The sequence below is a fragment of the Terrapene carolina genome, unplaced genomic scaffold (genome assembly GCF_002925995.2).
Source record: "Terrapene carolina triunguis isolate 2854851 unplaced genomic scaffold, T_m_triunguis-2.0 Scaffold33956, whole genome shotgun sequence".
Lineage (NCBI taxonomy): Eukaryota > Metazoa > Chordata > Testudines > Emydidae > Terrapene > Terrapene triunguis.
Genome location: NW_020698307.1, coordinates 541,742 through 613,271, shown reverse-complemented (window position 1 = coordinate 613,271; position 71,530 = coordinate 541,742). Strand labels below are relative to the sequence as shown.

Genomic DNA, 71,530 nt, shown 5'->3' with positions numbered 1-71,530 from the left:
GCCCTTTGAAATTTATATGTGCTGATAGTTAGAAGATGTAGTTAGCACATACTGCTTAGCCATGTTATTGGGGGGAGCCACCTTTTACACATTGCGATGGACCACCCACTTTTAGACAATACGTGATGCCACATTTTAGGATGCTAAGCTACAATTACGCTCCCCCTCGCCAATGGATAATTGATTTATTTTTTTACCATGGCCAATTTTGAACAGTGGTAAAATTAACAAGGGAGGACAAAAGTGTTGGACACCCAAGGATTTTTATAGATATGTGCCACCATACATACATTGTATTACACCAACACATTTTGCAGGCCTGAAGCAGCAAGAGTGGTTTTACCACTTTTGTTTAGGGTGTTTTTGGGCTTTTGCTATTACTCCCTTGTTTTGTTAACAACGCAAGAGGGTAAAAAAGAAAACAACACAAATGCACCTATTGGGGAAACTGAGGCACGGATTAAAAACTTTAAAAATTATTAGTTGTTTTGTTACAGCCCTTTTTGGCTTGTGTTATGGATGTTGTTTGCCTGGTTTAGGAGGTTATAACAACAATATTACATTTTGAGATTAGTAATTGTTGTTGCTTGGCAAAGGGCTTTTTATTTTACTTCCACTCCAGGCCACCACGGGAGGAACAGGGTTTGTTTTTATGGGATTTAGGGGAGGTTTGGGGCCATCCACCAGGTATTTTGCTGTGGCCCTGCTGTATTTATTTGGACTATGCACTGTTTTTAAGGCACCCCGCCTTTAGCCTTCCACCACACTGTGGCTTGGGCCCCTTTGGCCGCTCGAGCTAGGAAGAGCCTTTGGAGATTTTTTTTTTAATTATGATTATTTAGACAATTTTATGGACAGCTGGAAACTCAGATGGTCCAGGCAGATGGCTGGTTTACAACCGAGGCCCACGATGCCATGGCCAGAAACCTAGGGAGAAGCATATGTTTTGAGCCGATTGGCATGCGCCCATTTGAGTTTACCGGGTAGCTGAAGCTGGTACACTACCAGGGAGATGCAGTTTACGATGGAGTATGGACCCACCCACTTGGCGTTTAGAGTGTGGGTCGCCTTCCCCAGCTTTTGCAACATTACCTTGTTTTTAATTAGCCATTTTTGGATGTGTTTAACAACGATTTTTTTACACTTGGCCTTTTTTTTATTTAAAGCGGCCTTTACGGCTTTGTGGGTTTTTACATAGCTCTTCCCTCCACTGGGCAAAGCTGAGACTTTTTGGTTGTGGCAAACAGTAAATATGATTATTGGTAAACACAGTACTTACATCACATTTACATTTATTTACTAGTGGGTTACTAGCACTTTTATTGTTTTTAAACACTTTTTTTTTAGGAATTAACACATACACATTGCCCATTATACCATACTTTGGTTTTATTATTTAATTTATTTTACATATAGGATTTTAGTAAATGTTTTTACTACAGGGCTTTGAAGCAACAGTTTAGGACAAGCACACCCAGTTTTGAGGAGTTTACTTGGTACAACCTTTGGTGTTTAATGGCTTTTTTTTTTTTTAGCCCACTGGCTTGAGGTCTGGGGTAGCCAGAAAGATTTTATGTGCCATATGAGGAGTGGGCTAACTTTCCATATCCTTGCTTGTTGATGTGCGTTTTTAACAATTTTTTTAACTAAAAGGTCTGGCCTTACTACGCTAGAAACATACTGCATTCATTTGTATTGATAGATATTAAACAGTGATTTTTTTGTTTGTTTTAGCAAGTGTATTAAAACTTTAGTGTTTCCTGATATTACCCAAAACATTTTGTGTTTTAAGATGAACAAAGCAAGTATTTGCATTTTAGTACATTCCATAGCTATAGCAGTATGGTTTTTTATTTTTATTTGTTTTTGTATTAGGCTATTTTGTAGCTGGGACAGAGAGCTTAATTTATTTTTAATTGCCTTTAGGTTTACAATATTTATGATTTTTGCTTTAAAACCAATTTTTTTTAATATGGTGTTTGCTACCTGTGGAGGTTTTTTTACAGCATTTGATACACAACAGTGCTAGCAACAAGACAAACAATACAAGACAAAACATAGAACACAAAACACAATTTTTATTGTGACAGTACATTTATGTTTTTTTGGGTTGCTTTTTAGTTGGTATTAGCTTTTTTGTTGTTTTGAAAGACAAGAAAAACATATTTTTACCCCTTTGGGGGTGGCAGATTATTGCTTAAAAAAAAAAAAAAAAAAAAAAAAAAAAAAAAATATATATATATATATATATATTTACAAATACCCTTGCTGATTGCAGGCAAAACAGAGGAACTATCCCCATTTTTTGTGTGTGTTTGTTTTATAGGCAGGCCAGGTTTTAATGGCTTTTACCTTTATTAGTTAGGTAATTTGCATTAACTCAGACGCTTTTTGGCTTGCTTTTGGATTTAAAGCCATTAGCAGTTTAGAGACTCTGTCTTACAAGGGACACAATCAACTTTCACCAGAGTTTTGATTATTGTTTACTTTTAACTTTTGCTTACATTTTTTGTATACATTTGGGGCGGTTATGTTTTAATAGAACCCTCTTATACTTTTTTAGCAAATTTGACTAAATTGTTTATAGTTAAATGATTTTAATTAGATAGTCTCTTTGCTTGGATTATTTACAGACTTTTTTGGAAAAGGGCCCTTTTTTTTAGAATGGCTGCAAAGAAACCAAGAATTTTTTTTATAACACTTTTCCTTTTTAACACTGTTACCATGTTTAACTGCTTAATTCCCTCCAGCCTCTGCAGAGTTAACTTTTTACTTTTAAAAAAAAAATTACTGGCTTATTTTTTTAAATGAAACCTTTATTAACGTAGATTTTACCTTTCAAGTACTATTTCAGGGATCTGAATATCCCATGCCTGTACTTACTGCTTTCTTTACTTTGGCCACTATGCCCTTAAGGCTTTCAACCCATTTTTCAATTTTTTATCTGCTGCCTGCCTGCTTGTCTGGGCCCGATTTTTATTTTTATTTATTTATTTATTTATTGCGGCACCATCCCTTTCCATGGGCACAGGCTTTGTTCCACTACCAATTTAGCAAGGAAGGTGGGCTCCTTAATTAGCCCCCACCCCTCCTGGTCCCTTTCCTCTTCATAATCATCCCACGGGGTGCTCTTCTTGTAGTTGGGGGTGCCATACATATGACCTTCTCCCCCCTCACCCGCTGGACCTCTCCTCAGTCTTAATGAGGGCCGCTATAGGGATGCAACAGGGTTCTACCCAAAATTGAGGATCCTTGCAAAGGGAGAAATTAAAGCCCTCACACGGGTTACCTGAATCATCCCCCGTAAGGCTTGCCACCTGGAACGAATGCACGGTCAACTGACGTTTTAACTGCTTAATTTTCTTTTTATGGTGAGCACACTGCCGTTGTGGCGTATGCAGAGCATGGATGGTCAAGTTTTTAACGAGTTCCTGAAGGACCGGTACTTGCTTAGCCAGTGCTTTCAGGTGGGTGTGTTTCGCTTTTTCCACCTGAAAGTCCTGTCTTAAGGCCTGCAACTTGTCCTGGGCATAGGCTTGGGTTGCTGCCTGGTTAGTAATTTGTGCTTTTAGTTGCTCAATTTCCACTAACTGTCTGGTACACAGCTCGTCGCTTCTCCCCAACTTCTCATTTTGTTCGACAACATTTGATACCACATGGCCGCTACAGTTCAAACTAATCCCACAGCTGCCCCTAGTTTTTTGCCCTTTTGCTTTTCATACTCAGCATACAGGTCTAACAATGCTGCCAAGTCTGCACTTTTTTCTGAAGCTCTGCCACAGAACCCCAGGGATTGTATCCCACCTTGGTGAGAGCCCTCTCCAGCCGGCCTTGAACCCCTCGTTGATGCCATCGCCCATGACTGCGGGACTCCCATGTCCGCAGCTGTACCCTTCTGTTTTTTGAACATGTTGTTATAATCCCTTAGTACAACTCTTAAGATTTTTTAATTACTTGAGTTTTTTCATAGCCCATGTTGGCACCGAGGCTTACAATGTTCACCTCCCTGGGCTGGAGGGAGAAACGCTAAGCCTCCCTCCGTATTACTTGGTCCAATATCACCAAGGATCCATACACCAAAACCCTTCTTGGGCAGAGCGAGATGCCCTATGTTCTTCTCTTCAACTCAGCCATACTATGACTGAGGACGTATGCACCGAGGATTATATGCGTGGAGTGAGACTCCCTGAGTCCTCCTACTACCCCGTCCTTCTACAACCGGGAGTATACCCCCTGCACGCTATCCCTGCCAACCGGGGTGAAGAGAGGAATGCTGAACCTCTCTACGGTTCTCAGACATATGACAGCTGAGAGTGGGCACACCTTTAATCATAAAATCTTTAACATGCAATGCCAAAAGTGCCAGACAGAGCAAACATGAAATACCAAGGGCAAAGCAGTTGGTGCGCTCCACAGTGCTCCCCCCTCTGCAATTCTCCACCAAAACTTTGACAGATTTTTGTTACCAATTTGCCTGAGGCGTTAGGTGCTCAGACTGAAGCCGCAGGATTGTTTGGGGAGGAGATGATGAAACATACCAAGTGTTTAAATTTTAAAGCTTTATTGATAAAATAATAAAGTAACAGCGGAGAGTGATGGGTGCTTTTTAAGTCACTCAGAGGACGGAAGAAAGAGTTAGTGCCCCGAGCCCTAACCCACTTTCATAGTCACACACTCACTACCCGAGGCTGGCCAGGCCTGGGTGTAATGTAAGAAAAAGAGGGGGAAGGGTGGACAGGAGTTTTGTTCTGTGCGCACAGGTCATTCAGGGTTTGCTGTGATCTCCGAATTGCTCCAGCTCTCAGGAGGGTTTTAAGTTCTGGGGTCTCTTGGGGGCGTCTTCTTTAGAGACCTTTGTTCCCCTTGCTCTGAGTACCAGTTTAAACCAGTCTTTTGTGGTTTTTTCAGCTTTCCCCAAAACACACCAGTTTCAGGGCCGTGAGACAGTCGTGTTTTTCCCTTGCTGGCCTTCGCTGTTTTGCTTTTTTTTGCGTCCCCTGCTTTTTGTTCAACAATTCTCCTTTCTCACGGCTGGTCGGGGGGTGGACTTGGCAGGTAGCAGAGTGTATGCAATGGCCTTGGGCTGGAGTCAGCTCCTTATCTTCGGGCTGAGCTTGCTAGCTGCAGTGTTGAGTTAACCCATTTTCTGCTCTCTTCCTCCTTCCCCCTTTGGCCTCTTGCAGCCTGCAAAGAAACCTTCCACTTCACATGTACACCTTTGACCCTTCCCAAAATGCCCTGCGATGCTTGCAACAGAGTTAGCAATATACAATATATAATGCATATACAATGCTGATCTGCCTCCCTACGGAACCTGCTGAGGGAGGGGGCCTTTGTGGTGTGGCAGTTTCACCAACATCAATGCAGGCTGGTCTGGGAAGGTGCATGAAACATGCATCTTCAGGAACACTGGCCAGTACAGAAAGCTGCAAACAGGGACTTTCTTTCCAGACCAGAAGATTCCCATTGGTGATATGGAAATGCCAATAGTGAACCTTGGAGACCCAGCCTACTCCTTGCTCCTGTGGCTCATGAAGCTTTACACTGGCAACTTTAAAGTCTGCAGCAATGAGTGCTTCAACAACAGGCACAGCAGGCGTCGAATGACTGTTGAATGTGTCTTTGGTTGCTTAAAGAGGCACTGGTGCTGCCTTTTTGGCACGTTAGACTTCAGTGAGAAAAATATTCCCATTGTCATAGCACCCATGTGCTCTGCATAACATTTGTGATGCTAAAAGGGAGAAGTTTCCTTCTGTGCTTCTGCCTGTTTCCTATCCTGACTATCCACTCACAGTTTTTCACTGATAGCTTCTCCCCATGCTCTCTACTTACAATCTGAAGCACCTGAGGATTGCAGCACCTCCCAGAACATCTTTTCCTTACTCCTCTTCTTTTGTATCCTTATCAGATGGAGCCGCTTAGCTGGTGTGCAGGAGGAAACCTCAAGGACACATGTGCAGATGCTAAAGAAACAAGACACAGAAGCATTATTGTGAGTGCATTCTCACCCTAGATCCAAATGAGCTAAAACCACAATTTTATCACTTTCCCTTGGCTGGCACACAGCACAGTGGGAGCCCCAGGCATGATGAGTTTGGCCCCAGGGGGAAGGGCGAGATAAGACAAAGGGTGGGGGGGGGGGTGTTCAGAGAGGTATCACTACAAGACACTGTTTTGAATACTGGCACTGTTTTCCAGTAACTTATTTCACTCATGAGAATAACTGAGGATGCAAGGGTGAAGCTCCTCTGTGTGTGTGGCTGCAGGCCGGGTCCATATGCTGCTTGCCTATGTGCAGCTATGGTGCCTGCAGAAGTATTTGCCAATTGGCATGGCAAAGTTTCCTATCATGGGGGAAGAAACAGAGCAGCCCTCCCAAGAAACCTTTGGCAGAGGAGTGCCGAGTTCCTTCTTACTATTCTTCCTATCTTTTCTTTGCTTTGGGATAGTTTGAATGGGTTCAGTTGCCCTGGCCTGCGATAACACAGCCCTTCATTATAAATGGCCAGTGACTCAGCACAGTTAATCAATGGCGCTTAGTCTACCTAGGGAACTGGTGTCCACAGCACAAAGTCCACCATCATGACTAGTGCTAGTGCAGGTGCTTTCTGGAAGTCTCAGCAGACAGGCCAGGTATCCGCTGGACATGGAGTGTGAGAAAACTCTCACCCTTGAGGCCCTGCCAGGCCAGCAATGTCCCAGACTGTGCAGCTGCATGAAGGGACAATGGCCTGGGGCTCGGACAATCTGTTGTATTTTGGTTGCACAAGAAAACTCATCAATTACTCCAAGTATCTAGCTGAGAGTCTGTGAAGCGCCTGGCTCTGCCACACCCCTCACAATCAGGAAAATGTGAGGCTTTCTTTCCCTCACCCCCAGGAGATGGAAACCTTGGAGGATGGTAGTTTTACATGCAATTCCCTTTTTATGTTAATGTTTCTCAGAGAGCAGGAAAAAACAGGGCAGAGCTGAGTGTCACCTGCCAAAGTGAGTGGGTTGGCTCCAAATCTGTCACTCACTGGCACTGCTGGGGATGTTTCTTTAAGAGGACTTTGATCCTTGTACTTTACTCAGCTTGTGACAAAGTTTCCTGTTACGATAACTTCCCAGCTATCTTGTTACTTTCATTTCTGTAGCTGGTGGGAGCAGCAGAAACGGGCAGCGATTCCATTCAGTTACAAATGCAGTAAATTAACAAAAGACACAAATGAACAGGACAGAGTGAAATTCCCTGGCTGTGACTCCTGTGCTGAATGGATGAAACTGCCTCAGCAAAGGGAAGTTTCACAGGAAGCACGAACTCATGGATGCTAGAAAAACTGAGAGCTTTGAAGGACCCTGAAGCTGCTTGGAGGAAGTGTCCCTGCAGGACTCAGCAGGTAAGGGATCTTCCAGCACTGGAACTACAGACTCGTTTGCTATTTCCTCGTCCACACACACACTCAGATGAGCTGTCAGTGTCACAGGGCCCCTCTCCCAGGTTTGTCAGGGGTAAACTGCCGCTCCCATACTTCGAGTGTAAATTTGGCTGAAGAAACGCACACACATCATGATCAGTAAGTGTTTGGTTTTGGTAACACCACAGTGTGCTTAGTCCATTCCAGTCACACAATGAGGCAGAGTCTCTACCCCACAGAGCTTCTAGCCTGAAGATTGAGAGAAGTTTTTTCCCTTTGTTGGTTCATTGGGCTTTAGCAGAGCCTGGGGCCCTGCAGTAGAGCTCATTTTCTCTTGCTGTTTTGCTGCCTAATGGGATCTGTAGTTAGTGAATTGCTTCCTTAAGTGATGTTATTGGCTGTGTGTGGCTCCCCTTCCTTACCACTGGATGGATGCATAAGAGGACTTAGTTGCCTGTCACTTTAGGTACCTACAAAAAAAATCCCAGAATCAGGACACACTGGGATTCACAAAACCCTGCTCATCTGCGGCAAACCCTGCAGTGCCTACAATCACTTGGTGCCTACATTTTTGCAGTAACAGTTTACAGGTGCTTATTTTTCTGCCTCTGAACATTTTCCCTACTCCAATCCTCCCAAATGCTTAAAGGCTCACTCCCTACCCCAACCAAGGGGTAAAGACACTCCAAGGCTGCAGCCAAGTCGGTTGACATATGAAGGAAGGTGGGTTCACGGCCCTCGTCACTCCCTGGAAAATGAGTGGGAGGGGGTAGTGGCAGGTTCCCATCTCAGTTTCAACCCTCAAGGCATTGGGGTGGCAGAAGGCCCATGAAAACTCCCCATGTGCACCCTGCTAGTGTCATCCAAAAGATAAGACCCAAGGGAGGTTGTGAAACTGCTCTGAACTGTGTTATGAAAATGGTCTGTTTGAGTAATGAAAGTCTGTGCTGTAAGAATCTTGAAATTGCCTGGTAGAAAAGCTACCAAATGGATGGGAAATTGGTTTTGGCATTTATGGAAAATGTCTGTGGTTTTACCTGAACTTAAAAGGCATCTGAGTCCCAAGGTAGCAGGAGAGTTGAACATTCCCAAGTCACTGGTTGAAGAGATTTCGCTCAGTTTGATGTCAAACGGGAAAGAGATGTGACAAAGTGGGAATTGTCTGTAATATTTTTATGAACTATCTGTACGACGGTGTACCTATCACTTGGCAGCACTATCCATTGGGGGAAAGAATTGATTTTTTCCCTGGGACATGGGAGATGAAGGCAGGTATCTCAGACATAGAGCTACTAGGACTTTCTGGGCTAGAATCAACACACTGGAATGGCCGACCCTACAGAGACAATGGAAACCACAATGACTAAATATTAACACCGAGCTGCAGGGGCAGCTGAACATGGGAGCACAACATGGCTGTGTCTGGAGAGCAAAGAGGAGAGGTGTCAGGGTTAGGTGAGGAAGAGCAGGGTATGCAGACACAGAGCACTGCTGGAATGGGGAGACAAAGAAGACAGGGCAGGCGAAGATGGGCCCGGTGAAAGCCTGGCTTCCAGCCAGAGGAGCCAGTGCCCCCAACTACCAACTACCCCCACCAGCGCCCCTGGGAGAGACCCAGTTCCCCCTGACCCATCCCCTCCACCAGCACCCCGGGGGGAGACCAGTTCTCCCTCCCCCATCCCCCCCACCAGCGTCCTGGGGGAGACCCAGTTCCCCCTCCCCCATCATAGAATCATAGAATATCAGGGTTGGAAGGGACCTCAGGAGGTCATCTAGTCCAACCCCGGCTCAAAGCAGGACCAATTCCCAGCTAAATCATCCCAACCAGGGCTTTGTCAAGCCTGACCTTAAAAACCTCTAAGGAAGGAGATTCCACCACCTCCCTAGGTAACCCATTCCAGTGCTTCACCACCCTCCTAGTGAAAAAGTTTTCCCTAATATCCAACCTAAACCTCCCCCACTGCAACTTGAGACCATTACTCCTTGTTCTGTCATCTGCTACCACTGAGAACAGTCTAGATCCATCCTCTTTGGAACCCCCTTTCAGGTAGTTGAAAGCAGCTATCAAATCCCCCCTCATTCTTCTCTTCTGCAGAGTAAACAATCCCAGCTCCCTCAGCCTCTCCTCATAAGTCATGTGCTCCAGCCCCCTAATTTTTGTTGCCCTCCACTGATCTCTTTCCAATTTTTCCACATCCTTCTTGTAGTGTGGGGCTCAAAACTGGACACAGTACTCAATATGAGGGCTCACCAATGTCGAATAGAGGGGCATGATCACGTCCTTCGATCTGCTGGCAATGCCCTTACTTATACAGCCCAAAATGCCGTTAACCTTCTTGGCAACAAGGGCACACTGTTGACTCATATCCAGCTTCTTGTCCACTGTAACCCCTAGGTCCTTTTCTGCAGAACTGCTGCCTAGCCATTCGGTCCCTAGTCTGTAACAGTGAATGGGATTCTTCCATCCTAAGTGCAGGACTCTGCACTTGTCCTTGTTGAACCTCATCAGATTCCTTTTGGCCCAATCCTCTAATTTGTCTAAATCCCTCTGTATCCTATCCCTACCCTCCAACATATCTACCACTCCTCCCAGTTTAGTGTCATCTGCAAACTTTCTGAGGGTGCAGTCCACGCCATCCTCCAGATCTTTAATGAAGATATTGAACAAAACCGGCCCCAGGACTGACCCTTGGGGCACTCCGCTTGATACCGGCTGCCAACTAGACATGAAGCCATTGATCACTACCCATTGAGCCCGACGATCTAGCCAGCTTTCTATCCACCTTATAGTCCATTCATCCAGCCCATACTTCTTTAACTTGCTGGCAAGAATCACCCCCACCAGTACCCCTGGGGGAGACCCAGTTCCCCCTGCACCATCCCCCAGTTCCCCCTGCCCCATCACCACCAACAGCGCCCCTGGGGGAGACCCAGTTCCCCCTGCCCCATCCCCCCCAGCACCACCCCCTGCCCCATCCTTCCCCCACCAGCACTCATGGGGGATACTGGACCTCCCCTAGTTCACCCTTCCACATCCCCTCCACAAGCACCCCTGGTGGAGACTCAGTTCCCCTGCCCCATCCCCCCACCAGCACCCCTGGTTTAGGGAGGGTCAGGTCCAGTTTGGTCTGGGGACGGATGTGGGTCGGATCCAGTTTGGAGGGTTGGCCTGGTCTTTTGGGGGGACAGCTGATGACTGGTCCTGATCCTAATCTCTGTGCCTCTCTGCCTGGGGGGAGGAGGGGAGGACTAGCAAGACAAGTATGAATAACGATACTGTAAATACAATGTAATGGAGTATTTTTTAAAATGTTTTAATCAGTTTTTAAATTTGCCCGTTTCATGCAAAAATGTAATTCAAGCCCTGGTAGTTCCTATGAGATGAGAAATGTGACGGATGAGATAATGGATTGGTTCCCTCCTAGTGGGGGCAGCACATGGCTGGTGTGTTGGCCAGCTTTGTTAGCTGGTTTTACACACACACACACACACACACACACACACACACACACACAGCCCCCCCAGCACACACACGCCAGGGTTCCCTGCATCCAGGTCACTTTCCCCACCTGGACTGTGCTAGGAGGCATCAGGAGCTGCTGCTCTCTGCATTTCATTTATGCAGCCCAGGCAAGGAACGTGACCTGGATGCAGGGAGCCCTGATGTTGCTCCTCGCTTCTCCCATCACAGCCCCCTAGGGGTGCATGGGGCAGTGGAGCAGCAGTCCCAGGGGGAGCGAGCAGCAGTGCCAGCTGCTTTGTGCATCCAGGTCATTTTCCCCACATAGGTGCAGGAGGGAGATGCAGGGGTTAGCAGTAAAGGGGTGCAGGGATTAGGGGTGCAGGAGGGGGAGAAGGCCTGTCTGTGCGTGTGCTGCCAGACGTCTGTCTCCTCCCTGCTCCCTGATGGCCTGAGCTGGGTGTCAGCAGTACTGGTCCTGCACAAATCAGCTGGTAGCAGGTAGGTGGCGGTGGGTGGAGGAGCTGGGCTGAGCCGAGAGAGGGGAGCATAGTCATGATCACGGCAGGTTCACTCCACTCACCTGGCCTCGCTCTCTCTCCACACAGGTTGCAGGGGACCAGCTCTGGCCAGCAGCCGAGGGACTCTGCCTGTGGTGCGGGCAAGCGGGTGGGCCAACGTGGCACAACCCGGCCCCCGAGCAAGTTTTGTCCAGGGGCTGTGCCCCCTCAACACACTGGGGCACCATTTTATAATCCTGCATAGGGCTCTGTAAATCCTAAGGACAGCCGTGGTTATGAGAGAAGCAATGCCCTAAACAGCTTGCTGCTGGGACAAGTTGCCAGGTCTCAGAGCCCAGGTCCCACCACGTGCTGGGCTCGTGTTTCTCCAGCAGTGAAATTGCAAGTGAGGGGCAGTGCCCGAGATAGAAGCTGCATTTTCTCTCTTTGCTGGTCTTGTCTCTCCCCTTTTGTGCGTGTTTGTCTTGTTTTGTCTTCTTAGCAAACATGACTGGACTTTATCAACAACAGCAACAACAACAACAGAGTCAGCCCATGTCAGTAACTTCTTCTCTTTTCCTCACAAAGCTGTTATTACCATGTATGCCATGTCAGTCCCAGGATATTAGAGAGACAGGTTGGGAGAGGTAACATCTTTTATTGGACCAACTTCTGTTGGTGAGAGAGACAAGCTTTCAAGACACACGGAGCTGTTCTTCAGGTCACCATCTTTATTCCCATAATTTATTACCTAAGGGTATGTCTACATTATGAAATTAGATCGATTTTATAGAAGTCAATTTTTAGAAACCGATTTTATACAGTCAATTGCGTATCTCCACACTAAGCGCATTAAGTCGGCGGAGTGTACCCTCATTACCGTAGCTAGCATTGACTTACAGAGCGGTGCACTGTGAGTAGCTATCCCACAGTTCCTGCAGTCTCCACTGCCCATTGGAATTCTGGGTTAAGCTCCCAATGCCTGATGAGGCAAAAACATTGTTGTGGGTGGTTTGGAGTACATGTCGTCAGGCCCCCCTCCCTCCCTCCATGCAAGCAACGGCAGACAATCGTTTTGCGCCTTTTTTCCTGGGTTACCCATACAGACGCCATACCACAGCAAGCATGGAGCCCGCTCAGCTCACCATGACTGCACATCTCCTGGGAACAATGGAGCACTCTGGGATAGCTCCCGGAGGCCAATACCATCGATTTGCGTCCGCACTACCCCAAATTCGACCCAGCAAGGTCGATTTTAGCGCTACTCCCCTCGTCGGGGAGGAGTACAGAAGTCAATTTTAAGAGCCCTTTAGGTCGACGGAATGGGGTTGGTTGTGTGGATGCAGTCATTTTTAAATTGACCTAACGCGGCTAAATTCGACCTAACCCCGTAGTGTAGATCAGGGCCCAGAGCGCTCCATTGTGACCGCTCTGGACAGCACTTTGAACTCTGATGCAGTAGCCAGGTACACAGGAAAAGTCCCAGGAATTTTTGAATTTCATTTCCTGTTTGGTCAGCATGGCAAACTCAGCAGCACTCAGCAGCACAGGTGACCATGCAGTCCCCCCAGAATCGTAGAGCGTAGAATGTTTCTACACTCCCCCATCATCTCCGTCCCTGAGGTTATCGCAGATTAGAAAGTGAAAAAAACACCCTCATGATGACATGTTTTCCGAGCTCATGCAGTCCTCCCGCACTGATAGGGCACAGCTTAATGCATGGAGACATTCAGTGGCAGAGGCCAGGAAAGAATTAAGTGAGCACGAAGAGCGGAGGCAGGACGCGATGCTGAGGCTAATGGGGGAGCAAACAGACATGATGAAGTGTCTGTTGGGGGAGCAAACAGACATGATGAAGCATCTGTTGGAGCTGCAGGAAAGCCAACAAGATCACAGACCCCCGCTGCATCCACTGTACAACCGCCTCCCCTCCTCCCCATGTTCCATAGCCTCCTCACCCAGACGCCCAAGAATGCAGAGGGGGAGGCTCTGGGCACCCAGCCACTCCACTCCAGAGACTGGTCCAAGCAACAGAAGGCTGTCATTCAAACAGTTTGATTTTTAGTGTGGTTACAATAAGCAATGTGGTCTTGTCCTTCCCTCCTCCCCAACCTCACCCGGGCTACCTTATCTGTTATCTCTTTTTTTTAATTAATAAAGAAAGAATGCATAGTTTCAAAACAATAGTTACTTTATTTCAAAGGGGGGAGGGTGGTTGGCTTACAGGGATTTAAAATCAACAAAGGGGGCTGGTTTGCATCAAGGAGAAACACAAACAACTGTCAAACCGAAGCCTGGCCAGTCATGAAACTGGTTTTCAAAGCTTCTCTGATGCGCAGTGCACCTTGCTGTGCTCTTCTAATCGCCCTGGTGTCTGTCTGCTCAAAATTGGATGCCAGGCAATTTGCCTCAACCTCCCACCCCACCATAAATGTCTCCCCCTTACTCTCACAGATATTATGGAGCACACAGCAAGCAGCAATAACAATGGGAATGTTGGTTGCACTGAGGTCTGACCTAGTCAGCAAACAGCGCCAGCGAGCTTTTAAACATCCAAAGGCACATTCTACCACCATTATGCACTTGCTCAGCCTATAGTTGAACTGCTCCTTACTACTGTCCAGGCTTCATGAGCCATGGAGCAAGAGGTAGGCTGGGGTAGGTGCGACCGCACGGTGCTGCAGGCTGGGAGAGCAGTCTGAGGCAGAAGCCTCCAGCTCGCATGATATTCCAGGCAGGACTGAATCTCCATGAGACGAAACTTAAAGAAGAGAATGACCTGGAGTCTCTGGCTCCCATTCGGTGTTCTAAGAGGAGAATAGCCATGTCTGTCCAGGCGCCCCTGATCGACCTCACCGAGATCTGCCAGGAGCACCCAGGAGATGTACGACGGCTATCAGTCCTACTGCACCATCTGCCACAAAGGCAAGGAGCTGCTGCAGTGTAGTAATGCAGTACCACATCTGCCAGCAGCACCCAGGAGACATACGGTGATGGTGAGCTGAGCGGGCTCCATGCTTGCCATGGTATGGCGTCTGTCCGGGTAACCCAGGAAAAAAGGCGCGAAACGATTGTCTGCCGTTGCTTGCACAGAGGGAGGGAGGCCTGACGACATGTACCCAAAACCATCCACAATGATGTTTTTGCCCCATCAGGCATTGGGAGCTTAACCCAGAATTCCAATGGGCAGCGGAGACTGCAGGAACTGTGGGATAGCTACCCACAGTGCCCCACTCTGTAAGTCGATGCTAGCCATGGTAGGGAGGACGCACTCCGCCGACTTAATGCGCTTAGTGTGGACATACGCAATCGACTGTATAAAATTGGTTTCTAAAAATCGACTTCTATAAAATTGACTAAATTTCATAGTGTAGACAATGGGATAGCTCCCGGAGGCCAATACCGTTGATTTGCGTCTGCACTACCCCAAATTCAACACAGCAAGGTTGATTTTAGCACTACTCCCCTCGCCGGGGAGGAATACAGAAGTCGATTTTAAGAGCCCTTTAGGTCGACGGAACGGGGTTAGTTGTGTGGACGCAGTCCATGCTGCTCCAACAGGGAATGAACATTCAAAAGTTCCCCAGGGCTTTTCCTGCTCACCTGGCTGAAGAGCATTGGAGTTCAAAGTGCTCACTGGAGCGCTCTGATCATCACCTGGAGGCCAGTAACTCCGAAATACAATACACAATGGTTACACTCCCCTTAATTAGAGGCATTATTGTCGCCTCTGGCTTTACTCCACTCATTCAGGTGGAGTACAGGAGTCGATTTTAAAATCCTTTAGTTTGACGGGAGGGACTTGGCAGTGTAAACACACTCATTATAAATTTGACCTAATGCTGAATACTTCGACCTAAGCTTGTAGTGTAGACCACCAGCCCTAAGAGGCTTTTTCCTTTTAAAAACTCTCTCCAGAGAGTTTTAAAGAGAAAGGAAACCAGGGATGTTGTTAAATGAAAGACTAATTTAATATTTTATATTTCAAATGCTTTAACTATTTTTCCTTCTTTTTTGATATCTTTAATAAAAGATTGAAGACATTTGTTATGGTGCATTTGCCATGGTGCTAAGCAGGCTGAGGTCTCTGTATACCAAATCCAAGCCCATTTTAACTGTTTAATGTTGAACAGTGACTGGGTCATGTTAACACCTTTGACTCTTTGGGCCCCTATGGGTACGTCCACACAGCAATAAAAGACTCGCAGCAGTAAGTCTCCGAGTCTGGGACAACAGAAAATGTAGACACACCCTATATTACAGCTACATTTATCCAACACTCTTATTCCAGAAGACAATTGCACTGTTCCTGTTTACCCAATGCACTGCAGAAGTGGGCTAACACACAAACAAGGCATTCTTGCTCCGAAATTAGAGTGTCCACATATGGATTTATTCTGGAATAACCATTAACCTTAGCATAGGCGCAGCTCCAGGGAGCAAGCGCTAGTGCAGACGGGCTGCCAGCTACTGCTAGCATTTTAACCTCAATGATGTTTGACCCTGCTTGGAGCTAGTCCAACTAGAGCTACTGGGAGAATCCCTTCCCAACTCCATGCACTGCACACCAGGATGGGCTAACCCATGTGCCGGTCACTGCACATCTTATTTTGTTTGTTTCTTCTGTGCCCAGACCCAGCTACGATGATGGGGAAGGTTTCCTCGTTCTCCCCCGGCTCCACAGTGAGCTCTGCTCTGCCCGGCTACATCGCTCTCTGCCTCACTCTACAGGTTCACAGGCTGGTGTCAGGTAGGAGCTCCGGCCTCCTCGCTGGGTTTGCTGCCTGTTCTCACACAGAGCTCTGCTGCCCTGCAGCTCCTCACACATACAGAGAGAAGTGACCATGTCACCCCTTCCAGGGTCACCCCCACTGGACACCCAGGCAGCTCAGGACACACCCAGAATATCTCTCCTCCTAACGCTGTCTGGTGGACTCCTGCCAGCCAAATTCCTGGGTGAAAACTCCCGGGTGAAAACTCCCATTGACTTCAGTGGGGCTTGGATTTCTCCCCTGAATTTGGTGTTTCCACTTCCCTTATGGTCCTTGCTTTAATTTAGCACCAGCCTCCTCTCTGCCCCTTCCTGTTAGTGTGAGACTGTCCCCCCTCCCCCGTCTGCTCCTGCCACCTGGCACATTCGCTGACAAAAACCTTCATTGACGCAGAGTGAGGGTGAAGGGGCTGTTAAAGGGGATGAAGGGTTGTAAAATGTGACAAATGTGGGGCTGTTTCTGGGCAGTAGCTCAGTGTAGAACAGGGTCAGTAGCTCCTGTTCAGAGCAGCTCCCCTAAAAACAAGTTTCCCCTTAGCAAGGAGAAGGCGTTTGACTCGGCTACAGTCAGGGATGTCCCTAGGGGGATGCGGGGCCCGGGACAACCCCCGCCCCCATTCCTCCCCTTCCCCCAAACCCCCGCACCCCCCCGGAGTGACACCGGGAGCTGACGAGGCAGTGCGGAGCTGAGCAGGGCTGGTCATGCTGCCACCAGCCCCCACGTGCCATGAAGCACGGGGCCCCCCAAAGCATGGGGCCTGGGGCGACTGCCCTGAACCATCCAATGGACAGGACGGCCCTGGCTACAGTTGTCATGTGCCCTGATCCCTGAGTGATGTGCCTTATCTGCACAGACAGAGTCCGGGTCTGTGTGAGGTGGGTGTATTGGATCATCTCTCAGAGAGGGCAGAGTTAAGGTTGCTTTGGCCTGTGCCTTAACTTTGCATTTGCTGGTGTTCAGAGCCCTGAGTTTTGCTGAATTGTTTTCTGGAAGGACCTGAGATACCTCTGGGAACCTTAACTCTGCATTAGCAAAGATTTTTGTCAGTGTCTTTCCTAGTTTCTTGAACAGAAAGAGGACTCCTTGAAGTAGACATTAATGGTCATTTAAGCAGTTGTAGTTCTCACTTAGATTTGCAGTTGATACATGACTGTGGCTAGATAATAACACAAATCCCTACCTTCTATATAGTACTTTTCATCAGTAGAGCTCAAGGAACTTTATTCATTATCCCCATTTTACAGATGGGGAAACTGAGGCACAGAGCAGTGAAGAGACTTGCCCAAGATCACCGAGCAGGCCAGTGGCAGAGACAGGAATAGTCCCAGTCCAGTGATCTCTCCACTAGGCCACACGGTTGCTATGTCATTCCTCAGTACGCCTCCCCCTGCCTGTACATTTTGTTACAGTGCAATGGGGATAATGGGGTTGTGCTTTGAAGGGTTTACAGTGTGTAGTTGCTAACAGGGTGAGAAATCTGAGACACAGTCCATGTCCCAGCATCTCAACAGTTCCCTTGTGCTTACAGTGACTGTAAGTGTGAGAGAAAACTGCTGAGTCTGACTCCTTCTCCATCCTCTGCCTCACCATCCCTCACAACATGTAGCTCCCCTTCCCCCTCCACCATCTCAGCTCTCCCTCCCCTTCCTTCACCATGAAGCCATTAGTTAGCACTGTCGAAGCCTTTAATATGTAAGATGTTATTCCTTGCTGTCTCCAGATGGGGTAGACATACCTGCGCTAGCTCTGATCAAGCTGTTGGCAAAGTAGACACAGTAGCATGAGAAGCCTCCCTGAATATGTACCTAGCGTCCTGGGCAGGATCATACCTGGGGAGCTAGCCCATCCCCCTGCTCACACCACCACGGCTACACTTTCTCATGCTAGCTCAGTCAAAGCTAGTGGGTGCATGTCTCCCCACACTGGAAATTACACCTCCAGCTGAAAGTGTAGATGTCCCCTCAGTGTTACCAGCTCACAGAACTTTATCACAAGTCTCATGCTATCTGATGGGTTTCTTAAAGCCACAGCTCCCGGAGGCCTGTGATTAGCTGAGAATCTCAGCTTTCATTTTGTTTTAAAATACATTTCTGTCCATCTTGGTGCAGATAAATACTTGGAAATGTGACCCAAGTCATCTTTAAAGGTTCAGAAATCAGAAGATAGAGACCAATTTTATGATTTTTAAAAAATCTCTTTATTTTTAAGTCAATCTCATAATTTGGGCAGGGGGGGGAGGGGGACTTTCTCCTGATCTTTGAACACTTCAAAGTTGGCAGTACGCCTCCTGCTGCACTTACATTCCTGTCTGTCTTGGTTCCTCTCCAATTTAATTTTAGTTTTCCCCTGACTCATTTCACAGCACAGTTCACAGTGACAGGACCTGACCGTCCAGTCACCGCATCCCTAGGTGGGGAGGCCATCCTGCCCTGCTACCTCTCCCCCAGGATGAGCGCTGAGAACATGGAGGTAGGATGGTTACAATCCCAGGACTCTGCAGTCGTGCACCTGTACCGTGATAGGCAGGATCAGTACGGAGAGCAGATGCTGGAATATCGAGGCAGAACTGAGCTCTTGAAAGATGACATCATTGATGGGAAAGTTTCTCTGAGAATACACGATGTCCAACCCTCCGACAATGGGCAGTACAGTTGTTATTTTCAGTCCAGTGTCTCTTATGAAGAAGCTTTAATGGAACTGCAGGTGGCAGGTCAGTGACTTGTGGTACTTTGATGTCTTCAACAGGGTAATAAGTGGAGTCAGAGGGGTCACTGTGAGATGCCACCTGATGTGTCTCATTATAGTGGGGCAGTAGCTCTGCTCTGGTTAAGGTTTATTCTAGCTCACTGTTTAACAACTTTTTTTTCTAAGGGCTCTAAAATCCAGAACCATACTCAGATTGTTTTGAAATTTGCGTTGACACATTGGATTCTGGGACAGGGTTAGTGGGCTAAGATTGAGTTCATTAGAGCAAGGAATTAATGAGATACACAAACACCCCTAAAAAGTCAGGAAATATCGGCATGTTGTGGTTATTACAACTTTTTTGTGCACACCTGGGGTCAGACAATAGCTGATCCTCCCCATGCTGATGTCACCAGCTGGGATTGATCTCGGCTTGTGTCTGGCGCCCACAGGGTAACAGTGGTTGATACACAGAGTCTTGTAGCCCAGAGCCTGGGTATAAGAATGGGAGAGTTGGGGAATTCTCCCTGCTCCCCAGGACAGATGAAGGCAGGAGGCCTGACCCCTGAAGATGCCAGAGAGACCAGCAAGGGCACATGTGTAGCTAGGTCTGTAACCAGGACATGAGGTTTAGGTCAGGTGCAGCAAACACCAGGCTGCTGGCAATCCCCGTGGCAATCCCTCTGTGCACTTCTGCTGACACAGCCTACAGACCTCAGCACTGAAATGAGACACATACATGATCCCTCAAGGTACATGCACCTCTCCTCATATCGCAGTGACAGCTCAACCAGCCTGCCTGAATTAATCCCTCCCCCAGGCACTACAGCGACTCCAAACACAGTCTCCGTCATGCCTGTGTGTTGTGGAACCACCCTCACTGAACCGTTCCCAGTGCTTATTGCCAGCCCAGGAGGCAGAGTCCAGGTGGCAGGGCTGGGGCGCTGTGTGCCGTTACTTTTATCTCTTGGGTTTCAGGAGTTTAAGTTTAGCCGCTCTCTGCATTTTGGAAAGGCACCAGGCCCTGCTCACCAGGCCCGGTTTGTCCTTCTCAGGGGTGTCCTACCTGGCACAGTGCTCCTCCTGGCTCCCATCCTGTGACATCCCCAGTCTGCTGCTCTGTCCTTCCTGGGCTTTTGGCAAGTGTTCGGCTACTGTCATTGTGTGAGGGCCTCTCGCTGTAGCCCTTTTGTCCAGATCTACAGACACACTCACCCTGTCCCTCCCTCTCTCCACTCTCCTCCCCTGGAACACCCAGCACTTCCTTTGCCCCAGCACAGGTTTGAAGGGGCTGTGCTCTCTAAACCCCAAGGGGGTCACAAATATGTTTCTAATTAGCTTTGTAAGTGAAAGTAGTGGAAGAGTTTGGCCTCCCTGCCCATCAGTTAAGCAGTGCTCAGCTCCTTCCAGTGGTTCCTCTGATTCAACCCTTTGTCCCTGCTGCACAGTGTGCGGTGAGAGGCATTGTCTGTGTTCATAAAAGGGAGAACCAGCCCCTTATTCCTGCTCAGGAAACTGCAGGATTATGTAGCGGCTCCCCACGATTGGTAGAGAATATGAAGAACATGCACAGATGCTAGAACAGTAATAAACAAGAGGCAGGGTTGCCTGGTGGATAGCACAGTGCACTGAGTGTCAAGGGACGGCGGTTCTAGTCCTACCTTTGATACTGAGCTGTGTGTGAACTTCGGCAAGTCTCTATTTCTCTGTTTCCTCTCTCACCCTTTGTCTGTGTTGCCCGTTTAGACTGTAAACTCTGCAGGGCACAGACTGTCTCCTACAATGTGTGTACAGCCATGGGCAGTGGGTATAAGAGACAGGGGAAGGCAATGCCAGCTGTGGCCCCACCCACACTCCATCCCCAGTCCTCCCCTCCCCCGCTTCAGCGCAGCTCCCTCCAGTCTCATGAGGCTGGAGAGACTGGGGCCGCGGGGCTGCGCACCGCCCACCCTCCCCATGCTCCGGGGTCAGGGAGGCTGTGGCCATCTGTCCTTCCCATACTCTGGGACCGGGGAGGCTGAGGCCGCATGGCACTCACACGGGGGGTCTGGGGACCTGCCCCTACAGGGCAGAGGGCTTGGCTGCCGTGGGGCCTCCGGCAGAAGGGGCAGGGTTAACCCACTGCCCATGTGTACAGCGCCCAACACACCTGGGCCCCAGTCTCAGCTGGGCCCCTAATCACTATTGTAAGACAAACAATCATAGCCAATAATTCTGATAAACTTGTACTTAAAACCCTTCCAGCCACTCGCTCCATCCACAGCACAATATCTGTTAAATGTGAGTAACCTGAGCTGCCACAACTGGGTATTACACAGAGTTCATTTTATAACCACAACAAGGTCATTCCCTTCTGTACTGTACACGTAACCCACCAAACTTTGGTTACACAAGCACCCACTATAATTCCATGTTACTGCAGGGAGAGTGAGAGTGTTCAGTCTGGTTGGACAGCAGAACTCCCACTCTTGGATAGCAACACACGAGATAAATATACACATTTGGACAGTAATGGATGCTCATACCCTAAGTTGCTCCAGTTTAGAATAAAGACACCACAATGGAGTAAAGCTGCCCCAAACTGAAACAATCATTAGGTTCATAAAGGGACAATCTGAGGGTTAACTGAGACTCCTCACAAATCTAGAGACAAGCTTATCATTACAACCATTCAGCAAATACTTTACAAACAACACCAACAAAATTAGCATCAAACATACAGATTTCTTCAGTACCAAATGGTTCACAGGCCACAAATCCTGCATTTAAAACTTGCACTGCTGATTTGGTATTAATGTCACCACACCTCCATGAGCTGAACCAGCAGCAAGTGCCCAGTTCTTCGAATAGGCTGGTATCCATCTCTTTGTGGTTATCTTCTCGCTGCAATCAGTAAAAGCAGACCTGTGAGTATCAGCACTCAGGGCAGAGATCTTCACCTTCCCTCTGGTGTGGCTGTCACCCTCTGGATCTGGCTGAACTAACTGAAGACTTTGGTACCTTTTTTCTTTATATTCGGAGTGGAATTGGCCCCCACCCTTGGAGATGCCCTACTGAGCATACTGCAAGAGTTCATTAACTTTCTCCTTTGTTCACCTGTGTTACCTGCACACTCTACGATACCCCACCCTTACCCAATTCCTACGGCTCAGGGCGTACTCTTCTGTGGGTTTGTGGATTCTTTTACCAATGAAAGAGCCTTACACAGTAATATCCTCACCCTCTATTTATTAACAATTACCAACCAGAATACACACGCTAAGCATACAATGCTATGCTCACCAATCCTGATCAGGCAGGTGGACTTTCCCTGTTGGTCAGGCAAGGTCAGTCTTGTCTGGATTCTGGTTGCTGCCCATCACGGTCATGCAGAGGATTTGTAGCAGCTCTGATCTTGGGCTGTGTCTTACAGGCAAATTCTTTCTTCTGCTTCCAGGTCTTTTCTTATTCTTATTCTTCTGTTCCTTCTGCTGTTCCTTCTTGGACCCCAGGTTACATAGTGAAACTTGAGTCCTGTTTAGCTGTACCTTAACCAATCATTTTACTAAAATATTACAAACTAATTCTTTGACCAATCTTAACATACTGTGAAACAATTCTTTAACCAATCATACCCCAGCACCTTAGTTGATTTAAATCTTGCAAAATTAGTTACGCAACAGACAGAAACAATCAAAGAACCAGACAGAAACCAGACAGATAAACAGTAGAGAAGTGGGGACAATAAAGGCAAAACAATAAAGAAGTAGAGGTTTCACACCCACAACTATTGATAAGTGATTCTTTTCCAGACAGAATGGCATCAGGCAAAGTTTTCTTTAAACATCTTAAGAGATTCTTTGCTTATCTGGTGCTGGTGGGTACTATTAGGACAGGATCACCTCCTTAACAGCCCAATATTACATTGTTTTGATGTAATTTAGATGGAATGTGAGGATGGGACTTTCTGCTTCTTGGCTCATGGCTGCTGCTCTCCTAATGTGGCTGCAGGAAAAGGCCTCAGACCTTACACCTGCTAGTCCCCGACTAGCTGGAATTGGTGGACTGTTTAAAAGCAACAGCCACAGAAGCATGGGGGATGGGATGGGTACATATAATTTCCACCATAGGCCCTTTAACCTCAGTTCTTGTCTGTGGCGCTTGGGCATTTCCCATGAGTCTGTCGGACCAAAGCCTTGTGAGTCACACCCCTGCTGGGTGAGCACTCCGCAGCCTGTGCTCTTCTGGTCAAGAATCCCATGGGGAAGGCTCCAGACACCCATCCCTTCTCTGTCTCTCCTGGGAGGTTGTTTCCCTCTCTAGGCTGGTCTGTGTGAAATTGCCAAACTCCCTGAGGGCCTCTCTGCATACACACTGACACCGCAATAATGAAATCAGTTTGAATTCCCACCTGGTTAAGGTACAAGACTCTTGCTTCAGATTAAGATAATTTTATTTCAGTTTATCTTGTCAATACTAAAAAAGTCTAAGTGTGATCTGGTGTGGGAGGCATGACTTTAACCCAGCATTTCCTTCAGACTGCTGTCCTGGGCAACACAGTATGGGGAGGCGGTGAACAGCCCTCAGTGGTGAAAGAACAGGTTCAGGGCTATTGACAAAAGCTGGACATGCACAAGTCCATGGGGCTGGATCTAATGCATCCGAAGGTGCTGAGGGAGTTGGCTGATGTGATTGCAGAGACATTGGCCATTATCTTTGAAAACTCATGGTGATTGGGGAAGGTACTGGACAATTGGAAAAAAGCAAATATAGTGCCCATCTTTAAAAAAGGGAAGAAAGAGAACCCAGGGAACTACAGACTAGTCAACCTCACTTCAGTCCCTGGCAAAATCATGGAGCAGGTCCTCAAGGAATCCATTTTGAAGCACTTGGAGGGGAGGAAGGTGATCAGGAACAGTCAACATGGATTCACCAAGGACATGTCATAGAATCATAGAATATCAGGGTTGGAAGGGACCTCAGGAGGTCATCTAGTCCAACCCCCTGCTCAAAGCAGGACCAATCCCCAACTAAATCACCCCAGCCAGGGCTTTGTCAAGCCTGACCTTAAAAACCTCAAAGGAAGGAGATTCCACCACCTCCCTAGGTAACCCATTCCAGTGCTTCACCACCCTCTTAGTGAAAAAGTTTTTCCTAATATCCAACCTAAACCTCCCCCACTGCAACTTGAGACCATTACTCCTTGTTCTGTCATCTTCTACCACTGAGAACAGCCTATCTCCATCCTGTTCAGATCCAAGGACACTGGAATCTCACTGTCGGTGCACACTGGATAGTCTTCTTGCATCAGAACCCCTAGCCCCAAGTAGGTCTAATGATTAGACCTAGGTATCAGTGATTTCAGCTCTACAGCATATAACTAGACTCTTAATTAAGTCTAAATTAGCTCTGTTACACAGTGGAGAAAGAACAGGTGAAAATCATGCTTGGGGCCAGACCCCCAAGGTACAAATAGCTGTCCCCAACCTCTCTCAACTCATGGGGCTTTGGAACCTATCTCCCTTGTCTAGCGAATGCTGTTTAGTTGAGGGTGAGCCCCTCAGTCAGAAAATGCCAAGTACAGTTCTGCTGTCCTTGATTCACTCAACCAGCATAACAACCCTTTATTACTCCTGCCCTAATAACAAAGAGACTGGGAATCCCACAGCAGCCAAAGTGACCAAGCATCATGCTAGGCAGGGTGGGTGTGCCCATGCAAATAAGATCAGTCCCTGATGTCCTTTTCCACAGCTCACCACCAGATGTCAGGGGAGAGCTCATTCTGACTCTGCTTACACATACATATGAACTAATGCAAACCTCTCTATGGACACTTAAATGGGTTTGGAAATGGGTTATATTGATTTAGCTTGAGTTAATTCCTTCTTGATTTAAGTGTGTCCACAGAGGAATTTGCACTTGATTAACTAAACCAGTTTAACTAGACTGGAGCAAATTTGTACATATAGAAAAGCCCTATTATAATATTAATTTTACTGTATATCAAATACACTGCTCTACAGCCAAAATGCTTCTGAAATAAATGTAGTCAAACTTTACTAATTCTGGGTCACTGAGAACGAAAATGATGCTTAAAATTGTTGATTGGCTCTAGTTTTCAAGATATGCTATTGGGTCAGTATATACGACCCTTGACTTGGGAATGGCGGAGGATAAGTGAGTTATAAAGGGAAGGGATCTCAATTTAAACCAGAAATGACTAAAATACATCTTTGACTGGATCTATGAATAAATCTATGACTGGGTTTGGACAGTACTTGCTTTTTAGGCAAAACAATGAATGATGCAATCTGAAGCTGGTATTGCGTCATACATGATATGAATTGCATCATGTTATTCCTAGAAGTCATGGAGGATGCAATCATAACGAAGCTTACATCACTCTGCTGAACAAATTGCCCTATATCAGCTCTAGAAATCATACAGTGTCGTGCTGTCTTTTTTGTCAGTGTTTGATTTTGCAAAGGGACACATTTCTGTTTAGCCAAAGTGAGCATAGATTCCTCGTACTTGTGTGAACAGTGCAGATAACTTCTGCTATGTTTGTGGTGAAGTGACTTTTGCATCACAAAAGCGCAGTATAACCACTATGGTTAAGAAAGCCTATCACCTTTATTTTGGCTGCAAAATTGGAGATCAGGACAAGAGGTGGGCCCCACACGTATGCTGCAACACTTGTGCAACAAATCTTCGCCAGTGGTTGAACAGGAAAAGGAAATCTATGCCTTTTGCAGTGCCAATGATTTGGAGAGAGCCAACAGATCATACCAGCAATTGTTACTTCTGCATGGTGTCTCCAGTTAGGAAAGGTGTGTCAAAGAAGAAAAAGTGGACTGTGCATTATCCAAACATTCCATCAGCTATACGCCCGGTACCCCACGGAGAAGGACTGCCGGTTCCTGATGCACCAGAATCATTCTCACTTGAGTCAGACGAGGAAGAGGAAGAGGATGAAACTTCTGGTCCTGAACCATCAATGTCACAGGACCCACATTTTCTCCCATCCTCCTCCTCTGAACCACACCTCATAACACAAGGTGAACTGAATGACCTTGTCAGGGATTTGGAACTACCCAAGAGTAAGGCAGAGCTGTTGGGCTCCAGACTACAGCAGTGGAATCTCCTGGCAGGTGATGTTAGGGTTTCCATGTTCCGTGACCGTCAAAAGGATCTTGTCCCATTCTTCTTCATGTAAGGTGATCTTGTAGCCTGCAACAACATGGATGGTGTGATGGCAGCCCTCAACATCGTTCACGATCCAGATGAGTGGAGACTGTTCATTGAATCATCGAAGACGAGTCTTAAAGCTGTTTTACTGCATAATGGCAATGTTTTGCCATCAATTCCAGTTGGTCATGCAGTCCATATGAAGGAAACCTATGACAACATGAAACAACTTTTGAGGTGCATAAACTATGACCAACATCAGTGGCAGCTTTGTGGCGATTTGAAGGTTATAGATTCATAGATTCATAGATTCTAGGACTGGAAGGGACCTCGAGAGGTCATCGAGTCCAGTACCCTGCCCATATGGCAGGACCAAATACTGTCTAGACCATCCCTGATAGACACTTATCTAACCTACTCTTAAATATCTCCAGAGATGGAGATTCCACAACCTCCCTAGGCAATCTATTCCAGTGTTTAACCACCCTGACAGTTAGGAACTTTTTCCTAATGTCCAACCTAGACCTCCCTTGCTGCAGTTTAAGCCCATTGCTTCTTGTTCTATCCTTAGAGGCTAAGGTGAACAAGTTTTCTCCCTCCTCCTTATGACACCCTTTTAAATACCTAAAAACTGCTATCATGTCCCCTCTCAGTCTTCTCTTTTCCAAACTAAACAAACCCAATTCTTTCAGCCTTCCTTCATAGGTCATGTTCTCAAGACCTTTAATCATTCTTGTTGCTCTTCTCTGGACCCTTTCCAATTTCTCCACATCTTTTTTGAAATGCGGTGCCCAGAACTGGACACAATACTCCAGCTGAGGCCTAACCAGAGCAGAGTAGAGCGGAAGAATGCCTTCTCGTGTCTTGCTCACAACACACCTGTTAATACATCCCAGAATCATGTTTGCTTTTTTTGCAACAGCATCACACTGTTGACTCATATTTAGCTTGTGGTCCACTATAACCCCTAGATCCCTTTCTGCCGTACTCCTTCCTAGACAGTCTCTTCCCATTCTTTATGTGTGAAACTGATTTTTTCTTCCTAAGTGGAGCACTTTGCATTTGTCTTTGTTAAACTTCATCCTGTTTAACTCAGATGATTTCTCCAATTTGTCCAGATCATTTTGAATTATGGCCCCGTCCTCCAAAGCAGTTGCAATCCCTCCCAGTTTGGTATCATCCGCAAACTTAATAAGTGTACTTTCTATGCCAATATCTAAGTCGTTGATGAAGATATTGAACAGAGCCAGTCCCAAAACAGACCCCTGCGGTACCCCACTCGTTATGCCTTTCCAGCAGGATTGGGAACCATTAATAACAACTCTCTGAGTACGGTTATCCAGCCAGTTATGCACCCACCTTATAGTAGCCCCATCTAAATTGTATTTGCCTAGTTTATCGATAAGAATATCATGCGAGACCGTATCAAATGCCTTACTAAAGTCCAGGTATACCACATCCACAGCTTCACCCTTATCCACAAGGCTCGTTATCCTATCAAAGAAAGCAATCGATTGGTTTGACATGATTTGTTCTTTACAAATCCATGCTGGCTGTTCCCTATCACCTTACCACCTTCCAAGTGTTTGCAAATGATTTCCTTAATTACTTGCTCCATTATCTTCCCTGGCACAGAAGTTAAACTAACTGGTCTGTAGTTTCCTGGGTTGTTTTTATTTCCCTTTTTATAGATGGGCACTATATTTGCCCTTTTCCAGTCTTCTGGAATCTCTCCCGTCTCCCATGATTTTCCAAAGATAATAGCTAGAGGCTCAGATACCTCCTCTATTAGCTCCTTGAGTATTCTAGGATGCATTTCATCAGGCCCTGGTGACTTGCAGGTTGTTGCTCTCTTGCTTGGTCTGCAGACTGGATACACAAAGTACTACTGTTTTCTCTGTGAATGGGATAGTCGTGCAAGAGATTCCCACTACATCAAGAAAGATTGGCCACTCCGACAGTCATTGGAGCCTGGGAGGAAAAGTGTTCAGCATCCACCACTTGTTGAATCAAGGAAGATTTTGTTACCACCCTTACACATCAAGTTGGGTCTGATGAAGAACTTTGTCAAGGCCATTGACAAAACACAAGCAGCTTTCAAGTACCTCCGTGGAAAATTTCCAAGGTTAAGTGAAGCTAAGATAAAGGAAGGTGTCTTTGTTGGTCCTCAGATTTGTGAACTTCTTCGAGATGATGCATTTGACCATGCACTGCGTGGCAAGGAAAAGACGGTATGGAAAGCCTTCCAGTTAGTGGCAATAAATTTTCTCGGAAACAACAAGGCAGACAACTACAGGTTGTTGGTGGAAAACCTCCTCAAGGCATACAAAAGCCTTGGTTGCAACATGTCACTAAAGATACATTTTTTGCACTCTCATCTAGATTTTTTTCCACCGAACTGCGGAGCAGTGAGCGACGAGCACGGCGAGCGATTTCACCAGGACATTGCAACAATGGAGAAACGCTATCAGGGCAAATGGAGCCCATCAATGCTTGCAGACTATTGCTGGATAGTGACAAGAGATGCTCCATTTAATGAATACAAGAGACAAGCCAAGAAGCGCCAAGTAGACACTGAATAGAACTAAACTATGTACATAATAGTTTTTTTGCCTTTTGTTTCATAATAAATTTTATTTATATAACCCTTTTGCTGATTTTTAAAGTGTTACATAAACAGGACATGTGAAATATTATCATGTAAAGCAACCATAAACACATGAAAAGACCTAGGTTTACAATTTATGATTAAAACTCTACTATCTACACAATATACATAGACATAAAATGTAAAAACTTAAATATCTTAGAGACAGTAGCCAATCAGTTGTTTTAATTGTCATATTTGAATTCAGCACATCAAAATACATAATAAATAGCACATTTTATCTCTGAAGCAGACGACTTCTCAAAAATTGTAGACCAGTGATATTAATCTGGCCAGATGAACTGACCAACCACACTCATGGACTCACATTTGATTATTAGTTTAACAGGAAATTGCTTTTGATAACAGTGTAATAAAGCTTTTGGCTCATTACTGGGCACTGTAGGATTATCACAAGATCATTTATTTCTTCTGTAGATATGGGCTCTGCTCCTGTCATCTCTGTGGTGGGACATCAGGACGGAGGGATCCGGGTTGTGTGTCGATCATCCGGATGGTACCCACAGCCCGAGGTGCTGTGGAGAGATCTCCAGGGGCAGCTCTTGCCATCAGCCTCTGAAGAAATATCCCCAGCGGCCAATGGCCTGTTTCAAACAGAGATTGCCATTGTTCTAACAGAAGAGTCCAACCAGAAAGTGTCATGCTTTGTCAGGAACCCCCGACTCAACCAGGAGAGAGAGTCGGTGATTTCCATAGCAGGTCAGTGCCCGTCCATGCCACACATGGATAGACTGAGTTACTGCAGACATGAGTGGAGAGTATTTATCATTCTGTCTCCTATTTATTGGCCTGAACCTTCAAGGTACTGAGCACATCTTGGAAAGTCCTGAACAACCTCAGTTCTCTTTGGATATGTCTACATTGAAATTAGACACCTGCTGGTGCCCTGTGCCAGCTGACTCAGGCTAACGGGCTAGGGCTAAGGGGCTGTTAAATGGCAGTGTAGACGTTCAGGCTTGGGCTGGAGACCAGGCTCTAGGACCCTGTGAGGTGGGAGGTTCCCAGAGCTCAGGATTCAATATGAGCCTGAAGGTCTACACTGCAATTAAACAGCCCCTTCGCCCAAGCCCCCTGAGCCTGAGTCAATTGGCACGGGCCAGCTGTGGGTGCGAATTGCAGTGTAGACATACCCTTCGACTCCAGTAGGAGCTGAGGGTGTTTAGCACCTTGAAGGCTGGGGCACCATTGGCCAGATTTTCATAACAGCTCAGTACCCAGCAATCATCCTTCTTCTCAGTGTGGGAGGGGGAGGGAATTTTCCTTTGTTCTTGTGCTGTAGTGAGAACTGTGTTGGAATCGCAAGCTGTCACTTTAGGAGTTGGGGGTTTCCAGGTCCTGTTTGCAGGCTAGAGGGCTCTGTAGCAAAGTGTGTGAGCAGAATCAGGGCTTGTCTACAGGAACAGTTAGTTTGTGGCAAACTGGGGTGTAAATCTGCCTCACACTAGCCTGCCACACACTAACTGTCCATGTGGACCCTGCTACATGCACTAACGATTCCATAGTGCGCTTTGATCTGCCCCACTTTGAAATGGGAACAGATCAAAGTGCACCAGGGAACTTTTAGTGCAGTGCAGCAGGGTGCACACAGCCTGTTAGGGCACAACAGGCTAGTGCAAGGTGCATTTACACCCCAGCCTGCCATGCACTCTCTGTGCCTATAGACGAGCTGACATAAAGCAAGGTGGGGTGAGTTGTGCCCACTGCCTTAGGGAGCAGCCCCTGTTGTGTATTTGATTGTTGTGGTAATAGAACCTTGTTGTTGCTATGGCAACTGAGTTAGATTATTAGGGGATAGCCCAGCCAGTTTTGGCTGGTTTTTGGTTAGTTCAGTGTGTGGCAATAAATGGCTGCTCTTAAGGGTTACAGCTCTCTGTGTCTCCAGTGATTTCTTCCTAAAACTGTTGCCCCCAACACCTCCCTCTCCTGTTTTAAGGTTTCTTGTGTGTTAAGGTTCTGGACTCTAAGACATAAAGTTGTGTTATGCTGCAACCTTCCAGCAGGAGTATTTATGTTTGTGTCTAACTGCTCTCTGTGTATTCAGAGTAGCAGCCGTGTTAGTCTGTATCCGCAAAAAGAACAGGAGTACTTGTGGCACCTTAGAGACTAACAAATTTATTAGAGCATAAGCTTTCGTGGGCTACAGACCACTTCTTCGGATGCATATAGAAGCATATAGAAGCCACAAGTACTCCTGTTCTCTCTGTGTATTGTGACCATCACAGTTCTCAGTGCGGGTGGGGGAGGGAATTCTCCTTTGTTCTCAGTGAGAGCTGCTGGTTGCTGAGTATTTATGAAAATCTGGCTAATGAAGTCATTTTTCTTAAACAGCAGAAGAGAGCTCTGGATATGGTCTGAGCATCGCTACTTAGAATACATCTGAAAATACCAGCAATAAAAGTTGAGGCCCAAAATTGGCTGAAACAAATTCTTACCTAGGAGCATCTTAATTTTTAGACTAAAAGGTTGCGATTTTATGTATTATCTACCAAATAACTTGGTTAATACTGAATGAATATTTCACTGTAATAGTAATAGTAAGAAAGTTGTATTTGTAAAGCACTATTCATCTGAGGTCTCATAGTGCTGCACTGCTGGTTAGTCTATGATATGCCCAGTACTACTTAATTGTTATGTTTACAGCACACACAGAGAGAGTTGAAACCACACATAAACACTTTTCCCGAAAGGCTGCAATGTAGCACTGCTTTATTTCTAAGAACCCAGAACTCTAACATGCCACAGCCAAATACAGAGAGAGACAAAGCAGGCTGCTCCCTAAGGCAGCGGGGCAGAATAAACCCCACTCTGCTCTAGGCTGGCTCTTTGTAGACTGACTGCAGAGGACCCAGATGCACACTCCCAAAAGAGCCCTTTAGCCTGCAAGCAGGACCAGGAATCACCTCAGGATTTCAAGTGTCAGCTTGTAATTTTTACGCAGTTTTCAATATACACCACTAATCACTTAGCAAAGGACCCTCTAGTCAGCCATTTCCCCAAGGCCCAGGGAAGAGGATTCTGGAGGAATTTTTACTCTGAGTCTATAGGCTCAAGTTTTGTTTTTATTAAAATCTTGCATTAACATATTTTGGGCCAGACTCTCCCATGAAGCTGAACCCCAATCTGCAGCCTTGGGATCACTTAGAGCAACCTAGGGACTTCTTGAGCTTATGCCAGTGGGGGATAGGTGTAGCATAATGGAGCTGCACCCTACCCCCTCCCTATCCCCAACACCCCACCTCCCATTAATTAACCATGTTCAGTAACCAGGCTAAAGCTTGGGCTTCCAGCAGCCACATCTCCCTGTATTTCCCTGTGAGAGTCTTGTAAGTAGTCACAGTGTCACCACTGTCACAGTGTTCTGCCTTCATTCTGCGTGTTTGCTCCCTAGTCAATGGCACTTTCTCTTGCAGAGATGTTTTTCCCACGAGGTAATCCCTGGACGGTGGCTCTGGGGGTGATCCTGCCTCTCCTGGCTGTTCTCATGGCCCTGGCCAGTTACTGCTTCTGGAGGCAGCACAGAGCGAAAGGTGATGTAATGAGAGGGGGGTGAGGGGAACATGGTGAGAGACAGACAGAGATTTAAAAACGAAACCAAAAGTAAAGAGGCAGGGATTAAGCGGCTTTGATTCAGTGTTCGGAGGAGTTTCAGGCAGTGGGAGCTGGGCTAAGGATGAAGAGGGAGCTGAAGAAATTATGATCATGTTTGAACCAAGAATTGTCAAGTGGTTTCAGCCCTTCAGATCTCACTCGGATCCCAAGCGAATGTGTGAGTCTGAACTGTTCCCTGGGGCTCAGTGAGCTGGGCTGACAGCACCAAACATACGGAACAGAAAGCGAAGTAGAAGAGAGGGGTTTGTTAGGGCCCAATTCTGCCCCCCAGTCTGTGCTTGTGAGTAGGAGCTGTGGATGGGCAAAGCAATGGCTGTGCAAATGGAAAGGTTAGCACTTATCTACACTCAGATTTGCTCTGCCTGAGATCCTTCTACACTACAGAAATAGGGCAATGAACTCTCTGTTGCAGTAGAAGTGCTCAGCTGTAGTTTTTTCTCCAGTTGCAAAGGGCAGAACTGCCCTTCAGTGATCTATGTGTTTATAGAGATGATGGAATTTTCACAGCTGCCTAAGGGGTCTGAATGCCCAGTTTTTGTTTAAATTAATGGACACATAGGGTATGTCTACACTACGGGATTAATCCGAATTTATATAATTCGAATTTTGGAAACAGATTGTATAAAGTCGAATGTATGCGGCCACACTAAGCACATTAATTCGGTGGTGTGCGTCCATGTACCGGGGCTAGCGTCGATTTCTGGAGCATTGCACTGTGGGTAGCTATCCCATAGCTATCCCATAGTTCCCGCAGTCTCCTCCACCCATTGGAATTCTGGGTTGAGATCCCAATGCATGATGGGGCCAAAAACATTGTTGCGGGTAGTTCTGTGTATATCCTCCCCCCTCTCCAGGGAAGCAACGGCAGACAACCGTTTCGCACCTTTTTGTGGCGACGACACAGGAAAGGAAACAGAACACCAGGTTTGTTGGTAGCCAGAGAGCTTTACAAGCCTCCTGCAAAAAGCCTCTTTACTTCACAAGCCTTGAAAAAGCCCCCCCTAGGGAATTTTCCCTGGGCCTTTATACTTTTACATTTCTGTTTACAACTTATCTGAGTGGTTACATTCTTGCCCATTCAGAAGGCAGGCAGAATACATGCACACAAGATAACGAACCCATCTCTTGAGCGCGTGAACAGCCAGCTGCGAGGGTAGGAATCAAAACAGCCAAAAAGCTTCCCAAACACAGACACTGAGGCGAAGGTCACTCCTGCCTTGTGGCCATGGAAACAGTGTGCCGTGACCATGGCTACAATTTGGGAGCCATGCATTCCTACACCTTTTTCCTGGGTGAACAGTGCAGACGCCATACCACGGCAAGCATGGAGCCCGCTCAGCTCAAGACAGCAGTCATGAACATTGTAAACACCTCGCGTGTTATCGTGCAGTTTATGCTGAACCAAAACCTGCAAAACCAGGCGGCGAGGAGTAGGCTACGGCAGCGCGGCGGCGGCGAGAGTGATGAGGATATGGACATGGAATTCTATCAAACCGCGGGACCCATTGCTTTGGAGATCATGCTGTTAATGGGGCAGGTTATAGCCGTGGAACGCCGATTCTGGGCACGGGAAACAAGCACAGACTGGTGGGACCGCATAGTGTTGCAGGTGTGGGACGATTCCCAGTGGCTGCGAAACTTTCGCATGCATAAGGGCACTTTCTTGGAACTTTGTGACTTGCTTTCCCCTGCCCTGAAGCGCCAGAATACCAAGATGAGAGCAGCCCTCACAGTTGAGAAGCGAGTGGCGATAGCCCTGTGGAAGCTTGCAACGCCAGACAGCTACCGGTCAGTCGGGAATCAATTTGGAGTGGGCAAAACTACTGTGGGGGCTGCTGTGATGCAAGTAGCCAAAGCAATCACTGAGCTGCTGCTACCAAAGGTAGTGACTCTGGGAAATGTGCAGGTCATAGTGGATGGCTTTGCTGCAATGGGATACCCTAACTGTGGTGGGGCGATAGATGGAACCCATATCCCTATCTTGGCACCGGAGCACCAGGGTACCCAGTACATAAACCGCAAGGGGTACTTTTCAATGGTGCTGCAAGCACTTGTGGATCACAAGGGACATTTCACCAACGTCAACGTGGGCTGGCTGGGAAGGGTTCATGACTCGCGCGTCTTCAGGAACACTAATCTGTTTAAACGGCTGCAGCAAGGGACTTACTTCCCGGACCAGAAAATAACCGTTGGGGATGTTGAAATGCCAATAGTTATTCTTGGGGACCCAGCCTACCCCTTAATGCCATGGCTCATGAAGCCATACACAGGCAGCCTGGACAGGAGTCAGGAGCTGTTCAACTACAGGCTGAGCGAGTTGGTAAGACAACTCCCACCTGTTCATGCTCTCTGTTTGTGTGTATATATATCTCCTCAATATATGTTTCACTCTATATGCATCCGAAGAATTGGGTTGTAGCCCACGAAAGCTTATGCTCTAATAAATTTGTTAGTCTCTAAGGTGCCACAAGTACTCCTGTTATTTTTGCGGATACAGACTAACACGGCTGCTACTCTGAAACCTGAAGAATGGTGGTAGAATGTGCATTTGGACGTTTAAAAGGTCGCTGGCGATCGTTACTGACTCGCTCAGACCTCAGCCAAACCAATCTCCCCATTGTTATTTCTGCTTGCTGTGTGCTCCACAATCTCTGTGAAAGTAAGGGGGAGACCTTTATGGCGGGGTGGGAGGCTGAGGCAAATCGCCTGGCTGCTGATTACGCACAGCCAGACACCAGGGCGATTAGAAGAGCACACCAGGAAGCGCTGTGCATCAGAGAAGCTTTGAAAACCAGTTTCATGACTGGCCAGGCTACAGTGTGAAATTTCTGTTTGTTTCTCCTTCATGAAAACCCGCCCCCTTTATTGACTCATTCATTCTCTGTAAGGAACCCACCCTCCCCCTTCCCCCAGCTTGCTTTCAAAGGAAATAAAGTCACTATCGTTTAAAAATCATGTATTCTTTATTAATTGATTATAAACATTGGGAGAGAACCGACAAGGTAATCTGGGTGAGGTTTGGGAAGAGGATAGGAGGGAAGTAAAAGGCCACTGAAAAAATTCAATATAATGACAGCCTTTTGGTTGGGCTGTCCACTGGGGTGGAGTGGGAGGGTGCACGGAGCCTCCCCCCCCGCCCCCCCCGCGTGCTTACACGTCTGGGTGAGGAGGGTATGGAACATGGTGAGGGGGGAGGGAGGTTATACAGCGGCTGCAGCGGCAGTCTGTTATCCTGCTGCTGTTCCTGAAGCTCCACCAGACGCCGGAGCATGTTCGTTTGATCACGGAGCAGCCCCAGCGTTGCAGCCTGCCACCTCTCATCTCGAGCATCCCTCATGACCTCACGTTCACTGGCATCTTTCCTAAATTTAGATACTGTGTCCTTCCACTCATTCAAATGAGCTCTTTCATTGCGGGTGCATTCCATTATTTCTGTGAACATCTCGTCTCGCGTCCTCTTTTTCCTCCGCCTTATCTGAGATAGCCTTCGGGACGGAGGAGGGAGGCTTGAAAAATTTGCAGCTGCTGGAGGGAGGGTTGAAAAAAAGGAGGGAAGTTTTTAAAATGATACATTTTACAGAACAATGCTTATACTCTTTCATGATGAACAACACTATTCACATTACATAGCACATGTGATTTCAGTACAAGGTCGCATTTTCCATCTTAATATTGAGTGCCTGTGGCTTTGGTGTTAGAGATCACAGACGTAGGTCTGGGCAACAGAATTCAGCTTGCATGCGGCCATGGTAAGCCATTGTCTTTCGGCTTCTGCGCCCTCCTTTCCCACACACCAAGCAAAGCCCGTTGAATGCTGCGGTTTTCCTGTTAACCTTCAGCGGCAGAAAACAAACTAACCCCCCCCATCCAATTCTCTGGGATGATCGCTTTATCCCTCCCCCCACCGCGTGGCTGGTATCAGGGAAGATCCCTGCAGAAACCAAACTAACCCCCCGCCATGAATTATCTGGGATGATCGCTATACCCCTCCCCCCACCGCGTGGCTGGTAACAGGGAAGATCCCTGCTAGCCAAACGCGAAAAGCTCAGGGCCAATTCCCCCCCCCCCCCCGCGCTTGGCTAACTGCAGGGAAGTTAGCGAGGCTTTTCCTGTCTACATGGCCAGTGCATCCGTGTTCAGATTGCTGTCCAGAGCAGTCACAATGGTGCACTGTGGGATAGCTCCCGGAGGTCAATACTAACCCTAATTCGAAATGGCAATATCGATTTCGGCGCTACTCCCCTCGTCGGGGAGGAGTACAGAAATTGGTTTTAAGAGCCCTTTATTTCGAAATAAATGGCTTTGTTGTGTGGACGGGTGCTGGGTTAATTTGATTTAACGCTGCTAAATCTGAATTAAAGTCATAGTGTAGACCAGGCCTGAGTGTGCAAACCCCCAAGGCAGCTGTGAAAGTCCCACCCAGAGGGTTTTCTCACCTGAAGGGCTGTGAAAATTATGTAGAAATGTACCAGTGTTGGAAGAATTGGGAAGGGGAAATGTCTGTTACAATGATTTCCCAGTGGGGACGGAAGCGGGTAATTGAGAGAAGCAGAGAGGAGCTTTGTACTTGTGAAAGCTGGAAATGGATGCTGCACCTTTAGAACTGTCACCTTCAGCACCAGGTGTGGACTGGTTTAGTTAGTGGCTTTAGTTAACAGATACATTATGTGGGTTGAGTACACATTTAGGTGACAGGAATACACACATTTTGAGTTGTATGTAAAAGTCATGTATATGCCCAGAGAGAGAGAGAACTCTGTTGGGCTCATTTTGAAGCATTAAACAATCAGACCAATTAACTGTCACTTCCTTGTTCCTGGGGCCTTTCAGAGAATTCTCTGCACCAGCTGCACTGGTGAGCTGTGGCTAGGATGCTGTAATAACACAAACACACTCAGGACTTGCACAGCTGGTCTGAGACGCTGCTCACACTGGGCACAAGATGGTCTCGCTCAGGCTGTGCTCAGCAGTGACTGGCAGACATGACGTTACCTCCATTTCCTGCAGTGTTGGTACCCCAGGGCTGACACATCAAGGGGATGAGCTCCCAGTGGGAAAGAGCTGATCTTAGAGGCGACGCCTGTAGGGGCCCATCCACACATCCCTCCTTGGCTCCTGCTGACCTGAGCACCCAGCTAAAGAAAGGCATCTCCACCCTGTTCTTAGCTGGGACACTCCCCATCTACCCAGGCCCTAGGGGGAGCTGTTCCCATGTATCACTAAGACCAGGGGACAGGCACCTGCCACAGGGTCAGGAGTTGGCCTAGAATGGAGCCAATCAGACCTTGTCCCTTTCCCAGCCCAGGTCAGTGCCCCATTCCCATCGCTCACTTCCATCCTCCATCCCCACAGGGGGGGGGGGGGGGGGGGGGGGGGGGAAGCTGGGGCTGTTCAGAGGATGGGCCAGAGGGGAGCAGACAAGGAACTGGACAAAAAAAGAGACCTTCTCCGCCCCCCTCAATAGCCAGATTAGACAGGAGTGTGACAGGGCCCAGGCAGTGGGGATGCTGGCTGCAGGGATGTTGAGACAGATCTGTCTGTGTGTCCTGTTTGTCAGTCTGTCTGCCTCGCTTTCATAGTTACAGCACAATTACATTAATAGCAGGAACTGCGCCTTAAACATGATGGTGAAATCTCACCTCTCGCCCTTTTCTCCCTCTAGAAACTCTGCGATCGGATAAGGAGAGCGAGAAAGGTCAGTGTCTGGGCCCATCACATTAGTTGGCAGTAGCATTATCCCCATAAACACAACAGGGTGAAATCTTGCCAGCCATAATTAATCATTGGATCAATTGGAACAATTTACTGAGGGTCATGGGCGACGGGTGGAGCCCCCCTTTCGGGAAACTAGCCCCAGCTCTGCCTCTTTCACCCATGCCCCCCCCATGCAGCCAGAGCCCCGAGACCCTCTGTCCCTCCCCCACACCTGGAGTACCCCCTCCCTTGGCTGGAAGAGCCCCAGGCCGGCTGAAGCCCCGAGCTCTCCCCTCCCACCTGTCCGGAGCTGCCCTGGGTCAGCTGCAGCTGTGCTGTGCCTCCCCTCCCCAGACCCCAAGCTGCCTGGGGAAAATCATCTCTCAGGTCTGGAAGATGCTTTTGCTATGCCCCATGCAGGTTCCAGGGCGGCTGAGGAGGCGGAAGGTGCTACTCATCTTCCTGGGTTCCACAGTAATCTCCAGTCCAGGGAAATTACTGATGAACCCAGGAAGCTGAATAGCACATACCACCTCCTCAGACGCCCCGGAACCTGCACGGGGCCTAATAAATGAAAAACTTCCCCCCAAAACCCTACAAACAGGGGCCTGGTGGCCGCGGCAGTGCAGGGGAGGCTGAGCCTCCTCTAGCCTATTATACCCACCGCCCATGCCAAGGGTCATGGTGGATTCTCTAGCACTGGCAGTTTTTAATCAAGATTGGGTGTTTTTCTAAATGATCTGCTGTAGGAATTATTGTGGGGAAACCCACTGGCTTGTGTTATGCAGGGGTAGGACTAGGTGATCACAATGATCCCTTCTGGCCTTGGAATCTGTGAATTGATGAATCACCTCTCACCCTGTTCTCTCTCTAGAGACCCTGCTGTCTGAATGGGAGGGAGAGAAAGGTCAGTATCTGTTACAATATTAAGTCTATCCTCATAAACATGAAAGGGGAAAGTCTCACCTCTCCCTCTTTTCTCCCTCTAGAGACTCTGCAATCTGAAATGGATAGACAGAAAGGTCAGTGTCTGGGATCAATGGGATCCGATTGATTTTAAATGTAACCTTAGTTCTGTATTTCCTGAGTTTATAACACTTGGTTTGGGGATAATTACAAGATCCCTGTAATGTGCTTTACCCTTAAATTACAAGTACGTCCTCTCCACCATAACCCCCACTAATCATAGACTCATAGGACTGGAAGAGACCTTGAGAGGTCAACTAGGCCAGTCTCCTGCACTCATGGCAGGACTAAGTATTATCTAGACCAGGGGTGGGCAAACTTTTTGTCCCTCGGACCACATTGGGGTGCGAAACTGTATGGAGGGCCGGGTAGGGAAGGTTGTGCCTCCCCAAACAGCCTGGCCCCCACCCCCTAACCATCCCCTCCCACTTTCCACCCCCTGATTGCCCCTCTCAGAAATCCTGACCCATCCAACCCCCCCTGCTCCTTGTCTCCTGACCGCCCCCTCCCAGGACCCCCTGCCCCAACCTCCCCCCACAGGATGCAACCCCCTATCCAATCCCCCCTGCTCCCTGTCCTGTGACTGCCCCCTGGCCCCTATCCACCTCGCCGCCCCCCGACAGGCCCCCTAGGACTCCCCACCCTATCCAACCCCCCCTGTTCCCCGACCCCTGACCGCCCCGCCCTAGAATCTCCGCCCCATCCAACCGCTCCCTGTCCCCTGACTTCCACCGGGACCCCCTACCCAACCCCCCCCCCACCCCTTTACCATGCCGCTCAGAGCGGCAGGAGCTCACAGCCCCGCTGCCCACGCGGTGGCATGGCTGCAGGGGAGGGGGAACAGCAGGGGAGGGGCTGGGGGCTACCCTCCCCGGCCAGGAGCTCAAGGGCTGGGCAGGATGGTCCCGCGGGCCAGATGTGACCCACGGGCCGTAGTTTGCCTACCTCTAATCTAGACCATCTCTGGCGGGTGTTCATCTAACCTGCTCTCATGATAGAGATTCCACAACCTCCCTGAGCTTTTATCTCAGAATTGCATTATGGTCCCGATCTACAAAGAGCCTTAGGCACCTAAACTCCAGCCACAATACCCGTTTTAGGCACCATGATCCACAACCCCCTGCTTGGCTGACACCTACCCATGTAGGCACCTAAATTCACTCAGGACATAAATCTCTGTGTAAGTTCTCACACTGTCTAAGCTTCTGCCTCTGGGCATGAAGAGTGCACTGCTGCCTCACTCTAGATGTTTGGGCATCTATCTCCCACCTGGGCACGCGGCGACACATAAACTGCGGGGAGAAGCATCTAGCTCACCCGTGGGGCCTGATCCAGTAGATGTGCTCAGAGGCCACCCAGAACTGAGGTGAGAGACGGGGAGGAGAAGAACCTTCCTCGTGGGCAGTGCGTGAACCACCCCTCCGCACCCTGCCCCTCTCCTCAAGCCCCTGCCCGAGCTCTGAGCTCCCCATTGAGGCCTATGCCTCCACAGTGCCCCCAGCCTTTGCGCCTAGCAGCCGCTGCCAGAGTTGTGTGCCAGTCACTTTTGGGAGCTGTCCGAGGAAAGCACTGACCCCCTGACTCCCTGCACCCCTGCCCCAGCCCAGAGTCTGCACCCTGCACTCCCTCCTGCACCCCAACCCCTGCTCTAGCCCAGAGCCCACACCCCGCACCCTCTCCTGCATCCAAACTCCCTCCCAGAGCCTGCACCTTACACCTCCTCCCGGACCCCAACCCCCTGCCCCTGTGTGGTGTTTAGATGCTGCTTGTGATTATTAGAACTGGGAGCACTGGCTGCTGGGAGTCTAAAGGACAGGAAACAGGAAGGAGGGGGGAGGAGTTGAGGAGGCTGAGTGAGAGTTACAGAGGGTGCAGCAGCAGCTTGGTAAAGAGGTTTCCACTGTAAAAATAAAGTTCTGTTGAAGTTTGTTAGTACCTTGCCTGCTTGATACAACATTTTGGTGACAAGGATGGATCTTCTGTCTCTGAACCCACCTGCATCCTTTCTGCAAAGCCCAGGTGAGCCTCCAATTGCTTTTACTGTCTGGATCCATATGTTTGAGACTTATCTGCTTGCAATCAGTGCTACAGAGATTTCTGAAGTAAGAAAGCGTGCTCTGCTAATCCACTGCCTTGGAGCAGAAGGGCAGCATATATTTTACACTTTTCCCCTTGCAGATGATAAATATGCACTGCATTAAAGAACTTTTTTGTGCCAAAAGTGAATGTAGTAGCTAATCGCTACAGATTTCGCCAGCGTGAGCAGAAACCAGGGGAGACTATAATGCAGTATATTGCTTCCCTGAGGAGTCTGATTGTAACTTTGGGAATATGGCAGATGAGATGATTAGAGACCAGCTCATTGAGAAAACAACCATGCTTTGTGTAAGAGATCACTTACACTAGAAAAAGCAATAACCATTGCTACTCAGATTGAGTCAGCTACAGCTGAAGCCAAAATAATAAGCAAAGATATAGGAGGCACAGTTCAGGCTATGACTCCTTTGCAGAAAAGTTCACTATTGCTGCAGACAAACAATTGCAAGAGGAAAACTAATGAAAAGCCACTGAATCAGCAAATTCAAAATACAGGAAAAGCATGCTTTCACTGTGGATCCCCACAACATCTTGCAAGCTACACAGGCTGTCCAGCAAAAGTAGCTCAGTGCAATCATTGCAAAAAGTTTGGGCATTTTGCTAAAGTATGTCGCAGTAGCCAGTTCAATCAACAGGTGCATGCAGTTACAATACCAGATGTTACTGTGCTGAGTGTGGACAAAATCACTACTGCACATATTCCAGAATAGATAAAGTGCACCATAAATGTTTCTGCCATACCCTCAGGCAAATAACACTTCAGCTAATGTTGGACACTGGCTCAGCAGTATCTATACTACCTGATTCCATCTATTTGCATTACTTTAAAGATGTGCCTCTTACTGAATCCAAACTTCAGTTGGTGTGCTATTTGAAAAACCATATTCCAGTACATGGCCGCCTGCCAGCAATAGTTACTTTTGGTGATTGCTGTGTAACTGCAGAGTTCTACATTGTCCACAAAGGCACTCCTATCCTTGGCAGAGATTTATTGTCTGCTTTAAATCTCAGGGTAGTTAATGGATGAATTGATCTTCCTCAGCAAAGCACTCTAGTGGTACACACACCAGTTTCAGCTGGGACCCAACACCAGGTTGAGGAGAAACTTGGCTGTGCTTATGGGTTTCTGCATAAAGTTAAAATGCAGAATAATGTGATGCCTGTACGACAGAAATTACGGCGCTTACCATTTTCAGTCAGGGGAGCTATTTCAGAGGAACTTAGAAAACTTGCTCAAAAGGACATTATTGAAGAGATTAAGTCCTCGGAATGGGTTTCACCTATAGTAGTGATGCAGAACAAGGGTGGAGGCATTCACCTTTGTGTGGACTTAAGGGAGCCAAATAAAGCTATTGTGATTGACAGCCATCCTCTTCCTCACATAGAAGAAGTATTTGCAGAACTCCGTGGAGCAAAGATGTTTTCTACTCTTGATTTGCAGAGTGCATACCACCAGGTTATGTTGCATGAAGATAGCAAAGACCTCACAGCATTTATTACACATGAGGGACTATTTCATTTTAAACGTGTTCCATACGGTCTCGCATCAGCCCCAAGTGCCTTCCAAAAAATGATGTCATTGATTCTGAAGAATCAACATGGAGTTCAGTGCTATTTGGATGATATTATTGTGTTTGGAAATACTACTGAGGAGCAGTAATATATAAAATAACCTGCAGTCTGTACTAAACTGCATCAGCAAAGCAGGCCTCAAGCTCAATAGGTCCAAATGCAAATTTAGGCAAACTGAACTCTTCTTTCTGGGGCATACAATTTCACAGGCTTGACTAAAACCTGATCCAGATCATATCCTGGCAATTTCAAATGCTCCTCCTCCAACAGATTTGCAAACCTTACGTTCCTTCTTGGGTCTTACCTCCTGGTATGCAAAATTCATTCCCAATTATGCTTCTGTATTTGAATCGTTATGAGAATTACTATGGAGAAGTTCAACCTTAGTGTGGACAACGGATGCACAAGCTAGTTTCGAAACGGTGAAAGACTTGATTGTACATAGTCCAGTACTTGCACTATTCAGTCCCGCATTGCCCACAATTGTAACTACTGATGCTTCTGATTATGGACTTGGGGCTGTCCTCACACAACTTCATGAGGACAACACAGAGAGGACTGTTGCATTTGCTTCAAGGACACTAAGTAATGCTGAGAGAAAATGTTCTACAGTCGAAAAAGAAGCACTTGCTTGTGTCTGGGCTACTGAAAAATTGAGAACTTACCTGTGGGGCTGCACATTCAAGTTGCGCACAGACCACAGCCCTTTGACAACGTTGCTCACCACAAAAGGACTGGGAAGAGCAGGATATCATATTGCTAGATGGTCTGCAAGACTACTCTCTTTCAATTATGAACTGGAATATAAGCCTGGAAACAAAAATGTGGTAGCTGATTGCCTTTCTCGCCTGCCTTTGCCTTTACCAGATGGTCCACCGGAGGATGAGGATGTAGTAGTTGCATTTATTACAAGCACTCTTACTGCAGTTACAAGAGAACAATTTCAAGCTGCTTGTTCAGCGTGTCCAATCCAACAAAAACTATGGGAATTTCTGACAAAGAGATGGCCCAGTAACCCTAAAAACCTTGACCAAGTTTTGCTGCCTTATTTTAGAGTTCGGGATGAACTTTCTTTGCTTGATGGCTGTGTGCTACGAGGTACACACCAGCTTCTTGTGCCAGAAGAATTACAGTCAAAACTCATACACCTGGCACACGATACTCATCAAGGAATTTTCAGAACCAAACAACGACTACGGGATCTGTATTGGTGGCCAGGGATGGACTCTCAAACTGAAGCACTCATAAAATCCTGTGTCACTTGCCAAATGCATGATAAGACAGCAGTGACATGTACCCCTCCATTACAGCCTGTTCCTCTTCCTGAATCTGCATGGGATTGACATTGTAGGACCCTTTGATACTGCTCCAACTGACTGTCATTATGCCATCACTTTAATAGACTATTTCAGTAAATGGCCTGAGGTAGCATCTACATCGCAAATTTCTTCTGCTACAGTAATTAAGTTCCTCTCTTCAGTTTTTAGCAGGGAAGGTAACCCCAAAGAACTGGTTTCAGATAATGGTAGTCAATTTACTTCTCTGGAGTTTGAAACTTTTCTAGCAGAGAGGAACATTTTACACAGAAGGTCATCCCTGTATTACCCTCAAGCCAATGGGGAAATCGAATGGTTTAACAGAAGTTTGAAAGAGAGTTTGCAAACAGCTAAACTGGAAGGGCGATTGTGGATACCCTTCACTAATGATTTCTTGCAAGCATACCGGGCTACACGACATGCCACAACGCAAAGATCACCCGCAGAGTTACTGCATGGGAAACAGATGAATACTAAACTGAACATTGCTGGATTGTTAAAGGCACAACCTGATGCCCCAAATGAGGATGATGTGAGAAAAACAGCTGAACAGAACCAAGCAAAGTCTAAGGCTTTCACAGACAAGCGGCGGGGTGCTAAGGAACCAAAGTTTGAGTGTGGGTCCTTCGTTAGAATACGAAAACCTGGAATCTTACGCAAAGGGGACCATAAATTCACAGCTCCTCTTAAAATCATAGAGAAGAAGGGACCTTACACCTATCGACTTTCTGATGGGCGTGTATGGAATGTTTCTGATCTTGCACCTGCCTATGCACCAAGAAGAGATTATGTCAACACCCAGTCTGCATTGGATGACTTCACCGTAGAACCAACACAACAAGACATTGCACTGGAACCGGGGCTTGAGAAATGGCCTGTCAGACCCAGACAACCACCTGCCTGGACTAGAGACTATGTTATGTAGTATCTACAGTGTTTTCAGTGTAATATTTCTGCCAACGGTATAGTGTCTTTTTTCATATTTGTTCCTATGGGAAAGTTTCTTAAGAGAGGAGGGAATGTGGTGTTTAGATGCTGCTTGTGATTATTAGAACTGGGAGCACTGGCTGTTGGGAGTCTGAAAGGACAGGAAACAGGAAGGAGGGGGAGGAGTTGAGGAGGCTGAGTGAGAGTTACAGAGGGTGCAGCAGCAGCTTGGTAAAGAGGTTTCCACTGTAAAAATAAAGTTCTGTTGAAGTTTGTTAGTACCTTGCCTGCTTGATACAACACCCTGCCTGGTGAAAGTGAGTGAGGGTGGGGGAGAGCGAGTGACAGAGGGAGGGTGATGGAGTGAGCAGGGGGCAGGGCCTCAGAGAAGGGGCGGGGCAGGGGGCATGACAAGGGTCTTTGGGTTTGTGCCATTAGACAATTGGCAACGCTACCAGATGGGCACATGGCAGCCCTGGCCATGCTGGAAGAGTGCGCCCAACAGCACAGCCGGCAGCACTGCCCAAATGTCAGGTGGAGCGTGTCTGCATGGGCGCAGCTTGTGTGTGCGTGGGGGCCCAATGACTGTTCTGCCCTGGGGCCTGGAATTGCTGTCGGCAGCCTGACCACTCCTATCTCCATTAAATCCTCGCCTTTCATAGCTCCCTCCTCTCCCAGTTCTCCTCCTGCCTCTCTAATCACTTTCGGTGTCTGTTCTGTTGGGTGGGTCTCTTTCTGTCTCCCTCTTTCACAGCACATTCCCCAAAGCTCAGTGCTTGGCCCTAGTGGTTCTTATGGATACTCACAGCATCAGATACCACCTCTATGCCAGTGACTCTCAAACTCTTGCTCTGCTAAAGACTGTTCCCGGGCATCCCAGCCCACATCTAAGCCTGTCTGACAACTCCTCCTCGTCGATGGCCAGAGGGCAACTTAAGCTCAAAGCTCTTCCGGCCCCCTCACAGCCCACCCCACTTCCTACTTTCTTCATCTCTTTGGATAACACCACGAGCCCTCCCCGAGGCAGGGGGCTGTGACAGCTCTCCCTCCCTCCCTGCGTCCCATCCCGCACACTGGGCTGCCCCGAGCTAGGTACCAGGATCTCTGCCCCTTCTATGGGCCAGGGATTGTGGTCCTGAGGTGGGGTGTGAGGCCTGAGCTGGCTGCAGGGAGCCCAGAGCAGAGTGGGAGGCCTGGGGTCTGAGCCCTGCTCAAGGTGTCTCCTTATGGGAGGGGCCGGGGGGTATTTCCCCTGCCCTGGCTGGGAGAATCGCTCCATCATGTAGGCCCAGGTCAGGGTTGTGGGGGGAGAAAAAAACTGTCCTGTATTTTTGAAATACAGTGTTGGCCACCCTAACAACACCTCCTTCCGTCCAGTCAATCTAGACATTGTCTCTAACTCAGCCTCTCTCTAGGCCCCCATGTCCTGACCTCACCCCAGTCTCCCTGCTCCTGCGTGTATAACACATCACAGATACAGCCTCTTGTGTCTGTCCTGACAGCCCCAGGCTCTCGTTCACCCCATCATCTCACACCTCCACTGCTGTGATCTCCTCCTACCTGGCCTTGACGCCAGCCGCTTTGTCCCCTCAGCTCCATCCAAAGCACGGCTGCTAGGCTCAGCCCTCGGGCTCGTCTCTCCTGCCACATCCACCACTTAGTTCCACTGAGGCCCCTCCAGCACCGCTCCAGCACAAGCTCCTTGTCTTCGCCTTTAGGCCCCTCAACTCAACATTTAGTCCCACCCTGTCTGAGCGATTGATGCCACCTTCCCTCTGCCAGCGATGGCCGGTTCCAGGGGTGGGCGCGTGGGGCCGGTTCTAGGGGTAGGCCAGCAGGGTCGGTTCTTGGGTTGGATGTACAGGGCCGGTTCTAGGGGTGGGCGCGTGGGGCCGGTTCTAGGGGTGGGCCAGCAGGGTCGATTCTAGGGGTGGACTTGCAGGGCCGGTTCCAGGGGTGGGCGCGCAGGGACAATTTTAGGGGTGGGCCAGCAGGGCCATCATCTTTGGCACCACTTCCAGGGTGAGCTGTACTGCCGCTGGTCTTTTTATTTTATTTTTTTCTCCTGGCAGCCTAGGTAGGGTGATCAGATAGTAAGTGTGAAGAATCAGGACACCTTTTTTTTGTGCGCGGTGGGGGGGCATAGTTGCATTTATATGACAAAGCCCTAATATTGGGGTGTCTGGTCACCTGGCTCTCTGCTTCTCCCTTAAACACCTCAGTGTTTTCTCCCCCTCCCACTCCATGTACAGAAAAACATCCCATTAGTATTAGTAAAGCTGCCCCCTTCTCTCTTCAATCCCTCCTCCAAACCCAGCTGTGCTGTGACCCCTGGAATCTCTCCTGGCTGGGCATGTGGTGGGCCAGGCCCTGAGTGTGTGTGTACAGGTCCTAGCACCATGGGGCCTGGCACTCTGTGCGTACAGGACCTAGCTCAGAGAAGCCCGGCCCTGAGTGTGTGTGTGTACAGAACCTAGCACAGTGGGGCCCGCCCATGAATGTGTGCACAGCACCTAGCCCTGAGTGTGTGTGTTCAGGATCTAGCGCAATCGGGCCTGGCCCTGAGTGTGTGTGTACAGGACCTAGCATGATCAGGCCTGGCCCTGAGTGTGTGTGTACAGGTCCTAGCACCGTGGGGCCTGGTGCTGTGTATGCATACAGGATGTAGCACAGTGGGTCCCAGCCCTGAGTGTGTGCATGTACAGGACCTAGCGCTGTGGGGCCCAGCCCTTAGTGTGTGTGTACGAGACCTAGCACGATCGTCCCTGGCCCTGAGTGTGTGTGTACAGGACCCAGCTCAGTGGGGCCCAGCTCTGAGTGTGACCTCTAGATGCTACTGGAATGCAAATAACAATGTGCAGTGGGGCAGGAGACTGGCCCTGGCATATGGAGATATGGCCTGGGGTGGGGCTTAAAGGTGTGAGTGTCTGTGCAGAGGACGGGGGACGAAGAGGGGCAGGTGGGTGGGGGTTGCAGGGAACAGTGTGGCACGGCCAGAGACGAGTAATGATGTAGAGCCAGGAAGCCCTGCTCTCTGGGCCAGGTTTACCTGTCCAGTATCTGAGTTTTATAACGCAGTAGATATAACAGATGGGGCAGGACAGCTTCAGTCCGTTTGCCCATAAGAAGCCGGCTCCTGTGCTGTGCTCTGCTTAGTGCCTTATGGACAAATCTTTCAAAACACTCATATCACCAGTGAGGGAGACATCGCTTTTAGCTTGACTATTGCCCATTAAGTTTTGAGACTCAACATTAACTCCTGATGTCTTTGACTTTCCAGTGGAATACGAGGCAGCGAAAGGTAAGGGCATTTTTACTAGTTTTGATTATGCTTTAAATTGGAAAAGGAACACTCAGAGCTGTGTGTGCAAAGACGTGTTAGTGTAAAAAATTCATGTGTTACCGAGACAGGTAACGTACACGACAAGGGGAAATCCAGATCTTACCCAGACATAATGGATGGGAAATTTTTGGTATTGAAATATGAATATTAACAGTTTTATTTTTCACAACATCAACCCTTGGAAATACCCTTAAAAAGCAAACAAACAAACGTCACTTACTGACACCGGAGAGATCCTGTAATGAGAACAATGATTCTTTTATACCAATAGGGCCCAGCCCGGTGAGCTCTCCATGGATGTTCTCCCGCACCCATAGGTCTCCTTGGAGCAAGGATTGGGTCCTGTTGGCTTCCACACACAGCAACTGTAGGATCAGGCACATGGGTCTGATCCCACTGAAGCTGGCAGGAGTTGCAGGTGCTCAGCACCCCTTGGGGTCACCAGCATCACCCAGAGGATGGAGACACTTATGAAGGAAGAGTTCTTTGAGCAGCAGGCCCAGGTTCTCTGCTGTGCCAGGACCTGCTTGGGGTGGGGGCAGTGAGGGAGCTGGTTATGGCTCTCTGGTTCTCAGGCTGCCCCAGGGGTTGCTCTAATTCGCTCCAGCTGGCTGTGGTCCCTGAGAATTGGGGATGTCCCCTGCCCTGCCCCAGCACACCTCCTCCCAGCCCTGACACTCCCCCTACACCAGGATGGTCGAGGGGCAGTTGACACAGGAACCAGATATGCTGCCTTACCCTGGCTGGGCTCTCCCCACGGCAGGGGAATTCTCTGATGTCCAGGGCCTGGTTCCAGCTAGTCTGCATCATCCCTGCTCACAGTGATCGGAGCAGGGGAAAGAACTAGGCCCCTTATCACCAATGGCCCCATTCTGCCCCCCGACTCAAATGAGTGATCCCCACAGGTGCAGCCCCATTGATTTCTGGGGGGAGGGTTTGCAGGCTCAGATGCAATAAAGGAGAAATCATATCTATTGATTAGGAGCCCAATCCTGCTGTCCTTACTCAGGCAAAATTCCCACTGAAGCCAATGTAATGCGGGGTTAGAACTGGGCACTTTTGTTACTGAGAATCTCTCCTATTGATTCATTTATGTTCTTTTTTCCCTTTTCTCTCTCCTCTCATTCCCATGGACCCTCTGGCAGAACTGGGTAAGCTGTTTCTGGTTGTGTGGTTCGTTTTTCACAGTATGTGACTTGCTGAGTCTGCATTTCATTTGTGTAAATTCTCTTTTCTGATTATTTCAGGACTTGCCAGAGCCCAAGGATACGCAGGTAACTAACGCTGATACTGCTGCAGTCACTCTCATACCCATAGGTGTGCGCACAGGGTGTGTCGGGTGTGCCCAGGCACACCCTTAATGCCCAGGAGCCGGATCCGGCCCCTCAGGGCTTTGGATCCGGCCCACGGGATTTGCCCCCCGTGGTGCCGCAGGCCCCGCGCCGCTTTCAGAAGTGGCTGGCTTGCAGCACCACGTCCCTGAGGCCCCGGGGAGGGGGGTAGAGGGCTCCGTGCATTGCTCCAGGCACCACCACCCGCAGCTCCCATTGGCTGAGAACGGGGAACCACGGCCAATGGGAGCTTCGGAGGAGGTACCTGGAGGTGTGGCAAGGGCAGCGGTGGAGCAAAAGAACCTAAGCCGTGAGCCATTGTTGTTTATGTGGTGGGCCAGAATGACGAGGAGGAGGAGTTGGTGGCAGCGATCAGGACAGACTGGCAGGGCAAGGCTAGAGTCAGGAAGCCCAAATGCTCCTTCTGGGTTATTTCACACCCCTGCCACTGCCAGCCCTGCTTCCCTCCCCGCCCTTGCTGCCCCCAGCCCAGCGCAGTCTATGGCCATGGGGCCCTGGGCATGGCTGGGCTCTGGGCCATTCCACACCCTGGAGCCCTGAGCCTGTCGGGATCCTGAGCCTGTCTCCTCGATGCCTCATTCTAGGGAATCTCCAGCCCCTGGGGAGCCTCCTGTTCCCCCCCCCACCCAGCTGCCCCATCCTGGGCACGGTCCCAGGCCCTGAGTCACTCGCTGGCTGCTCCCGGCTGGCCAGGCCCAGGATGTCCAGCAGGGCCATTGGTGCTGTCACCGCGCTCGCTGCCAGAGCTCCCAGACCCAGCCCGGCCTGTTGTCCCAGCACTGACCCCTCCCCTGCAGCTGGGGACACGGCTGCTCTCAATGGCTGAGCCCCGTCTCTTTGCCGCTGCCTCTGCTGCTGCGCTCGCAGGCTCAGGTCCGTGCCAGGGCCAATGCGGCGCTGCTGGGGCTGCTCCTTCCCTCGGCACCTGGTTTCTCTGTGTCTGGGACAAATGGCGGGTGAGTAGGCAGGGACCTGCTCAGAGACACATGCCCTGTGCTGCATCCAGAGGGCAGAGACCAGCCAGGGCTGGGCAGCAAAGTGCCAACACGCTGGGATTAACCCTTTCCTTTCACCCACCCCAGCAGCCCCGAATGGTCAGTGCCACTTGACTGCCCGCGCTCTGACCCCAGGGACCCACGTCCGGCAGCTCGGGGGAGTCACTGGGTGAATGTGTGGGGCAGAGTAACAAGGGCTCCCTGTGCCCCAGGGTCCCCGTGTGCAATGGGGAAGGCCCCGCACAGTAGGGTTACCATATCTGAACTTTCAAAAAAGAGGACAGTCCATTGGGGGGGGGTAGCCCCGCCCCCTAGCCACTCCCTCCCACTTCCCGCACCCTGACTGCCCCCCACAGACCCCCCAACCCATCCAACCCCCCATGCTCCTTGTCCCCTGATCGCCCCCTCCCAGGACCCCTGCCCCTAACCACCCCCTGGGACCCCACCCCCTATCTAAGCCTCCCTTCTCCTTGTCCCCAACTGCCCCCTCCTGAGACCCCCCTCACCCTAACTGCCCCCCTAGAAACCCACTCCCTACCTGTCCCCTGACTGTTCTGACCCTTCTCCACACCCCCGCCCCATCCCCAGGACTCCCACGCCTATCCAACCGCTGCCTGTCCCCTGACTGCCCCCCCCAATCTCCGACACATCTAACCCCCCCGCTCCCTGTCCCTAACTGTCCCAACCCCTCTCCACACCCCTGCCCCCTGACAGCCCCCCCGAACTCCCGACCCATCCAACCTCCCCCCCGCTCCCTGTCCCCTGACTGCCCCCTTTCTCCAACTCCCCGGCCCCCTTACTGTGCCGCTCGGCTTAGAGCAGGTGTCTGGCTCCGCGACCCAAGGAGCGCCCTGCCCCGCCCCGCCCGAGCGCTGCCAAGCGGCATGCTGAGGCTGTGGAGGACGGGGGAAGCGGGGGAGGGGCTTTGGCCGCCGCTGCCAGCCCCACTGCCGCCGCCGCGTTCCTTCACAGGCGCACAGCCCCGCACCCCAGCGCTGCCGGGCGGCGTGCTAAGGCTGCAGGGGATGGAGGGAGCCGGGAAGGGGCTTTGGCTGCCGAGGCCCCAATGCGAGCGGCGCTTGGCTGCCCTGTCAGCTGCTTTTCGGTCGATAAATAGCCGACCGGGGGGAAATCCTGGACATTTTTAGAAATCCCCCCGGACGGCTATTTAAAGAGCGAAAAACTGGACATGTCCGGGGAAATCCGGAAGTATGGTAGCCCTACCGCACAGTCACACAGCCCTTAGGGGCTGGGCAGTGAGCGTTATTATTGATCTAGTACCCACAAGTGAGCCAGGCGCTGCAGAGACAGAACAAGGGGCTGCCAGCCCCTAATGGCTCCTGGTCTGAGTGCAGACAAGGCCTCGCAAGGGGAGCAGCAAACACTGAGATGGTGCAAGGATTCCAGTGCACCCTTGGGCCTGTCTGGCTGGGTCTGACAGAGTATTGTAGTGACCCTGCTGGCTCCGTGCTGGGCCCTGGGTCACCCCCAGTTCAATATCCAGCTATCAGGTGGCTCAGGGCAGGGCAGGGACAACCAGAGGGCAGGGGCAGCAGGCTCAGATACAGCTGGAGGCTGCAGGGAAGAGGGAACAGCCGGGGAGCTGGGATGGGGAGGCCAGGAGTTAGGTGGGAGGCACCACCCTGTGCTCAGTTGCTCCAGGTTCTCACTCAGGGATGCAGGCTCCATTGGGCCCAAGCTGACAGACTGGAGAGAGCGAGGCTCTGTCTGCCTGGGGAACGGGCAGCAGTTCTTGTTAAATGGGGGCCAGTTGTGCAGACTCATCATGGGGTGGCACCACCAAGTTCCCCCTCAGCTGGCTCTGGGTGGCCCTGCAACTGCCCTGCCTCAGTTTACTCTTTTCAGCCCTCCTTAAACTGCTCCCCACAGTCCAAAAGCTCTAAGACAAAAGTCCCCTGCTAGAGTCCACACTGAGTCCCAGTAAACCCCAAAATAAAATATTTTCCTTCACTCTGCTCCAGCCTCTGGCTCTAACTTAAGGTCCTCACTCTCCTCGAGTCAGGAGCCCCCAGCCCTTCTTCCTGGAGCCAGGTTCAGTTCAGGCTGTACCTTTATAGAATCATAGAATCATAGAATATCAGGGTTGGAAGGGACCTCAAGAGGTCATCTAGTCCAACCCCCTGCTCAAAGCAGGACCAATTCCCAACTAAATCATCCCAGCCAGGGCTTTGTCAAGCCGGGCCTTAAAAACCTCCAAGGAAGGAGACTCCACCACCTCCCTAGGTAACGCATTCCAGTGCTTCACCACCCTCCTGGTGAAATAGTGTTTCCTAATATCCAACCTAGACCTCCCCCACTGCAACTTGAGACCATTGCTCCTTGTTCTGTCATCTGCCACCACTGAGAACAGCCGAGCTCCATCCTCTTTGGAACCCCCCTTCAGGTAGTTGAAGGCTGCTATCAAATCCCCCCTCATTCTTCTCTTCTGGAGACTAAACAATCCCAGTTCCCTCAGCCTCTCCTCATAAGTCATGTGCTCCAGCCCCCTAATCATTTTTGTTGCCCTCCGCTGGACTCTTTCCAATTTTTCCACATCCTTCTTGTAGTGTGGGGCCCAAAACTGGACACAGTATTCCAGATGAGGCCTCACCAATGTCGAATAAAGGGGAACGATCACGTTCCTCGATCTGCTGGCAATGCCCCTACTTATACAGCCCAAAATGCCGTTAGCCTTCTTGGCAACAAGAGCACACTGTTGACTCATATCCAGCTTCTCGTCCACTGTGACCCCTAGGTCCTTTTCTGCAGAACTGCTACCTAGCCATTCGGTCCCTAGTCTGTAGCAGTGCATGGGATTCTTCCGTCCTAAGTGCAGGACTCTGCACTTATCCTTGTTGAACCTCATCAGGTTTTTTTTGGCCCAATCCTCTAATTTATCTAGGTCCCTCTGTATCCGATCCCTACCCTCTAGCGTATCTACCACGCCTCCTAGTTTAGTGTCATCTGCAAACTTGCTGAGAGTGCAGTCCACACCATCCTCCAGATCATTAATAAAGATATTAAACAAAACCGGCCCCAGGACCGACCCTTGGGGCACTCCGCTTGAAACCGGCTGCCAACTAGACATGGAGCCATTGATCACTACCCGTTGAGCCCGACGATCTAGCCTGCTTTCTATCCACCTTACAGTCCATTCATCCAGCCCATACTTCTTTAACTTGGCGGCAAGAATACTGTGGGAGACCGTATCAAAAGCTTTGCTAAAGTCAAGGAATAACACATCCACTGCTTTCCCCTCATCCACAGAGCCAGTTATCTCATCATAGAAGGCAATTAGATTAGTCAGGCACGACTTCCCTTTGGTGAATCCATGCTGACTGTTCCTGATCACTTTCCTCTCCTCTAAGTGTTTCATAATTGATTCCTTGAGGACCTGTTCCATGATTTTTCCAGGGACTGAGGTGAGGCTCACTGGCCTGTAGTTCCCCGGATCCTCCTTCTTCCCTTTTTTAAAGATGGGCACTACATTAGCCTTTTTCCAGTCATCCGGGACCTCCCCCGATCGCCATGAGTTTTCAAAAATAATGGCTAATGGCTCTGCAATCTCATCCGCCAACTCCTTTAGCACCCTCGGATGCAGCGCATCTGGCCCCATGGACTTGTGCACGTCCAGTTTTTCTAAATAGTCCCGAACCACTTCTTTCTCCACATAGGGCTGGTCACCTTCTCCCCATATTGTGCTGCCCAGTTCAGCAGTCTGGGAGCTGACCTTGTTCGTGAAGACAGAGGCAAAAAAAGCATTGAGTACATTAGCTTTTTCCACATCCTCGGTCACTAGGTATCCTCCCTCATTCAGTAAGGGGCCCACACTTTCCTTGACTTTCTTCTTGTTGCTAACATACCTGAAGAAACCCTTCTTGTTACTCTTAACATCTCTTGCTAGCTGCAACTCCAAGTGTGATTTGGCCTTCCTGATTTCATTCCTGCATGCCTGAGCAATAGTTTTATACTCCTCCCTGGTCATTTGTCCAATCTTCCACTTCTTGTAAGCTTCTTTTTTGCGTTTAAGATCAGCAAGGATTTCACTGTTTAGCCAAGCTGGTCGCCTGCCATATTTACTATTCTTTCTACACATTGGGATGGTTTGTTCCTGCAACCGCAATAAGGATTCTTTAAAATACAGCCAGCTCTCCTGGACCCCTTTGCCCTTCATGTTATTCTCCCAGGGGATCCTGCCCATCTGTTCCCTGAGGGAGTCAAAGTCTGCTTTTCTGAAGTCCAGGGTCCGTATTCTGCTGCTCTCCTTTCTTCCTTGTGTCAGGATCCTGAACTCGACCATCTCATGGTCACTGCCTCCCAGGTTCCCATCCACTTTTGCTTCCCCTACTAATTCTTCCCTGTTTGTGAGCAGCAGGTCAAGAAAAGCTCTGCCCCTAGTTGGTTCCTCCAGCACTTGCACCAGGAAATTGTCCCCTACACTTTCCAAAAACTTCCTGGATTGTCTGTGCACCGCTGTATTGCTCTCCCTGCATTGTTCCCTGCAGCCCTCACCTGCAAGCCTCTGTCCTCATACAGCTGCTGTTTCTATCAGTGTCATCTCTGGCAGCTCCTCCCCCTTAGAGGAGCTCCTCTCTCTAGGCGCACTCTTCCCGGATCCTTGCTCTGTGAGCTCTCCTGGGATCCCATCTCCTCAGCAGCTTCCTGTTTCTGGGATCCCTCCAGCTGAGCCCTGGTAACCCTTTATCAGGCTCATTAGCTGTTTAGCTGCCAACCAGCCACCTAGGGATTTCATTACTTCCAGGTGGGGCTGGGTTGGCTGGTTCTCCCTTACAGGAGCCTGTCACAGGTAGGCTGGTCCCTGACTCCCCTTAAAGGGCCGGCCCCCATGACGTCCCTTCCCCCGGTCTACCTAAAGGCAGGCTTGACCGTGGCTAACACTTGGTTATGTTCTGCAGCAGGGGGAACTTCCTGCCCTTCTGCCACAAGGAAACCTACAAGACCCTTGGCCATATTTTTATTCTCGTCACTGAATTGTGAAAAAATGAAGAGACCAGGAGTTGTGTTCCCCACAGTCCTGGGTAGCTCATGTGATGGGTAAAATCCCCCATAGTCTTCAGCATGGCGTAGTTCAGAACAACTTGTACTCTGTAAGTCAGGTCCTCTGGCTATAGCAGAAATAGGCAATAGCACCGGGCTTCCACCATTGCCCTCATGATGCTGTAACAGATATGCACTGGCTATAGAGCTTCCCCCAGAGTCAGATACACACCAGATGTGCTCATCACAAGGCCCTTTAATGCTCTGCCAGGTATGGCTGAGGTTAGCGTAAATAAGGTCTGTTACATACAGCCCCAGGTAGCTACAAGGTCCCTCAAACAGCTGCCTCCCAGGACACACTCACACACATGCCATTTGGAGTTCAGTTTGTCTTTCATTCAGATAGCTCTTTATTAGCATCTCTAATTATTACTGAGCACAGCTTTTTTTCCCTGCAGCCTTCAGTAAATGAGCTCTGGGAGCACATTTCAGATCCTCTTTTGTCCACGTGGCTGGGTGTAATGTTATCAGCTGGGAAAGTGCCTTTCTGCTCCTCCCCTTTTCCTGTAGGATGGACTCCATTTTAGTCCAGCTCTGGTTCGGGCTTTGTGTTGCTCTTTCAGGTCTCTGCGGGGAGAGGTCCCCAGTCTCTTCCTTTTCTATTTCAACTTCCTCTTGGACGTGTATTTTGATGGTGACTTTTCCCTCCAGCAGGTGGAATCCCCACCTCAGACAGTCCATCTTCCACATGATGGGCCTGTACCTCTGCACCCACCTCAGCGCTGTTCTTGTCTCCAGCCGGCTGGTATAGCTCCCTGCCCAGCTGCTCTGTTTTCTGGAGAAGCCGCGCCTGCTCTCTCTGACATATCATCTCTTTCCACGAGGCCTCTGGGCTCTCCTGCTTCGTATGTGTCTCAGAGTCGGGCTTCATTCCACACTCGATCTTAAGCTGGTTTTGGAGCTTAGTCAACGCCTTCTGCAACAACAAACACTGCTGTTCCCCGGTCACCTTCCAGTGCTGAGACGGGCTCCTTCCAGTGCTCCTGCTCCCGCTGGATGGCTTGGGCTGAGATCCAGTCCCTTGTCAGCGCATCTCCTCTAGCTCCTGCAGGGCCTCAGCCTTTGGGCCTGGAGGGTGCTCAGCTGTGCAAGGCCTTCTGCCCTGCTCCCCTCAACTGCAGCAACCTTTTCTTCTAGCTCTTCCCAGTCCATTAGTGGGTGGGTTTGTTGGGTAGCTGTAGAGGACACGGCAACTAGTGCAGCTTCCTTTGTAGCCAGCACCTCTGTATCTGTGCCTGTCGACATCCAGCCCTTCAGTGCGTGAGCCACTTGTTCCCCTAAAAAGCCTCCCAGGACACCCGCAGCATCACTGCACTCCCCTGTGTAAATGCAGCCTACTGGTAATTTATTGCTGGGCTCTCTCTTATCACACACACCAGAGCCCTCAGCCTGCACCTCTGCCCCCTCCTGAGCCCTCAGCTTTAGTCTGTCTAGTTCTTTAACTTATTCCAGGAGCTGTTCCTTCTCCTCTATTAGGAAACGTCCACATTTGATCTAAGAGGTGTGATTCCCAGCTCATGTAGACGTAACTGAGCTAGCACCTAAAAATAGCCATGTGACCAGGGTACCACAGGTGGCAGCTTCAGATACTGCCTGAGTCCAAACTTGCCCAGCCCCCCTTGGTACATACTCAGGCAGCTGGCCCGAGCTGCCCTTCCTAGCCGGGCTACACTGCTACCTTCAGTGTGCTAGCCTGAGCAGAGTAAGTGCAGGTACATTTACATGAGCTGGGAATCGCACCTCCCAACTCAGTTGCAGACACCCTCTGTTTCACGTTCTCCAGGTTTCTTCCTTCTAACCGGTGTGGCAGGCTCCTGTGTCCCAGCAAACCCTGCTGTAGTTTCCCAGGCACACCACTCACATACTGCAGCCTTTTCTGGGCCCCTCCTTTGCAAGGCCTAGGGCTTGTTCAAGCCCTTTCAGTTTTGGCTCCGGGGTGACTTTAGTCTTGCATGGTTCATTTTCTACCTTGGCTGCCTGCAGCTTGGCTGCCTTGAGACTGTTGTTCTCCATCTCCCTGTTGCTTTGCACCTCCAATGGCTGAACTATTCCAGTCTCCAGGTGCTGCTTCTCCTCTAGGGCCCAGGCTCCTTGACCAGGGGTACTGGCAATTCCAACTGCCGCTTCCTCCCTATGAGATGGTGCCTGGCGCTTGTTACATTCAGCAGCTGTGAGTTTCTCCTGCATTTGAATAATCTCATCAGTCCTTGCTCATGTCAGTGCTGGAGCTTAATCTTCAACGGCTGGGCTTCTTGGGAGCTAGAGCAGAATTTTTTCTGCCGAACACCCTGTTTCTTTTTCAGTGCCTTGACCTGTTTGCTCTCCATAGCCACAATCTGGTGGCTTCTCCCCTGCTCTGCGAGTAGCTCCTTCTGCCTGTCTTCTGGTCACTGGGCTTGCTCCTGTTGCTTGGCCAGTTTCAGTAAGAAAACCCGCACCTGGGCCTGAAAACTACTAGCTGTTCAATAGCCCTGTCAGAGCTCTTGTTACACCCCTCTCCTGGGACCACCAGAAATGCTGAATCACTTTTAGCTTCTGCCTTGGCTCCCCTGGCCCAGAGAGCCGGCTGTCCACTAGAGCTGCTGATTGGATCATTTTCCAAGGGAGTCCTTTCAGGCTCCTGGAGGAAGCTACTCAAACACCCCCAGTTCCCAAGCTTTGAATCTGGGAGTGAGGCTAAGGTATTTCTGGTAAGCAGAGGGACGTCTGAAACCCATGGCTGGCCTCTCCCTCTGAAGCTCATACCCCAGGGCCTGCTTTCTTAGCAACCCATTTTACCCAGTACTAGAAACTCTCACTGCCCCATAGCAACATCCCCAATCCCCTCTGTCCAAAATCCAAAGTTCTTGTAGGGCAGCATCTTTTTCCGTGTCCCTTTTCCATGTAATCAAAACAAATTAACTCTGGAGGGGGAACTCTTCCCAGCCCCAATGGGGTTTCCACAGTCCTGGGCCTGACCTCCCCATGGCAGGGTGTCTTTAATAACCTGGGATTCCCCTGTTCTCTGAGTGTTCTGGGAAACCAGGCCAGTCTCCCCGTCCTTGCTCCTGGAGGCAGCCCCATCTTATGTGCCCATCCTGCCCACAGTCTGTGCACAGCATTGAACCAGCCCTGTCTGCGGTGGGTCAGGGTGACTCTTTCCAGTCACTGGCCCTCCTCAGCGCGTTGCTGTGGGTGCCTGGGCACTTCCAGCAATGGGAGCTGGAACACCCTTGGCTGTTGTTGGCCCTCCAGACGCCAGCTTGGGAGAGTGAATGTCCCTCCGGCATGGAAGGTGTCTGTGCCATGCTGCTCTGTCAGCCCTCCTGGGCTAGTCTCAGAGCCGGGGTGACAGACGTCGGCTTGTGGGATTTGTGCTACAGCATTAAACACAGCTGTGTAGATGTTGTGTCTGGGGCTGGAGCCTGGGTTTGAAGCCCCCACTTACTCCCTGCGCTTCAAAGCCCCATCTCCAGCCTGAGCCAGAAGGTCTGTATGGCTCTTTTTAGCACCATAGCAGGAGCCCCACAAATCTCAGTCTGTTGTCCCGGCTCTGGGACTTGCTGCCGCAGACTGTGTAGATCAGTGGTTCTTAACCTGGGGTCCACGCACCCTCTGGGGGTGCGAGATGCCCTTTCTGGGGGTACAAAATATGCCAGATTTTTTAAGACGGTAAATCATTGAAAACACAAAGTAAGTACAGGCACGTAAGTACAACTACTTTGTTTCATCAAACCTATATATTTATTAACATTATAGATTTTTTAACGATTACTGTAATATACAAACAAAAAATATATGTAGGTTTAAAGAACTGACCTACTTCAACGATTTTTGATAAGGGGTGCGAGAACATATTTTGAGAACCAAAGGGGTCAGGCTGCAGTAAAGGTTACGAACCACTGGTGTAGATGAACCCAAAGTGTCTCCAGAGTCTTGGTGTGAAAGTTCCCAGCCTGTCTGACCCAGGGCTGGTTAATGAGAGTGAGGGGGGTGGCTGGTGCTGTTGTTAGATGGAGACACCTGAACCCCTGGGGCTCTGAGACAGTCTCTGGGACCATTATCTGCTCTGGGAGACGCCCAGGTGCAGCTGCAGAGGGTCTGTGCCACTCGCAGAGTCCATGAGACAAATCGCTCTGAGCAGAGAGTTCAGGCTGGAGCCGAGACTCCATTTTCAGCCTGATTTTTGGGGTGAGATCAGGAGCGGGGCGGGGGGGGGGGATTTTCCTACCCAGGGCAAATTTAACAGCAGCTCTGGGGTGTTTCATAGCTGATGTCCTGAGCCTGTAACTCTGTGTTGCTGTGGATGTTGACAGTCACTCATTGCAAGTCACTGGGGTTTGGGCTCCTAAGTTGTTCAGCCAGGTTTGAAGTGGAGCTGGGTGAAATGTTTTGGACAAATAGTTTATTTGCTGCAAAATATTATTTTGGATCGACTGAAACTTTGCAAATCCATGTTGAGTTTGCTGAATAGTTTGAATGAACAGAAGAAGGTGCCACTGCTTCCCTTCTAGCCTTTAGCCCAGTGGCTGGGCCGTCAGCTGGGAGCCCCAGGTTCAATCCCACCGTGATATGTGGGGCAGGAATTGGAATGGGGGTCTCCCCCCCCCCCCCAGGTGAGGGCTGGAACCGCTGGGCTCCGGGTGTCTGACGTGAGGCTCCCTCAATCTCTCCTGCTGAATCTAAACACTGCCATGGGCCCTCGGCCAGAGCGTGGGAGTGAGAATGACTCTGCAGCCCGGTGTGTCAGGCCCCACCTGGAAGCCCAGAGTCCAGCTCCCCTGCTCCAGTGACCCTGTAATTATTGATCCATAACCCCAGTGAGGGGAGGGGATACGGACCCTGGCACAGCAGTGTCTCAGGCATGTTGGTGTCCCCGTGCAAAACCCTAGTGCAGACGCGCTGTGCTGGTGTGAGCTGGGACTGGCCCCGGTGCAGATTCTCCCAGATGGCGGGGGCAGGAAGTGGGGAAATGCCCCCTCCCTCCCCACTGCCCCGGCCTCATTAGTAATGGCCCCTGTTCCCCCATTACCCAGTTACACCTCCAAGCATCCCCGCACTGCCCATCCCCCCACTGTCCTGCCCCCACACAGGAGCCAAGCCCAGATCCACTTCCCATGGCCTGGGGGAGGGGCTGGGCTGCGCGAGGGGAGGGGCCGGCGGTGGGGTTTGCCTGGCTGGAAGGTGGTGCCCGTGGGACCGGCCGGCATGGAGAGTCCCAGCTCCACCCCTGGGGCAGGGCTGCCTGGCCAGTGTGTGTGGGGATGGCACCGACCTGCTCTTAGTAACAAACCAACCACACATGGCCCCAAAGCAACAGAGATGCAGGCCTCCCCCTTCACTCCTCTGCCCCCTGGCACCTGCCAATCTGCTCATCGCCCTCCGGCCCCTAGCTCCTGCCCCTCCCTTCCCCTTCCCTCAACCTCTGTGCCCACCTGGCCCCTGCTTCTATCCTCCATGACTCCACTTTGCCCCACCCCTTCCCTTCACTCCCTTTCTGCTCCCATCGTCCCCTCTCCACCCACTTCGTCACATGCCCCTGCCCTCCACCTACCTCTGCCCCCCCTGGAGCCCACCCCCCTTCCTACCCTGCCCTCCTGGGCTGGCCCCTGCCCCCTCTTCCAAACACTCTGCACCTGGTGCCCACCCATCACTTCGCTCTCCCCTCACCCCCCTCTGCCCCAGTACCCCATCTTTCACCCTCCTCTGTTGTCCTGGGTCCTGCTCTTCTCACTCCCCTCAGCGCTCCTGGCACATGCCCCCTCCCAATCCTCTCTGCCCCCCTGGCACCCACCCCTTCTTTCGCCCCCCTTTGCCCCCCCTCCTCTAGCCCCACTCTGACCCTCTGGCTCCTGCCCCTTCCCAACCCCCTCTCCTAATACCCTCTACCCACCTGCTCTGCCTCTCTCCTCACCCCCTCTCTGCCCCCTGGTGCCCACCCCTCCCCCCTCAGCCCTTCTTGTGTCTGCCCCTCTGCTCACCCCCCTCAGTCCCACTGTCACCTGCCTCTCCCCTTGCCCCCTTCCTCCCTGGTGCCCCCCCCCACACCATCCTCTGCCCCCATCACCCATGACTTCCCCCATTCCCTGCCTTCCTGGTGCCTACTGCTGCTTTCACACCATCCTGCTCCTACTACCCACTGCTCCCCTCCCCCTGCCCCTTAGGAACCCACCTCTTGCCCCTTGTTGGCCATAGTGCCTGCCCCTTTCCATGCCGCACCACTGCCCCCATGACGCCTGCCCCTCCCCCTGCCCCATTGCTGCCTGCCCATCTGCTCATCCCCTCTACCCCCTGACTTTCACCCCTCCCCTCGTGCCCCTCTACCCCCTGGCACCCACCCCTTCCCTTGCCCTCCCACCCTGTGATGACCACCCTTTCCTCACCCTTCATTTCCCCTGGTGCTGACCCAACCCATGCCACACCACTGCCCCCCGTGCCCACCTCTCCCCCACTCTGTCCTGCCAATGTCTGTCCCTGACCCCATCCCACCCCTCACCCTCTGGCACAAGCCCCTTCCCTTGCCCCCTACCCCTGGGTGCCTGCCCCTTCCCTTGTACCTCCTCCCCCTGCCACCTTCCCCTTAGTTCTCCCCCCGCCCCTCCTGTCACCCCCTCTGCCTCCCTGACACCTGCACCCCTCACCCCCTCTAGTGCCCTGGTACCAGCACCTCTGTTCACTCTTCCTCTGCCCCCCTGAGGCCCATCTCTACCCTCGCCCCCATCTGCCTCCATGGTGCCCGCCCCTTCCCTTGCCCCCTTGGCCTGCCTGGTGCAAACCCCTTCCCTTGATCCACTTTGGGCCCCCTCGTGTCAGACCTTCCTCCCCCCCCATCTCTGTCCCCCTGGTGCCCATATCTGGTGCCCCCCTAGGGCCCGTCCTTCTCCACACCCCACTTTCTACCCCCTCTGTGCACCTGTTCCCTTCCCAAACTCTGCCCCCTGGTGCCCACCCCTCTCCTGTCTCTCCTCCTCACATCTGCCCCTCTGCTCAGCCCCTGCATCCCTCCTGGTGACTAACCCTTCCCTCACCCCCCCCAGCACCCACCCCTACCATCATGCCCCTCTCCCCCTTGATGCCTGCCCCTTCTCTTGGTCCCCTGTTTCCCCCTGGGGTCTGCCCCACTCCTTGCCCCCACAATGTCCCTCTGGCACCTGTCCTACCCCTCACCCCTCTTTCTCCCCTTGTCACCTGCGCAGGGCTGGTGCAAGGAAGTTTTGCACCCTAGGCGAAACTTCCACCTTGCGCCACCCCCCCACCCGGCGAGCCCATCCCCTCTGTGGCAGCTAACCCCGCCCGGGGAGCCCGCCCCAGCTCACCTCCGCTCCGCCTCCTCCGCTGAGCACACCGGCACCGCTCTAATTCTCCTCCCTTCCCAGGCTTGTGGTGCCGATTGGAGGAGAATTAGAGCGGGGGCTGTGTGCTCAGCGGAGGAGGCAGAGTGGAGGTGATCTGGGGAGGGGAGCGGTACCCCTGTGCACCCCCGCCTGTTACTGCGGGCGGCCCTCCCCGTGCTCCCCCCCCCCCCCCCCCAGCTCCCCTCCACTCCACCTCCTCGCCTGAGCGGGCTTTTAGGCGCCCTCAACCACTAGGCGCCCTAGGCGGCTGCCTAGTTCGCCTAGTGGTTGCACCGGCCCTGCACCTGCGCCTTCTCCCTCCCCCTCCTTTTCTCCTGGTGCCAGCCCCTCCTTCTATTCCCCCTCTGCCTTCCCAGTACCTGCCCCATTCCTCCTCCCTGCCCCATTGGAGCTCCCCCTATTCCCTCACACCCCTGTGCTCCTGGTGCCCGACCCTTCCCTTGCTTCCCTGTGCCCCTGGGGTCCATCCCCTTCTTCTGCCCTGGCACCCACCCCTCCCCTCACCCCCTGGAAACTGCTCTTCCTGCCCCTGTCCTCCTGGTGCCCACCCCTTCCTTTGTCCCCGCCTTGCACTTGTGTCTGCCCCTCCCCTCCCTTTGCCCCACCCCTCACCCCCTGCAGCCCCTTCGAACCTGCCCCTCTTCAGCCCCCCTCTGCCCTCCTGGTGCCGGCTCCTCTTGCCCCCCCCATTGCCCTTGTGCCTGCCCCTCTCTGCCCCTTCCCCCCCTCTGCCCCATCACTCCTCTCCCCTCCCCTCCCCCACTGACACCTTCGCACCCCCTCCCCCAGCCTCTGCCATTTCCTCACAGGCAGACGGGCCCTGACTCCCCTCAGGCAACAACCTCCCCCGCACACAGCGATTAACGGGGACGCGGGTTAATTTCCCTTTGATCCCAATGACCAGCCCCTGCCCTGACTCTGTGACTCTCTCCCCAGGGGACATAACTCTGGATCCAGACACGGCTCATCCCGAACTCGTCCTGTCTGAGGATCGGAAACGTGTGAGATGCGGAGACACACGCCAGGATCTGCCCGACAATCCTGAGCGATTTGATAAATATCCTGAAGTTCTGGGCGCTGAGGGGTTCGCGGGCGGGAGGCATTACTGGGAGGTGGAGGTGGGAGACAAGACTGGATGGACTCTGGGGGTTTGTAGGGAATCTGTGAGCAGGAAGGGGGAGAGCACATATTCACCTGGGAAGGGATACTGGGCCGTGTGGCTGAGGGATGGGGGATACAAGGCCCTCACCTCCCCCTCGACCCCCCTCCCCGTGAGTGTCAGGCCCAGCCGGGTGGGGATTTTCCTGGACTATGAGGCGGGCGAGGTCTCATTTTACAATATGACTGACAGGTCCCATCTCTTCACTTTCACTGGCACCTTCTCCGGGACGCTCCGCCCTTATTTCAGTCCCTGTAACAACGCTGGGGGTACAAACCCGGCTCCCCTGATAATCTGCCGGGCCGGAGGAAATCTCTGTCCCTGACAGTGACCCTGCAGCACAGACTGGCCCCTCCCAGCGCTGCTGCTCTTCCCGGCCCCCTGTGGTGGAGGCCGGTTACTGCAGGTAACTGGATTTTTTGTGCTGACCAGATGCTGCCAGTTTCCCCTTTCAGCTGGAGTAGAAAACCGGACACCTGGCAACCCCAGCCCAGGCTGGGTGAATGGGACCCACTTGCTGGAAGGAGCCAGACAGCTTCCCCCCCCCCCCCCCCCGGCACAGGACAAAGAAATACTGCCAGACAACTGGTGGTTTTTGCTGCTCACCTTTCCTGTCTCCTGCCCCAGGGGTAGCAGATGGTGACGGATGGGGATCATTCACTCCTGTCAGAATTTTCTACCCCGGTGAAATCTCAATGTAAAATATGAAAAAAAGAAAAGAAAAGATTATTCTAAATTAGAAAATGATGTTATTGTAAACAAAAACATTTTCATTTACATTTCAACAGTATTTCAGAAACAAGCATCTAAACATATTTTTAGAAATTTAATTGTTTACATTTATTTTTTGATTCTTCCTTCAAATCTATATTGAGGTTTAACTTCTCTACATAGCCTCATTTGTATTTCAACTGTGTCATTTCAGGAAATCCAAAATATTTCTCTTACTAAAATAATTATTAAAAACTGTCAGACTGGGTTGTTCAGTTGGAATGTACGTGTGTCATAAATATCACAACTACACACGTGCAATTGCTGGCTCTCTCTCTCTCGCTCTCACTCTCTCTCTCTTTATTGTCTTGACTGGTTCTCTCTGGCAGGCAGGGCACATACACCCACCTCCTGCACTACATCTTTGAAAATTAATAGGTGGAAAAAATGATAGAATTAATTAAGCAATATAGTTAAGTTAACTCACACAAGATTATAAAATAGTCTTTGAACTTCTGTCAGCATGGATTCATGTGTTTTTTAACTTTCTAGCTACAATCAGTCTATGACCCTTCCTTTCTTATTCTCACGTCATTAACAAAACATGGTCCCAAACCTCAAATGCTATCTTCCTATATATAGAAATCACTTCTACAATATCCTTTTTTTTAGTTTATTTTTCTTTAGAAATATTATTTGCAGCCAATGTACTGTCAGTGTCCACTGTTGATTTCAATGTATTGCCGGGCTCTTCATGTTCTTGGTTCTAAGGACGCAACAAATGTATTTTGGTAAAAAAACAGAGAAGGGCTTGTATTCCTTTACTGAATCATCATAAATTAACTTAATTGTATTAAAGACTCTGACACTTAATGACCCATAACATAAAATTTGGTGAAGCTTTTTGCGAAGCCTTTCTTCTCAGCCATAAATCAGTAAAAAGGGTGATATTTTTGTTGTCATGTGAGGTTTAGAGTACAAAGAAAATAAAGTTGCTCCTGGAAATTCATCACAGTTCCTCTGGGTTTTCTCTCCAACACCTTCTTGACTGCTGTGTACAAATAGTGACTGACTGGTCTAATTCCTTGAAATTAGCAATTGAACCTCATTTCCTGAAGAGCTAGCTGAGCAGAGTATGAGGGGAGGCAGGTCGCATGGCATTGCTAGGACTACTTTTTGTTTTAAACGTGATGCGTTATGAACATTTTCAGTGTAACAATTCAGTTTTGAAAATTTATTCGTGTCCTAAAAATACCTTGATTATTTGAAAATAAATACCCTAAAATTATCCTGTGATGGATTCATTTGTGTTTTTATCCAGTCTGCTGCTGTCTAGGTGGCATGGGCTGCTGAAGCTATCTGTTTTTCCTAGTTTTTAACACGGGGAAATGTTAATCTAAAAATGGATAATTTTTCCCTAAGATTTCCTTCAGAAATATCTGCGTTCCTTTCCCTATTTCCCATTGAATTATGTGTAATTACTGTGATTTCTTATCCAATCTTATTGTGTTATTACATGGGAAAATAAGTTCACAAGTAGTAAAAACTGTGTTGTATATTAACATATCTGACAAGACATAGAAGTGTGTTGTCACTAACAATTTACAGCATGAAGTGTCATTAAGAGATTGCTAGCAATGTTCATTTTTAAATTTCTAACTATGAATGCTCCTGCATCAGTTCCTGCAACCCTTGGCTGGCAGACCTCTGTGTGAATTAAGCAGCAGGCACCTCCACCTAGTGTCTTTATTGCCATTTATCGTGCATCACAGTTACATGGAGGCCCCTTCCTGCTCCCTGGTTCAGCCTTTTATACTGCTGCTTTCTTCTCAGCGCTGAGCTAGTGACCTCATCAGGCTCCGTACAGGTGCCAGTGATCCCCTCTGCCCTTCCAAACCCAAACTACTCAGTCCCTCCTACTCTAACTGCACCCGGTGCCCTGGGTGTGCTCAGTGACCAGGGTGCTGGCTTCCAAAGGGCTCAGTTTGTAACTACTCTCAGCAACCTGTCACACGGCCATGATTGTGTAGGTGACCATGTAGTGAAAATAACACCAAATGTAAACTGTTACCTCATTATTATATTCAGCACCCAGATCTGCCAATATCTGCTCTGAACAGCCATGTTGATATATAATTTTACATGTCCTCTTTCCACCTCACGTGCTGTCAAGTTGGAGCGCATTAAATCAGTCCCAGGCACTATAACTCTCAAGGTGTCCACACTGGCAATGCACGTAGAGCACCCCAACTCCGCGGCTGGAGCCCTCCTGGTAATCCACCTCGACGAGAGGCGTAGAGCTTTCTGCGCCCGGGTTAAAGCACCGCGGTGCCAGTGTGAACACCCTGCTCTATTGCTGCGCTCTCATCGGCCTCTGGGACACGTCTCACAATGCCTGTTCTAGCCACTCTGGTCATCAGTTTGAACTCTACTGCCCTGGCCTCAGGTGACCAACCGTCAGACCTGCCCTTTAAATTCTCTGGGAATTTTGAAAATCCCCTTCCTGTTTGCTCAGCCAGGCGTGGAGTGCTCTCAGTGCATCTTTCCAGATGACCATGCCTTCACGTGCCAGGTGATCCCCAGTATGGAGCAATGGCGAGGTGCTGGACCTCATCAGTGTTTGGGGGGAGGAAGCTGTACAGTCCCAGCTGCGCTCCAGCCATAGGAATTATGATACATTCAGGAACATAGCAAGGGACATGCTGGAAAGGGGCTATGACCTGGACGCAGTGCAGTGCAGGGTTAAAGTGAAGGAGCTGCGGAATGCCTACCACAAAGCGTGCAAGGCAAACCGCCGCTCCGGTGCTGCCCCCGCGACCTGCCGATTCTACAAAGAGCTGGACGCGATACTTGGGGGCCACCCCACCTCAACTCCAAGGACCACCATGGACACTTCAGTGCCCAGTCCATCAAGGCAGGAGGAGGAGGGGGAAAGCGGGAGCGAGGGTGCTGAGGTGGAGGAAGACACCCAGGAATCTCTCGAGGCATGCAGCAAGGAGCTCTTCTCGAGCCAGGAGGAAGGTAGCCAGTCGCAGCGGCCGGTGCTTGGGGAAGGACAAACAGCAGAGAAGGTTCCCGGTAAGCGGCTTTTTTTTTCGGGAAGGAAGTTTTTCGGTGCAGGCTCTTGGGACAAGGAGGGTTTGGACTGCATGCATGCCTAGATGTGGAATAGGGCGTTGATCTGCTCTATCACATCACGGTAATCAGCTTCAGTGATCTCGTCAAAGGTCTCATCCAGAACTTGGGCAATGCGCTTGCTCAGGTTTCTTGGGAGAGCCACCGTGGTCCTTGTCCCAGTCAGGCTAACATGTCCGTGCCACTGTGCCATGAGGGGAGGGGGGACCATTGCTGCACACAGGCAAGCTGCATATGGGACAGGGCGGAAGCTGCATTGTACTAGAAGACCCTTCCTTGCTTCCCCGGTCACCCTCAGCAGCGAGATATCTTCCAGGATGAACTGTGGAAAATGTTGGAATAGTGTTCAGTGTAGGTGCCCCCTGCAGCTGTTGGCTCTCCCCAAGGCACAGAAATCCAGAGGACAGTACAGCCATGAAACAATCAGTCTCCCTTGACCCTGTGCTTACTCACCATTTTGGGGATCCCATGGGTTATGTGTGCTCTATTTGGGATGGACAAATTATGCTATTGTGTACACTGTGCTTGCCCTCCTTAAGTGCAGGGGAATCATTGCTCTGTCTGGTGTGAACAATGCTGCCTCTGTTAAGTGTTGCATTTTGCCTTTAGAGATGCAACCTTCAGATATCAGCCATCCGTGTTATCACCGGCCGAGAGACTTTGAAGACTCAGGAAGAGGCCGCTTAGAAGCAAAGAAGACATGCTGCATGAAGTAATGCAGCAATCACCGAACAAGAATCTAAAGGCGCAGGAGTGGAGGGAGAGAGAAAGGAGGATCCGCCAGAAGAATGAGGATCGCCGTTAGCAAAACGCGGAGCTCCGGCAGCAAAGCACAGATTGGCTGATCAGCCAAATGGAGCGGCAAGCGGACTCTATCCAGGTGCTCATAGCCATGCAGACAGAGCACTACTGCGCTCCCCCCCCCACAGCCCTTGTCCCAAAACTATTTCCCTTGTGCCCCCATGTCACCTCCAACCCACTTTCCCCAACATCCGGGTTCTTACCGCCCCCAGCTGCCTCCAACACCTGTAGCTTCACCACCCAGCCCTGAAAACTACGACCCTTACCCACTGCACTCAACCCCCATCACCATGCAGTATAGCCATCCTGAAGTGCAGCACTCATTGCACAGCACTCCAGACAGGAAGGCTGAGTATGATAACAGGACATACGCAAGTCTGTGATTGTACCATTCCCCACCCCACCCCCTTACCCTTTCTGTATCCAAAGCTGTTGTTTTTTTTGTTTTTTTTTTCAATAAATGAATTTACTTTTCAATAAATGGATTTTTTGGCTTTGAAAACATAATTTATTGGTGCATAAAGTAAAAGATACCTTAGTCCAGGAAAGCAACAGGCACTGCAAATCAGCGTAGCAAACACAGATTCCTACTAATATTGGAACCACTGCACTTCACTCCCGTGCAGGGCACCAGACATTACTGGTGGCTTTCAGCCTCTAATTGCTCCCTCAAGGTATCCCTAATCCTTGCAGCCCTGTGCTGGGCCCCTCTAATAGCCCTGCTCTCTGGCTGTTCAAATTCAGCCTCCAGGTTTTGAACCTCCGAGTTCCATGCCTGAGTGAATCTTTCCCCCTTCCCTTCACAAATGTTATGGAGGGTACAGCACGTGGCTGTAACCGCGGGGATGCTGTCATCGGCTAATGTCCAGCTTGCCATACACAGAGCGCCAGCAGCCCTTTAAACAGCCAAAAGCACACTCCACAGTCATTCTGCACTGGCTCAGCCTGTAGTTGAACTGCTCCTTGCTGCTGTCAAGGCTCCCTGTGTAGGGTTTCATGAGCCACGGCATTAAAGGGTAAGCGGGGTCTCCAAGGATCACAATGGGCATTTCGACTTCCCCAACGGTGATCTTCTGGTCTGGGGAAAAAAGTCCTGGCTTGCAGCTTCCTGAACAGGCCAGTGTTCCGAAAGATGTGTGTTTCATGTGCCTGGAGAACCATAGAGAAATACCCCTTCCGATTAATGTACTCAGAGGCTAGGTGGGCTGGTGCCAGAACTAGAATATGCGTCCCATCTATCATCCCTCCGCAGTTAGGGAAACCCATTTGTGCAAAGCCAGCCACAATGTCATGCACGTTCCCCAGAGTCATGGTTCTTCTGAGCAGGATGCGATTAATGGCCCTGCAAACTTGCATCAACACGATTCCAACGGTCGACTTTCCCACTCCAAACTGGTTAGCGACTGATCGGTAGCTGTCTGGAGTTGCCAGCTTCCAGAATCCAATAGCCACTCGCTTCTCCACCATTAGGACAGCTCTCAATCGTGTGTCTTTGCGCCGCAGGGTGGGGGCGAGCTCAGCACACAGTCCCATGAAAGTGACTTTTCTCATCTGAAAGTTCTGCATCCACTGCTCGTCATCCCAGACTTGCAGGACGATGTGATCCCACCACTCAGTGCTTGTTTCCCGAGCCCAAAAGGGGCATTCCACTGTGGTGAGCATGTCCGTGAATGCCACAAACAATCTTGTGTCGTTTGCGTTACTCGAGTCCAAGTCCATATCATCGTCAGACTCCTCAGTGTCAGTTTGGATCTTAAGGAGTAACTCAACTGCCAAACATGACGTGCTGGCAAGACTCGTCAGCATATTCCTCAGCAGTTCAGGATCCATTCCCACAGACCAAAAGGGAAGACAGAGCACGCAGCACAAAAAACGTTGAAAGATGGCGCCAAATGTGGATGGAAGCAGAGGGATTGCTGGGATGCGAACCGATGCATCATGGGGCGTTGGGACAGGACCCAGAATGCCCCGCACCCCATGCCGCCTTCCCACAAGCCACAGCACCAGAATGGGAAGAGGTGCTCTGTGGGATAGCTGCCCATAATGCACTGCTCCCAATGCCACTTCAAGTGCTGCAAATGTGGCCACACTAGTGCGCTTGTGGCTGTCATTGTGGACAGACTGCAGCACTTTTCCTACTGCACTCTCTGAAGGCTGATTTAACCCAAAGCACGCTACATCTGCAAGTGTAGCCAAGCCCTTAGACTGCCAGGTTTTAGCCCACGAAAGCTTATCCGCAAATAAATGTGTTAGTCTCTAAGGTGCCACAAGTACTCCTGTTCTTTTTGCTGATACAGACTAACATGGCTGCTACTCTGAAACCAACACATCCCTATGCCTCCGAGCCTGTCCTGCAAGCAAATTTAGTTCTTCCCACCCACCCATATTGGGTAGCCATGCAAAATATAAGGGAAACTGAGGCACACATAGGATTCATAAAAGTACGGCAGAAAATTCCCACTTTATCACTCTGGTGTCACTACAGAAAGTCCCTCGGTGCATTGAGCCCTGAAGGGGCACAGTACAAGCCTCCTGCAGGAGTCTGTCTGGGCTGGATTCACTGCAGGGAGCCATGGAGAGACACAGGGGTCGCTGGTGCTAAAGGTGCAATCTGGGAGTCTTGGAGGCCACGGCCCTGCCCCTGTGGAACTGTGTGGATCCTTGGGGACCAGCACATTGAAGGGGTCACTCCCAGGGAACTGGTTAAAGGCTGGGACATAGACTAGACCCTCTGGATCCATGACACTGGGGCAGTGATAAAGTGTGCTGGGCACAGGAGTGGTGGAGAGGGGCAGGAGGTGCTGGATGGAGG

The 71,530-nt window shown here is 50.0% G+C and overlaps 1 protein-coding gene across 1 annotated transcript; it reads left to right on the top strand.

Moving 5' to 3' along the window:
• Window positions 1-16,001: 16,001 nt before the first annotated feature.
• Window positions 16,002-64,396, top strand: LOC112125719 (butyrophilin subfamily 1 member A1-like). The gene is made up of 11 exons (XM_026663839.1): window positions 16,002-16,107; window positions 18,492-18,839; window positions 29,067-29,348; window positions 32,060-32,176; window positions 37,921-37,953; window positions 38,827-38,859; window positions 38,942-38,974; window positions 48,111-48,131; window positions 49,319-49,324; window positions 49,421-49,447; window positions 63,849-64,396. Exons 1-11 carry the CDS (start codon window positions 16,002-16,004, stop codon window positions 64,394-64,396), a joined length of 1,554 nt encoding a protein of 517 aa, XP_026519624.1.
• Window positions 64,397-71,530: the final 7,134 nt, after the last annotated feature.

Excerpts from the sequence above, each read along its gene's own strand:
- LOC112125719 (XM_026663839.1), top strand. The coding sequence starts at position 16,002 with ATGATGGGGAAGGTTTCCTCGTTCTCCCCCGGCTCCACAGTGAGCTCT. Across the intron at positions 16,108-18,491 it reads GGTTCACAGGCTGGTGTCAG|CACAGTTCACAGTGACAGGA; the intron begins GTAGGAGCTCCG and ends CTCATTTCACAG. Across the intron at positions 29,349-32,059 it reads GTCGGTGATTTCCATAGCAG|AGATGTTTTTCCCACGAGGT; the intron begins GTCAGTGCCCGT and ends TTTCTCTTGCAG.